Source organism: Crotalus tigris, unplaced genomic scaffold (genome assembly GCF_016545835.1).
Source record: "Crotalus tigris isolate CLP2741 ecotype Arizona unplaced genomic scaffold, ASM1654583v1 scf7180000021418.322079, whole genome shotgun sequence".
Lineage (NCBI taxonomy): Eukaryota > Metazoa > Chordata > Lepidosauria > Squamata > Viperidae > Crotalus > Crotalus tigris.
In genome coordinates, this window is record NW_024098500.1 from 147,513 (window position 1) to 208,460 (window position 60,948).

At 41.4% G+C, this 60,948-nt stretch overlaps 1 protein-coding gene across 1 annotated transcript; it reads left to right on the forward strand.

Annotated features, from left to right (window-relative positions):
• Positions 1 to 30,428: 30,428 nt before the first annotated feature.
• LOC120296645 lies at positions 30,429 to 39,734 on the forward strand. The gene is made up of 2 exons (XM_039318494.1): positions 30,429 to 32,604; positions 37,028 to 39,734. Exon 2 carries the CDS (start codon positions 37,814 to 37,816, stop codon positions 39,035 to 39,037), a length of 1,224 nt encoding a protein of 407 aa, XP_039174428.1. The 5' UTR covers positions 30,429 to 32,604; positions 37,028 to 37,813; the 3' UTR covers positions 39,038 to 39,734.
• Positions 39,735 to 60,948: the final 21,214 nt, after the last annotated feature.

The window sequence follows — 60,948 nt, forward strand, 5'->3', positions numbered from 1 at the left end:
ACAGGTGTGGCAAGTTTGGCTGACTTGATCTGATTGGGCAGGAGGATTAAGTTAACCCATTAGTGGATTATCCATCTCCGTGCTGAGAAACGGCATTCAGGTAAGACAACGCCCCTTCTGATCCTCAAAGGTATAGATGAAATGCTTGTAGGGTAAAATAAATTCCTCTTTAGTCTCAATTAAGTCCTCTTCTAGTATATTTTGGTTTGTAGAATGGTCAGATGTTGCCTGAAAGTCAGTTTGAAGGTTTGGAATATGGCTTCTGACTCTTAATTCTGTAGAAGTCTCTTTGATTGTAGCACATATTTCTTCAGTAGCTTCGTAGATCTTTTCCAATATAAGCTTATAGTTCAATTGTGAATAAGGTTTCTCCATGTTAATAATAGTTGAAGAGAGTGCCTTTTTTTCTTTTAGTGGAGGCTGTATTTAATAAAAGTAAAGCAGTATTAACTCCCACAGTTCCCACAGCTGCATCCACTTATCTTTTCTCTTCAAAAGTAATTTGAAGGCCATCTCCAAACAGTAACCAGCAGTTGCAATTTGCCACTAGATGTCCTCAATAGAATTAAAAATCTTTTCCAGACTCCATTTTTTTTCTTCCCTTTTTCTATCTTTTAAAGAAAAAAGTGGAAAAAGAAACAATCTTCCAGTATAATATGTTAGAGAATTTTAATTTCTCTATTGGTGAAAAAATAAATCAGAAGCTCTCACAGTTGACTGCATTTAGCTGATTCAAAATAACTTCTTTATATTCATATAAAATATTTACAATACCATATATTCTTCTTTACAGCAACATAGCTCAATGAAGACTTCTTACAGAGAGATACAGAGACAAACCTGAGACTGGAAATCCAGCTCCTAACTCAGTACTCTTTTTGCACAGACTCAGTAGCATTTTCTGCACATTGGCTGACTGAGTTACCACATGACTCTTCCTGCTCATAAATATTCCAACATAATATGATAGTAGAGCTCTTAAAAAAAGTTTTTTCTGTACCCCAAAGTAGATAAAAATAAAGTGTAGTCTTTAGAATTTTTTATTTTAACCTTTTTGTTCAATGCCTTTCTTCCCACACATACCAAAGCTGCTTTTTCAAGACGGGGAAATGATTCCAACAGAGCTTTTACAGGCAAAAAAAAAAGAAGAACAAAGGGTGAAGAGAGGAGGAGAAGGGGTCTCACCTGGATCATCCGTGGTGGGTCTATTCACGCTTAGATGTTGCTTTGACTTTCAGCTGGTGCAGCAGGATAATGGGCCATCTTACAGGACGATCTTTTGCTCCATCAGCCCTCAGGAAATAGCTGGAGCCACGAGAGAAGCTGCCGTCCTCCTGCAGTCTCCAGCAAGCCTCCTCCTCAATGGTCGCCCCTCCAGGGCGACGGTTGACCCACAAGGGGTCTACCGGCGAAGAAAAACCCAGCTGGTGTCGAGACAAGTCTCCAGACGCGACTGGAGTCACCGTGAACCGGAACCAGAAGTCTAACAAGTGGTACTTATGACTGATCCTTGAAGTTAAGGCTGTCTCAGCACCCCGATGGTCATATGATCACAGTCTGTGCTTGGCTTGCACTTAATAACATTTGCAGCATTCCATGGTCATGTGATTGCCATTTTTGACACTCCCTGCCACTTCTCACAAGTTAAGTCAATGGGGAAATCAGCATGGAAGGTTGTAAGTTACTCTGATAAGTCACTGGCACTCTTTTCAGCCTCTTCAAATAGGATGCCTCCACTTTGCCTCCTACCTGGCAGCAACCAGCCCTAGTTTTACCATACTCACATCCTACTTTAACATATTTTAATTGTGAGCCACTTAGTTCTTGTGTAACAACCCACAAGCCTTGTTTAATGGCAGCAGTGGGGAGTCCTTGGATTGTTGTTGCTTAGCAATGGGGTCATGTGATGTTGCACTTTGCAACTGCATCTTTTAGTGATTGAAATTTTGGTCATAATTACCATAATTAGCCAAGGACTACCTGTGTATAAATTGGGAGAAACATATTTTTCTAATATAATTAACAATTGTTATAAGAAGCAGTTGTTTCCTGTTCTTGTCAAGAGAAGGCAGCTGCTTATGTAAAATAGTTCAGTGATGACGTCTGACTTTCTTTTTCAAATAATATTAAATCTGTGCATGTACCCATGTGATTGTGCAAAGCTATGCTTGATAACTGTATATCTCATGACAAAAAGATTGTTAATGTAGAAGCCACTTGCAAAGCACAATCTACTATGAATAAGATGTGCTATAAAATCATAAAAGCACAATACGTCAATAGCGTCTGTACATATAACACAAGCTTTTCTGACCTAGTGCTGCTCACATATTTTGGGATTACTATAGAGTTCTAGAATTCCAGCCAGGCTGGAATAATGGCTGAAAAGTTGAGTGTCTCAAGGTTCAAAAACTAAGTTGTTTCTTTAGCCTGTCTAGCAGATTATTAAATCTGTTTTGCACCAAGAAGGATTTTTTAAAAGTCTAACAATGTTTCTACATCCTTGTAATATAAGAACAGAAACTGTATCTAAGGTCAATGCTCCTTTTATATTACACTTTTAAATAACAAAAGGACCAATGGGCTATGTTCAGATGACATATATGTTTATGAGAAAAAAATAGTGTAGCATCCATCTTTCAATTCTTCATCCTCTCAAATTTGTGCATACAGATTAAACAAGTGTTTGTGGAAACTATGTAGGTTTTATATTTCTGTATAGGGAGTGGAAAATCAAAAATAAAATTACTTCTCATTGCATGTACATTCTCACATTACCGAAGAGGAGTTTTGCTTTATACTTGTGCTGATATGCTTGCTGCTTGCTGCCTACTTCAACAGAAAAAAAATATGCAGAAATGTGAAACTTTAAACTTAGCGAAGAAAATAAGTAATCACATATGTTAATTTTATTCACATGATCTTTACCCTGACTGATGTATATAAACCCATTCCTAATTTTATATGTTGGCCAATGGATCTAAAAATAGAAAAGTGTTGAACTTGAATTAGGGAAAGCTAAGAATTGGCACTATCCCTTCTCTTTTGCTGTAAATGAATTACTGATGTGATATATCCATTGCATAATTTCACAACCACTATGGTTAAAGCCTGCAGAGTTTAAAACAGTTTAAAAGGTTACTGTCAGAATCCAATCATATTTCATCTTTAATTATCAAATATAGAAACTCCCAATTCTGCCTTCTTTGGATTCTGCCATAAGAGGGAGAGAAGGGGGAGAACAAAAGGGCTTTATGGCCCTCACTTCCTTCAGTAGACTTCAAAGAGCTGAATGCTGAATGTGTGTTTAGTAGTAACCTCAAAGCGTTAACACCAGAGAACATTAGCATTAACAAAGAAGAGTATTTGCCTTTCATGTAGTTATCTGAAGTCTCAATCCAGACGGAAGAAAGAAGAAACGGGGTGGAATTGTGATACTTGAAACTATCACTGGGAAGGGGGGTTGATTGGGTGGGACTACTGGGGAACCCCTTAAACCTTGAATGGGAGAGCTTGGACCCCAAGTCCTGTCTAGCATGCCTGCAACCATTTTCTCTTAATAAAGGATTCCTGTTGGAAGAACTATTCCAAGAGTTCTGTCTTCTTAAGATGCAAAGTGGGGTGGGTCCTTACAGTTACATTGTTTTCATGTGTGAGTAGGTTAAAGTAGATTTACTTACACTTTGGGAGATACAAAGTGAATACGAAATTTAATGAAATAGAACTTTTCATTATTTTTATCTCACAAAATGGTGTTTATTGGGCTTAAATAATTATAAAGCTAAAATATAAATCTTGTGTTTGTTTAATCTTGGTGGAAAAGTGGTTTGCATAATCTTGTAATCTATCACTGCAAACTCTATTATATGAAAACCTATAACTTAATAAATATCTTTCCTTTTAATATATGTATGATTATTAACTGAAATACAAATTGTATTCATTTTATAGTGCATGAAGGTAATAACTCAGTATTATTGTTTTGTTTACCAACTTTACTTGATTACAATAAAATTACAAGATTTCTATAATATATGTGTGTGTGTGTGTGTATAATATATATATATATAATATATTATATATATATATATATATATATATATATATATATATATATATATATATATATATATATATATATATATGTTTTCTGAGATTTTCGCGGGTATTTGTATGTAGGTCTTTGGTTGTTCGGGTTTTCTCCCACGTAAAATTGGAAGTGTCTTGGCGACGTTTCGACGAAGTCCCATTCGTCATCTTCAGGCTGGTGCTTTCAGCTTTGTGCTTTGAGCAGCAATGTGTGGTCTTTGAGCAGCAATGTGTGGTCTTAGCTGTTTATTCCTTTTAACTGCCAGTGGGGGTATGAACTGATTGGGTGGGAGCTTGGCTGTGTTCTGATTGGGTGGAGGTGTGTTCTGAACATGCCATTGAGCCGTCGGTAACGGGATGGGCAACTGGCAGCACTCCATGATCTTAATGCCAAATGTGCCGAGCAGAGGTCAATGTGCCGGTTAATGGAGTCACTGTTGGAGAGCCATGTTTCTTTTAGCAGCCGGCCTCCCTTTGTATTGTCACTTGCCAAGACGCATACCTCGTTAAAATTAAAGCGGTGGCCCAATTCCGCCATATGTACCCATATCTGGGAGTGCTGCTCGCCCCTTTTCACTGCCAGTTTGTGTTCATGGACCCTGATCTTCACTCGTTTGGCAGTCTCCCCAACATAGTTGCATGGGCAGTCCATACAATCAATCTTATATATGGCTGCCGACCTTTCCATGCTGGGGAGCGGGTCCTTGGGGCGCATAATAGCGGCACGTAGCGTTTGGGTCTGTGTGCTACTTTTATGTTATATGGCGCTAGGATTCTTGCTGTTGCCTCTGAGACGTTGCAAAAAAGAGGAAAGGGAAATGCAAACCACCACACAAACCTGAGGGAGAGAATGGATCAAAGGAGGGGGGCAACCAGGGAGATAGGGAGGTTGCTCCACCCACCCTAGAATCCAAGGAAAAGAAGGCAAATGAGGACATACACGTAGATAAGGGGTGCAGGAAGAAACGGATCACCGGAGTACAATCTATACAATTAGGTCCGATAACGAGATCAAGGAGCCGGGCGCAGACTGTGGCTTGCTTATAAGAGACTCAACCACTCTCTGGCGTTTTAAGCCCCGATGATGCCGGCAGGTGACGGCGAAAGCTTGGCGTTTTTAAATTAAACTTTTATAGTTTTAATTACCTTGGTGCTCATTTTATTTTAACACACACACACACACATATATATATATATATATATATTCTGAGGTTTTCGCGGGTGTTTGTATGTAGGTCTTTGGTTATTCGGGTTTTCTCCCACGTAAAATTAGAAGTGTCTTGGCGACGTTTCGACGAAGTCCCATTCGTCATCTTCAGGCTGGTGCTTGCGGCTTCGTGCTTCTAGGAGCAATGTGTGATTGTAGCTGTTTCCTCCTTTTAACTGCCAGTGGGGGTATGAACTGATTGGATGAGAGCTTGGCTGTGTTCTGATTGGATGGAGGTGTGTTCTGATTGGTTAGGAGCTTGGCTGTGCTCTGATTGGCTGGGGGTTGGCTGTGCTCTGATTGGTTGGGGGGGTTGGCTGTGCTCTGATTGGCTGGGGGGAGTGTTCTGTTTGGGTGGGGGTTTTGTTGTGCTCAGGTTAGTCTGAGTTGCAGGGGGTTTAAAATGGTGAGCTGCATTGCTATTTTTTGGCTTCACGTTCGTGGTCGTGCCTCATCTTCATGGTGGTTGTCAGTTTGCTTCATGTATGGATTGGAGGGGTTTAAAGTGTCTAGTGATGCAGCTGTGGTCTGGCTTCTGGTTTGTGGTCGTGCCTCATCATCGATGTGGCTTTGGGTTTGCTTTTTGCATGGATGTGTGGTGGTGACATCCTGTGTGGTTTTTGTGAGTGTGGGTCTGGTGTCATTTTTTGTGTTAGGGAGTCATTTGTCAATAAGGGCAGGTTTCCAAATGGCTGGTAGGCGGGAGGTATCATCTCGTTTGTTCATGCTGTGTGGGCGTTTTTCTATCTCGATGGCTTTTCTGATTATTCTGGTATTAAAATGTTCAGTTTTGGCAATAGTTCTGGTCTTTTTAAAGTCAATTTCATGTCCTGTGATTTTAAGGTGTTGGACCAGGGTAGAAGTTGGTTCCTCTTTTTTGACTGAGTTCTTATGTTCTTCAGTGCGTGCACTTATTCTTCTGTTGGTTTGTCCGATGTATGTGGTGGGACAAGTGGTGCATGGGATTTCGTATACTCCTTGATTTTCTAATTCAATTTTATTTGGGGTTTCTTAGGATGGTGGATATTTTTCTGTTTGGGCAGAATGCTCTCTTAATGTTGTGTTTGTGGAGGATCTTACTGATTCTGTCTGTGGTGCCTTTTATGTAAGGGAGGAGGGCTTTTCCATTTTCTTGTTCTCTGTATTGGGTTTTAGTGGGAGTTTCTTTTTGGATTAGTTTGGTAATCTTATTTTGTTGGAATCCATTGGATGTAAGTACATTAGTGAGAGTGTGTAGTTCGGTTTTTAGGTGTTGTTCATCAACTAAGCGTTTTCTTCTAGAGATGAGTGTCTTGGCTACGGAGTTGATCTGTCACCACCACCCCACCACCACCAGTCCTGGTTTCGCCTCTGACAATCGGCATCCGTCTCTTGACATGCTTTTCCTGCACTCTTAGTGTCTGGTACGCCGAGGGCAGTTCTATACATCGTTGATGGAGTCTGTGTTGGAGAACCAGGCCTCCTTTAGTAAGCGTCCTCCTTTGGAGGCGTCCTGGGCAATGGCTTCTGCCTCCTTGAAATCAAAAGAATGTCCGGTATTAATCATGTGCGTCCATATTTGAGAGTATTGCTCCTGCCTTCTGACAGCCAATTTATGTTCATGTATCCTAGTTTTTATTCGTTTGCCTGTCTCCCCCGTATAATTACATTGGCAGTCTTTGCAATGCACTCTATATACGATCACTGATCCAAGAGACGGATGCCGATTGTCAGAGGCGAAACCAGGACTGGTGGGGGGGTATTTACTACATGACTAGACATAGGGAGGATCCCGTAGACACGTCACAGGTAGAGACAGATGAGGGAATATTAGAGTCACAGACAGGTAAGGGTAGTAAAGGAAGAGGAGGTGGATATGATGAGGGACTGCAAGGAGAAGGGGACCAGGGAAGACTCTTGGGAACAGCAGAATTGATCATACGGCCCAGAACACGGGAAGGGGTATGCCCGACCCCAGGGGACTGATCAAAAGGGAAGGGGAGAGAGAAAAGAACAGAAAAGATGAGGCACGTAAGATTGGAAGCATATTCATGGATGGAGAGGGGATATTTGAGAAGGGAGTAAGAATGGAGGATAATAGCCAGGAACAGCAGGTAGAGCTGCAGATTAGAGGGGGGGAGGAAACAGGAGAGGGTGGGGTTGATAGGAATGGAGAAGGGCAGGCAGGAATAATAGGCAGGACAGCAGTTTTTTTGGAGGGGAAAGTTTGGGAAGAAGAGTCCAACAGGAACACAGGTTGGTAGATGGGAACAGTACGTAGGACAGCAGGTAAGGGGAGGAAGAATGCTGGAAGGAACAGCAAACAGAACAGTGGATTGGAGAGGGGGGGAGGAAACAGGAGAGGGTGGGACTGACAGGAAAGGAGAAGGGCAGATAAGAATAGCAGGTAGGACGGCAGATTGGGGGGGAGGAATGCTTGAGAAGGAGGGTTTAACAGGAATGGATGTTGGCATGTGGGAACAGCATGTAGGACAGCAGGTCAGAGGAGGAGAAATGTTAGAAAAGAGAGGATGGACAGAAATGGATGAACAACAGGCAAGTCAGCAGATGATGGGGAGGACATTGGAGAGGGGAAGATGGACAGTGGGGGAGGAGGGTAAACAGGAACAGCAGGTAGAGCAGCGGATCAGGAAGGAAAAGACATTGAGGAAGAGAACATCAATAGGAATGGTTGATGAAAGGTAGGAGCAATATGTTAATCATCAGGGGGAGGGTTGAAGGAAGGGGGGGAAGGATGACAGGAATGGACAACAAAGGGTGTATGAATCGGCAGGCTAGGGAGTTGGAGGAGGGAGATGAGATAGGAACTGGCAATGGAATGCAAAAACGGCAGGCGGACCAGCAGCCCAACAGGACTCGTGTAGTGCCGAATCGGAGGAGGCACCTTGCATTGGGTAGAGAGGAGGGATTGAGGAGTGTGTTAATGATAACAGCGCAGGGAGGGGGAGACAGCACAAGGATGACGGAGCAGAAAAATACAATGTTAGAGTGCAAAAAAGAGAGGGCGGAACAGTTAAGGCAGTCACAGGCAATCAGGAAGAGTGGCCCTGTCACGAGGGCAATGAGTAGGCAATTGGATCAGCAAGGGGATAAAAAGAACTTCCCACCCCCTAAGCCCCACTCTGAGGACGCTGGCAGAGGACCAGCGAAAGCTAAGTTGTTTTAATCTTGTATATAACTGTTTTTATTGTTTTAAATGTTGTTTTAACAATAAATAACTGGAGTATACTCTTCCCGGAGATTGAAGATTGCATCATTGAACAAATATGCCCGGGATTCATATTTTTATAACCATTATATATATATATATATATATATATATATATATATATATATATATATATATATATATATATATCCTAAATTATGGTTTTACAGATAGACTATACCTTTCCATCCCCTATGCTAAACATAGCCATCTATGCCAGGGGTGTCAAACTCAATTTTATTATTTTTTTTCTTTTTTTTTTATTGAAAGTTTTTAAATTTTACAAAACAAATCCCTTCCCCAAACCCCCCACCCTCCCATACCCTCCCCCCCTCCCCAGACCTCCCATACCCTCCCCCAACCTTCCCAGAGTTGAGTACAGGCTTAATTAAAATTTTTCAAAAAAAAACTTAAAACACATATAAATCCTAAGCAAATCTAAATACATTAAATTAAACAGATTATAATAATTGTAATAATAATTACAATCATTAAACATGTTATAATATACTCTAAACATTTTCTAATATCATACTTATATTATTATCCATCATTCTTTATAAACTCCCTCCAAAACACAAATTTAAACATTACTTTCTTTAAATGTCTATACCTACAATATAAAATCTAATCTCTCCCTCTTTCTTTATCCTAAAACAGAAAAATAAACATATAAACATTCATTATACCATTAAGACTAAATACTCTTTTGAATACTTAAACTAAGTACTTAAACTTAAACTTCTTATCTAAAATTTTCATTCAATCTCTCTCCTAACAAAAAAAAAAACTTGAAAAACATATAGTTCCTAAACAAATCTAAATACATTTAATTAAACGAGTTATCTTCTCTTAAAAATAATAATAATAATAAAAATAAAAAATAAAAAAACTCAACCATTAAACACATTATAATATACTCTGAACCTTTTCATATCATACTTATATTATTATCAATCATTCTTTATAAACTCCCTCCAAAACACAAATTTAAACATTACTTAAAACATTGAAATTCCCTTATACATTCTTAAATCTTTACCAATAACAAATTCCATCCACAATAAACACATTCCTTATCAGTCTCTCTTATCCATAAACCTCAAAAGAAATACTTTGAAATCTGCCCTTAAAGGTAGCTCCAAAAAGTTTGTGAATCTTGCTTCTCCCACAAACTCAGTACTTTTGAATACTTAAACTAAGTGCTTAAACTTAAACTTCTTATCTAGAATTTTCATTCGATCTCCATAATCTTCTCTCCAATAACCAATTCCATCCACAGTAAACACATTCCTTATCAGTCTCTCTTATCCATAAACCTCAAAAGAAGTGCTTTAAAATCTGCCCTTAAAGGTAGCTCCAAAAAGTTTGTAAATCCTACTTCTCCCACAGCAGGAACCAATACTTGTGGGGCTTCCTTAATCTCCTTCTTCTGTTGCTCTTTTTCTTTACGTTTATATGTTGCACGAGTTGTCCTCTGCTCCTTCATCTCAACTTGTTGAGGCCCCTCGAACTGAGATTTCCCATTTTTCATTAATATAAGCTCTTCAGACTGCAATTCTACCTTCTTTTCTTCCAAAACTTTAAACATAATAGATGGCGATGAACATACCCCCAGGACCGAAGTATAAAAGTCTTTTGCTTTAGAAACAGTATTAAGTCTATAACGTATCCCCAGGTAACTCACCACCATTCCAGTCGGAACATCCCATCTGAACAAGATTCGTCTCTTTTTAAGTTCATCTGCTAAAAAAGCAAACTCCTTTCTTCTTCTTAAAATTTTAGATGGGATCTCCTTTAAAATTATAACATCTTGTAAAGCAATTTGAAACCTCTTCTTATAAAAAGCTTGTATAATTTCGTTGCGCAGGGATCTTTTCCCAAAGTAAATTACCACATCTCTTGGCAAATTCTTCTGCTCTGCCACCACAGAGTTAACTCTAAATGTTTTTTCAATTTCACTAAGTATTTCCTCTTTTTCTCTATTCAAAATCACAGCCAAGTCCTTTGCAACCATCTCTCTCAAATCTCCTTGCACAGATTCTCTCAAGCCCCTAATTCTTAAAGCATATTCCATTTGTCTATATTGAAGCATAAGAATCTCATCTTGAAAATTTTCCATCTCTTTTTCCATGCTTTCAAATTTTTCCTCCATGAATTCCACTTTTTCTGCTACCTCTTCTACACGAGAGTTCAACTTTTCAAGAACAGAGGCAACTCCTTTTAAAGCCAAAACTATCTCTTGCCTCAAAATCTTATTATTTTCCTCTAAAATCTCTTTCATTTCTCCCCTAATTTGAGATATAACATTTCCCATCATATCTTGCAAATCCTTCACCATTGTTGACTGTACCAAGGAAGAGGGTGAAGCTATTGATTTAGATTGTTGCGCTGATGATAACACCGAAGAAGAAACCACCTTAGGAGCTGTAGGAATTACTGGTCGCTTTGGAGCCATCTTGAAAAAAAAATCTTTACTCCTTCTTAAAAATTACAAAAATTAAGCAAAAGAAAAAGAGAGATTAATTCCAGAAAATCAAAAAATCCTTCAAAAGGAGATCATTATAATAAAAAGAAAGGAGTTAAAAAAAGGAAAAGGGAAGAAGAAAAAAAAATGATTAAATAAAAAAAATCCATTCCATTTTTTAAAAGTACAAAAAACAAAACAGAGAAGTTAAGCAAAAAAAAAATGCTTCTAAAATCCAAACGCAACATAAAAAAAACATTATAAATAATCAGGTCCACATTCCATTCCAATCATTAAAAAAAAAGGAAAGGAAAAAAAAACACCCAAAAGCCTGCCAATCGCCATTCTACCTTCCCAAAGGAAAAAAAAAACACTGAAAAGCCTGCCGATCGCCATTTTACTTTCCCTTTCAGCAAAAAATAAAAAGAGGGAATATAAACGTAAAAGTAAGTCTTTAAACTTAAAATCCAAATAAAATCAAAGAAAGCAAAAGCTAAATCCTCTAGTCAGCTCTGTCCGCTTCTAAGAAAAACTCACCAGATCTCTTTAATCGCGGAGGTGGTTGCAGCGGCTTGTTTTGTCCCTAGGGACAAAAGCAGCTGGGAAGCGGAGACAGTCTGAATTCCGTGGGAGCATTCCTCTCACCCCCCCAAAAAAGCCTTGGGGGTGCATAAGAGGCTCTACCACTATTCAGACAACCCTCTTCCCCCCCCTTTGCCCGGGAGGGGGATTTTGAACCGCTGAACAGCTGATGTCCACTGTTCATAGCGATTCAAACACTTACCCAGGAGGACGGCCATCGCGCGCGCAGATCCACCGGAAGTCAAGCTCAATTTTATTGAGAGCCGCATCAGCATTGCGGTTGCCCCCAGGGGGCCGGGTAGGTGTGGCCAGGGTGGGTGTGGCCTACTGGATGGGCATGGTTGGAGTGGGTGTGGCCTATTGGGTGAGGATGGCCAGCTCTACATTGTTCGTGTCAATGGTGCCTGTGGGGCCTGGGCAGGAGTGGGACAGATCTGAGGGTCTCTGGCAGAAGTGGGTGGGACCAGGACAAGTGCCAAGGCATGGTCCACTGGAGGAGCCTCACTGTTCCTCTCAGGCCATATGGGGGGGGCTGGATGGTGGTGTGGGCTGCCCGGAGCCCTGAGCAGCAGAGGTCAAACACCCAGCCTGACCCTCGAGCACTCACAGCACCAAGCCCAGCCCCACTTCCCCAAGGGGGTGCCCAGCTGCACTTAACTCCTTCTCAAGGTTGCTGCTACTGCTGTGCTTGCTCTCCTTAGCCAGGCTGTTCATGATGCGTATGAGGGCAAAGTCAGAGGGAGGCCCATTCCCTCTCCATGGGAGGAGACCTGGCTTTGTATCCAAAGCTTCCTTAGCAATAGGATGGGAGACCCCCAGGATAGGCCAGGAGGAGGAGGCAAGGGGATGGTGAAAGGGCAGCAGGGCAGAACTAAGGCAGGACTTCCCTCAGACCCTCCCCCTCCTTTCCTTCTTTTCTTCCTTCCTTCCTAAGTACAGAGTGGTGGGAAAATATTTGAGATGAGGGAGGGAGAAAAACAGGCAAGAAATGCAGCTGGGAAGGTGTCACCCTTTGTGAGGAATGAAGAAATGCACCATCGCTTGGAAGTGGCCAGCACATGGCCCTCACCTACTTCACATATCTGGCTTGGTGGGCTCTGGGGGAGGGGATGCCATGAGCAGTGTGAGAGTCAACATTACCTGTGCAGTGCCGGTAATGCCCCCAGCCTGCCCGGTTTCGTCAGGCAGCAAGGCGTGCTCCTCACAGCACTGAGAGGCTGAGCTAGGCGGCGCAAATCCAAAAAGAAGCGCAATACCACCCAGCCCCCAGCCTGCCCGGTCTCAGCAGGCAGCGGGGCACTCTCCTTACAGTGCCAAGAGGTTGAGCTAGGCAGTGCGAAGCTCGCCAGCTATGCACCTTGCTGCCTGCTGAAATTGAGCAGGCTGGGGGCTAGGCAGCATTGCGCTTCTCATCAGGTTCGCACCACCCAGCTCCGCCTCTCAGCACTGTGAGGAGAGCGTGCCGCTGCTGGCTTGCTGGCCACTTGCTGGCCATTTCCAGGCAATGGTGCATTTTTTCATTCCTCACATAGGGTGACACCTCCCCAGCATGCACCCAGGGGGCAGGGCTGACGTGGCAGGGGCTGGTTCCTCGTTGTTTCCAGACGGCCTTGTGGAGCTAAGACTGAATGCGTTTCAGCATAGTTGGTCAACACAAAATTGTACATTAGCTCCCTCCCGGCCAGCCTGGGCCAGGGCCAAGGCAGCAGGGGCCGTACCCTCACTGTTTCTAGGATAGCTTCGCAGGCCACATGAAACCACTTCGTGGGCCACATCCGGCCCCCGGGCCTTGTGTTTGACATGTCTGATCTATGCAGAAGAAATGTTCTAGTATACTCTGAAAGCTGATTCTATGTTATAAAACAAAGCATATTATCCAAATTTTGGGAATTACTCTGTACTAAGAGCAATATTTAGTTGTGGTCTCCTAAGAATTAAATGGCTACTTTATGTTGTCATACTATTACTAATTATAATTTAAGATTTAATATACATTCAAACTTTTGTTTCCACTGAGACTTATATTCCTTTAGAGCAGTGGTTCTCAACCTGTGGGTCGGGACCCCATTTGGGGTCGAATGACCATTTCACGGGGGTCGCCAAACAACACAGTCAGCCATTTTCCCCCTTTTCCTTAGCTGTGCTACTCCCTTTTATTCTCCCTCTATTCTCTTGAATAGAGTCTAATTCTATTGGCTTTCAAAAGCCAATAGGAATTGTCCAGGCTGTCTCTGCCCTGCTGAGCCCGCCAAAAGTCCCATTCTGCAAACGGTGCTGCAAGTTGTCTGCAGCGAAGGCGAGCTGTCTGGAAGTTTCCACCCCTCCTTTCTGAGCAACTACTAAAAATGTAAATAAAAGAGGGCCAGGGGTGGAGGTGGGAGGCCGGAGGGCGCAGGAAGAGTTGCTGATGCGCGTGAGGCCCGGCGGGTGCCTTACCTCCCTTGGGCTGGGCCAGCTAATGGCCCAGCCGGTGGTTGGCCTGCGCCATCTCTGCCGCTTGTCAGCTACGCCTCGGCCGGTGCAGGAGGCGGCATCGTGCATGCATGGCGCTCCCGGGCAGGGAAAGTCCTCGACTTACGACTGGTTGGATAGTCCTCGACTTACAACCGGTTGGAGGTCGCCGCATTAAAAAGGTTGAGAACCACTGCTTTAGAGTTTGTTGGGATTTCAGATCCAAATCTAAGGAACATCCCGCTTTCCTTTTCTGGACTACTGAAAAGATACAGGAAAAAAGGGCATGGTGCCCTTGCTGGAAGTGTGAATAGATTATTTACATTTGCATTCTGAATTTATTCCAAATAGGCTTTCCATTGCTGATTTCAATAGGTTCCGTCCATGGAATAAACATAACATTACTGCATTGAAAACCTATTTGGAAATATTTTTAATTAACTTAAATTAGGCATTACATCTTATATGTAATCAAGTTGACTATATTAACTTGAGTGATAGATTTATGTTCCAGAATAAGCAAGAAACTTGGTCTTTAATTTACAGAAGTGAGATAAACAGAGAGACAGATATCCCACATAATTTAACAAATTTTATTTTATTTTTTTATAAAAAGTTTTATTAATTTTTAAGAATTACAGTCTTTAGTGCTTAGTAAACAACATGTTGTCTGGGTTCAAATATTTAACATTAGTGTCTACAATATAAATCTGTTCAATACTATACTATCCAGTATTTTTTCCCTGATCCTCCTCCTCCATATTTTTTTCCATTTTCCCCTCATTACACAGTTACAATTTTTGGTACTGTTAATGTATACAGAGTTAAATATAAGCATCTTCATCATATTTTACTAATATACAAATAATAATTTCAATTCATAAATCAATAATGTCAATTCATTAATCAATATCCTGTTTTTCCTGCTGTTAAGGTTTGATTTCCCATCAGTATTTGAAATATCTTTATCAGTTATGATTTTCTCAATATTAATTACATTTATATAGCTAAAAGTTTTATTCATATTAATCCTCTTATCTTCATATTTCCCATATGAAAAAAAATGAAAAAAATGTTATCTTATTTCTAAATCATATCTTTCATTATACAAATCTAATTATATCTAAGGGTCATCCATTCTTTTAATCTTATTCAAACAAGTATTTAAACATATAATGCCCCCTCTAAAAAGTCAAATCTTCTGTTTTTTAAATCTGACTCTTACTTGCTTTCTTTGCCAAGTAGCTTTCCAAGTCAGGGCAATTAGATCGCCCAGGAATTTTCTTTCTATTTTCGTAAAGATTGCTTGGCATGAGGAAGACAATTTAGATAAGAGTATTGGGGGGGGGGATTCTGCCCATTTATATTCCTTAAATAACTCTCAGTTCCATTCTCCCTCTATTTCTCTTTTCATTCCCTGTTTCCCAAGTTATGACATTTCTCCTAACAGCTCCATAGTCCATTTTTTAAAATCTTCCTTGCCATCAGATATATTTTGCAGTCCTAAGGGGTAAAAGGTCTTTTGCATTTTCATTGTTATAGCTAACTCTTGTAGTACTTTGTATATAGTCATTTATATTTCCCTTTTTTGGTCTCTTCCATCTCTAAATCCATTTCATCTGTTTCGTCTTCTGATTTCTGGATTATTTGTTCATACTTTAGTTGTTATCTGGGAACTTTCTAGTTGTAGATTTAATTTGGAGATTTGCTCATTTATATTGTCTAAATTGTTTTTAGTCTCATTATGATTTCTTTTTATGGCCTCTTTGCATTCAACAATTGTTTGGTGAATTAGTTGTAGCATAGAATATATTTCTTTCTGAAAGGTGTTTTTTTTTTCTTGAGGCATCATTCCTGAAGATCCTCTAGTATCACCAGTCTCAGTAAGAGTAGATCAAAGTTTCCTCTAGTTTTCTGGTCTTTATATGTATCCTTTATAATCCAATAGATTCCAAAGTACAGGTTCAGTCCTGAAAGCAATATTTTATAGTGATCCTTTGTCTCAAGTATCCAAAAATTGACAATCAGGCAAGGTTGTAATCCACAGTGTTCAAAGTGTTCAACCTCTCTGAAAACAGCCCAAATGTCTCTCCCAGCCAGGTGTAGTCCAAGGTCAATTTTTTCTTTCTCTCCCAGTAGCTCTTAAAGTTAAAAGTCTTCCAGTTTGCGTTGTGGCGGGACAGGACGCAGGAAGGCAGAGCTCTGCCTTCTGCACCAGATTTCGCCTGCTGGGGCCCCTAAAAAGGGCCTAAAATTACCCCAAAGAGGCGATGAAGAGGAGAAGTGCCTTGTTGATCACAGAGAGATGGCAGTCTTTCCATTCGATCCAAGGAAAGCCCTCCAAACTGGCAGGGGAAAGACTGGCTACATTCCTGTGGCCGAGCATTAGCTGCTGACAACCGAAGAAGAAAAAGCACCAATTAATACTGGTAAACAGCGTGTTTGGAATTAGGTGAGAATATTAATCCTTTCTTTACTATTTTACAACTGAATTTCCTTGGAAAGGCTCCGAAGAAGCTAAAAACCTCTGAATCTAAATGGAAGCAGCATTTTAAATTAGGGTCTTTAGTAACTGACAATACAAGAAACAAAACAGCACTATCAGGAGGAAATGGTTGGTTCCAGGCTTCACAGGATTCCAGTATTAATGCAAAGGTTAAAATCTCTGAACTGGAATCCATTGCTGCCAAAAGAAAAAAAGAATCACCCACAGTACAGTGTGCCAGTGTATTTTGTTGTCTCATTTGACAGTTCCTGGGTTTCAGGCATATATTTAGTAATGTATATACATTTAGAGATGAGAAATATTCATAACCTCAGTATTCAGAGAGGGAGAACGTGCAGGTAGAAAGGAACACTGAGTGCGGGAGAAGAGAAATAGTATATTATTGACAGTACATAAGCAGAGATGTGCGTCAATAAAAAAAAATATCCTACACTGCTGGAATATAGCAGGATACAGCATAGGCATTTTGCAAAGAGGGAGAATAGAGCTTCTACGTAACATAATTAAATTGACAATTTCTTTAAAGAGCCAGCAAATTGTTTGATGCAGCATTCATCATCTTGGGCAGCCCAGTTTTCCAAACATATTATGTTTCTAATAAATAGAAAGTAAAGCCCATGTTTCTTGCTCTAAATCACAAATAAGTTATCTCTCTTGCTGTAACTGCAGTATTTAAGTGATCATTATTTAATCTTTAAATTATAGAGCCCTAGTGGTGCAGTGGTTAGAATGCTACTTTCTAACCACTGCACCACCAGGGCTCTGTAGTTTGAAGATTAAATAACAATCACTTAAATACTGCAGTTACAGCAAGAGAGATAACTTATTTGTGATTTAGGGCAAGAATCATTTCCTTCCTTCCTTCCTTCCTTCCTTCCTTCCTTCCTTCCTTCCTTCCTTCCTTTCTTTCTTTCTTTCTTTCTTTCTTTCTCCTGGCTGCTACCAGTTTGGCAGTTTGAATCTCACTGGTTCAAGGTTGACTCAGCCTTCCATCCTTCTGTGGTCAGTAAAATGACCCAGATTGTTGGGTGCAATATGCAGACTCTGTAAACTGCTTAGAGAGGGCTGTGAAGTGGTATATAAATCTAAATGCTATTGCTATTTAGGTCCAATATTTTTTGAAATGTCATTAAAAATCTCATCTTGCCAGCACGAGGAAGTTTAGTAAAAATGTTTCAGTTTGGTCACTATAGTAACTTTGCTGAGAAATATGAGGAAATCTTGGCCTTTCACTTTTTCATTGCTATATTGCAGGTACATTTCTTGCTGTTAATCCTCTGATCATGATCACAATGATGCCATAAGAAAATATGTCTAATAGCATATTGTTCTCCATTCAAATTTGCAGTGCAAATCAGCTATGATAATAAAAATGAGTCAGTATGCCAGATAATAGATTCTCTGGAGGGGTCCTTTCACAAATTATGGTTATATTCCTCACTCAAATAATATTGAGAGAGAACAAAAGATTGTCCACACACACTCCAGAGAGTTGCTCCACAGAAGAAGACCACAAGGCAGCAGTCTCCAGCAGGTTTTGGGCACTGGAGACCAGGGAATAGTCATCTTGCTCAAATTGCAGTCAACACCTTTAAAAGGACACTAAGTTCACATACTTTCTTTTCTAACCACATTCAGAAATTATTTGTTAGCTACGTTTTCATATTTTAGAGACCTTTGGATAAACCAGTGAGTTTGTCTTCAATTCTTAATGAAATAAAATTTTAACTACAAGCATAGCAACTTTAAAAATTGAAATACATAGCAAAAATTAAATAAGATTTTGATTTAGAAGCTTATAAACAAATTAAGGGTTCAGAAGAATTTGTAGTAAGATTTTGGATTTAATTATAAAGAATATTTCCTGTGGAAAAATGGACTTGTTTGGAATTTTTCCAAGACATAATAGATTATGTATTTTGTCAAGGTTAAAATATGTAGAATTTTATTAACAGAATATCTAAATACTTACCAGCCTGTTTATATACCATGTTTCCCCAAAAATAAGCCCCAGTATTATATTTATTTTTTTGCCTCCAAAAGAGGCATTAGGTCTTATTTTCAGGGGATGTTTTTTCCACTGTCTCACCTTGAGGTGGTGACACCAACACCTCTGTCCAGAAGGCGCCCACGTGGCCTCCGCCAACCCACTTCTTCTGTGGCAGCTCACCACTGCTTGCGCCTGTCACTACCAGCCTCCGTTTCACTGGCAGAAGAAGGCTTCTGCTGGCAAAACGTGGGCTCCTTCTGGACAGGGCTGTTGGTGCGCTTTGTCCCACCTCACCCCACCTCGTCCAACCAGATGGTGGGATGAAGTGGTCAGGGCCTTCATTTTTGGGGGGTGGGTTTATATTAGGCGCACAAGTAAAAATCAAGCTAGGTCTTATTTTCAGGACAGATTTTATTTTGGGGGAAACATGTAGTAATGTACTACTTTTTAACAACAACATAATAGACCAGTGGTGGCAAACCTATGGCACAGGTGCCAGAGGCGGCACTCGGAGCCCTCTTTGTGGGCACATGTGCTGTTGCCCCAGCTTTACCTCCCCCCATGACCCCCTCCTCTCCAGCAGTCCCCCTTGAAGGAGAGTCACCCCTGAGCGTGGCTCACACGGAGCAGTGTAGCCAAGGACATGGCAGCCAGGCAGCGTAGAGAAGACTTTGCCCTCACACCCCATCATGCAGTTGATGCTGCAGAATGCGGGTAGCTGTCATAGCACTGCTGGGCTGCCTAGGAGATCTGTGGCGGGCCTTGGAGGCGGTGAGTGGTCCTGTGGGCAGGCGGGGCGGGGGATGGGGGGCAGAGCGGGGGTGGGGCAGGGGGTGGAGCCAGTTTTTGGGCACTCGGTCTCTAAATGGTTCTCCATCACCGTAATAGACTATAGGCTTCCTGGGCAAGAAACATGTTATACTTCATAAAACTATTGCATACTATTAACTATTTAATAATAAGTTTGATAAACTGCTTATAGTGAACCTACAGGATGATCAAGGAGGAAAACCATGTTGCTTATTAATTGTATGCTTGGACTTCTGGGAAAGAAATGGCTCACCTGAGAGTGATTCAACAACTATGTAGGAATGAAGGGCAGGCGAGTGTACCAGCTCTTCTGGGTACATTCCAGACAAGGAGAGGACTTGGGATCACCCACAAGTAGTCCAGATAGTTGCTCCTTGTGAGGAGATTGCAAGATAGTGGTCTCTGGCTGGTTTAGAGATCTGGGAGACAAAGGGACACATCTTTTGGGCGAACTCCAGTTCGAACCTTTAATGAACATAGGGTTCATCACATATTTTCTTTTCTAATTACTTTTGGAAATGGCTTATTAACTGCTTTTCAGCTATTAGGAACCATGGAACAGCACATTTTTATAGCACCAGATAGGTTCTTTCAGTCCTTCACAGAATAAAATTTAAATTCAGATTTAAGAACTTTAAAAAAACCTTTTTTGTAATAAAAGGGGGAATTAGAACATTGATTTTGGAAAGTTACAAATGGACTAAGAATCCAGATAGATTTGAGGTAAGATTTTTTTTAAATTAATTTTAGGAATCCATCCTAAACTGCTATTGTTTTAGATTCTTAAAAAGACCTATAGGATGGGATTTTGAAGGTTGGATACCAGAGGGAATGAGAAGGAACTAAAGATTACAATTAAAGGAGAGGTACAGCTTTCTGCATAAGGGAAGGTCATTTTCCACCACTGTATAATTAATGCTCATAAGGAAAGGGATGATTATGTCACAGTTCTGGAGGAAGACTATATTACATATACAATGAAAGAGGTTATTCTGCATACTAACATACACTAAAGGAGGACTTATTTAGACAATATTGTTTCCATCTGGAAATCCGAAAAATATATTCTTGGATTTTTTAAAATAACTTCCCTGTTACACTGTTGACATGAAAAAAGTAGTTATAATTGTGAGCTTTGTGTTTGTGTGATTACAGCACCCATCAGGGACTTTAAATTAGTCTCCATTCCTTGTATGAATTTAAATTTTCTAAAATTTCTGTTCTAAAAAATAAATAATCCTTGCATATCTATACCCACACTGAGACATATATCTGCTATAATTTCATAATCTTTTCCTTCCTATTTCCTCATCCCTGTCTATTGCTGACTTGTGTAAGTCACTGCAGGGAAATTATGAAAATGGAGATGGTTGCTACCTATTTCAATTGCTTAGTTGCTCTCCCGCTCCAGTTGCTGCAGGCGTGGAACAAAACAGCCCCCTTATCAGTCATATCAATCTGGTTTGCTGAACATAACAGTGTAAGAGGAAAAATTTGTTGCCTTATTGTTTCCAGAGCTGACACAGCAAGAAAAAATGATGATAAATTGTTTCCTGGACAGTTGAGTCTCTCTAAATGCTTCATGAAAGATCATTTATTTATTTATTTTTCTATCTCTGTGCATGACTGATGTTTGTTCATCAAAACAGTGGTTCCAGTCAAATTTGTAAAAAGTACATCTGATTTAAACAAAGAAGCAACCTGAAATGTTTTAAACAAAGAAGCAACCTGAAAAATAGTACCAGAAGTATTTTGAATTGCATGTCTTATCTGTAATGTATATACTGCATAGCCAATCCTCCATATGCATTTTCCCCACATTCAAAAGACCAGGTTGTTTATTAACCATGTGAGATTGTGGAATTAGAAATCCAGCAGACTTGGAGGTCTCAAGGCTGAGAAGATTGTTTTAGTAAAGTGTCTGAATTTTTGATTGTTCACAAAGGCATGTTCAGTGTTGTTTTATAATAAGACAAGAATAAAACTAGGCACTCTCTGCATTTATGTTTTCATAAGCAATTGAAAAGATAAGAATTCCTTCAGTGATAACTTTATTTCTAACATTTTCTAGTCCTGTAATGCATTGACTTCTCCATCTACTTTCTTATGTCCAATGCCTTGATTCTTATTTTTAATAATATTCTGAAATATTATACATAATAAAATTATGGGATAAACCAGACATGGTGGTCCTAGTGGTTATTGACACACTGGGTATGCTACCAAAAAATCTTGGACAACACTTAGAAAAACAGAGCATTGACAAAAATTTTATCTATCAATTACAAAAGGCCACATTGCTTGAATTGGCAGGTATACTAACTATGCCAATACATTATGACTTCCAAGGTTTTAGGAAGAAATGTGAATGAAGGTCAACACCCACTAAAAAACTAGAAGCTTTGATTTCATGTGTATATAATAATAGCAGACAGCATCCAAGACTTCAGAAGAATTGCAGAAGCCAAAGAAATCAATTTACATGTAGTCTGGATTGATTTTAAGATTTGATTCATTGCCACATGATTGGCTCATCACAGGTTTGGAAAAACTGGTAATAACATTAGAATGTTTGTAGAAAAAATAAGCAGCAGAAGACAGAATTGGTGTTTGGAAATGAAAACTATGGGCTTATCAATAATAGGAGAGGCATCTTCCAGGGTGACTCATTATCATTCTTATTATTTTCATTGCTGTGATACTGTTTTCAGTGATTTTGTAAAAACATCTTGGCTATCAAACAAAAAAAATCTAGTACAATCTCATATATGCATTATTACAGTATATGGATGTTCTGAAGTTTCAGGGAAAATCAGGAAATTGAGTAATTGACAAACACTGTAAGAATTTTTAGCATAGAGATGGTACAGGTAATCCTTGACTTACAATAGCTTGTTTAGTGACTGTTCAAAGTAACAGTGGCACTGAAAAAAGTGACTTAAGACTGTTTTTACACTTACACAGAAGAATTGCAAAAGCCAAAGAAATCAATGTATGTGTAGTCTGGATTGATTTTAAGATATGATTCATTACCACATGATCACAGGTTTGGAAAAACTGGTAATAACATTAGAATGTTTGTAGAAATCCCATGGTCATGTGATTAAAATTCAGATATTTGGCAACTGACTCATAGTTACGACAGTTGCAATGTCCCAGGGTCATTTGCCACCTTCTGACAAGCAAAGTCAATGGGGACATCTGATTCACTTAACAACAGTGTTACTAACTTAACTGCAGTGATTTACTTAATAACTATGTCAAGAAAGGTCGTGAAATGAGACAAAATTCACTTAATACCTATCTTTCTTACCAATACAATTGTTTGGCTCCATTGTGGCCATAAGGTCAAGGACTACTTGTAATGGAATTTGGCCAAGAGAAATGTAGTACAGTAGCAATAAAGTGGGGCAAAATCACAAACAGTAATGGAATTGAAATGCCAATGTGATACTATATACTGCTGGAATTATCAAGTTGACATAAGCTGAACAAGACAGCGTGGACTGAAAAACAAGAACATGACTATGCACTATGCGTATAGCATCCCTATAGCAATTTTGATAGATTATACCTGTCCTGCAGAAATGGAGGCAGAGGTTTATTTCAGGTCAAACAAACTTCAAAGAAAAAAATGTGCATTGGTTGATGGGGGACTTTAATTACCCTGACATCAACTGGGAGACAAACTCTGCACCAAGTGGAAGATCAAACAGATTCCTGACAAACCTAGCAGACAACTTTGTCTCCCAAAAAGTAGAGAAGGAATCTAGGGGATTAGCCATATTGGATCTAATCCTCACTAACAGAGATGAAATGATAGAATGTTGAAGCCACAGGAACCTTGGGGGGAGGAGTGATCATGCAATATTGGAATTCAACATTCATGAAGCACAAGCAATAGAACACAGTCAAAGTAGAGTCTTGGATTTTAAGAGAGCTAATTTCAATAGAGAGAGCTTGGGAATGATTCCATGGATGAGAATGCTCAAGGGGAAAACAACTCAAGCAGCTTGGGAAATCTTGAAAAATGAGATAATTAAAGCCCATTCTCCAGCGTGATGAGTGTAGAATCCACCGGTGGGTAATCTCAGCCTTCCTGCTCAGTTGAGACTAAGTCAGAAATCTGCCACGCCTCCTTCTGGGCTGGACCTTGCCCAGTTTTTGACTTAGTCTTAGCTCAGCAGGATGCTATTGTTCTTGGCTCCTTTGAATATAGATTAGTTTAAATTTAGATTTAGTTGTTGTTGTTGTTGTTAATTGTGAAGTCGTGTCCGACCCATCGTGACCCCATGGACAATGTTCCTCCAGGTCTTCCTGTCCTCTACCATCTTCTGGAGTCCATTTAAGTTCACACCTACTGCTTCAGTGACTCCATCCAGCCATCTTCATTCTCTGTCGTCCCCTTCTTCTATTGCCCTCAATCTTTCCCAGCATTAGGCCCTTCTCCAGTGAGTCCTTCCTTCTCATTAGGTGGCCAAAGTATTTGAGTTTCAACTTCAGGATCTGGCCTTCTAAAGAGCAGTCGGGGTTGATCTCTTCTAGGACTGACCAGTTTGAACGCCTTGCAGTCCAAGGGACTCACAAGAGTCTTCTCCAGCACATAGTTCAAAGGCCTCAATTCTTTGGCGCTCAGTCTTTCTTATGGTCCAACTTTCACAGCCATACATTGCAACTGGGAAAACCATGGCCTGGACTATACGCACTTTTGTTGGCAGGGTGATGTCTCTGCTTTTTAGTATGCTGTCTAGATTTGCCATAGCTTTCCTCCCCAGGAGCAAGCGTCTTTTAATTTCTTGGCTGCAGTCCCCACCTGAGGTGATCTTGGAGCCCAGAAAAATAAAATCTGTCACTACCTCCATTTCTTCCCCATCTATTTGCCAGGAATTGAGAGGGCCGGATGCCATGATTTTGGTTTTCTTAATGTTGAGTTTCAAGCCAACTTTTGCACTCTCCTTCTTCACCCGCATCAAGAGGCTCTTTAGTTCCTCTTCACTTTCTGCCATTAGCGTGGTATCATCTGCATATCTTAGGTTGTTGATATTTCTCCCGGCAATTTAGTTAGATTGAGTTAATTTGATTAAAATATTATTTCAAAATTCCACTTAAATTCGATTGAATAATCTGGCTCCAAATTGACAAGGTTAGCTTGCAGCTGACTGCAGCTTCAGCTCCAACGAGCCTTGCAGGCTCCACCCGAGCCGGTTTTCACGATCCTCAGACTCCGGAGCTACAGCTGACCCTGATCCAGCTGATTTCAAGAAATGGGGGTTAGCCTTGCCTGGCGATCTCCTGCGGAGCCCACAGACACCGGACAGCCTCGGTGGAGCGCGCTGTTGCCACGAGGCTTCTAACGACCAGCCAGATGTTCCGAATGGCAGTGGAGGCTGTGCAACGATCAAAACAGCAAGTTCCCTTTTTTTTCCAGCCGCAAAGCGAAGGGAAAAGCCTCAAAGCAGCAGGCAGAGCTCCCCCAGGGCCCCCCAGGATTGGGAAGGCCCGGCTGCCTCGCAGAAAGCCATTAATTTTGGTGTGGATACCATTTTGGGAGCCAGACAAGGTGCAGCCACCATTTTGAAGCCCTACTCTCACTTTTTAAACTTCTAGGTTCACACCAGGCTCTCTACCTTTATCCTGCTGTAACAGGCACGGATCGGGGGGCATACTTCAAGGGCTCTATCCACTCAGGGGTTACTCCCCCTGTCCAGTCTGGTTGCTAGGCCACAAGATCAGTGGGACGGCCACCATTTTGAACCTCTCAGACGGCCTTGGCCGCCTCAGATTATTTGACAGGCCTTGGACCTTTCTTGTAACAGGGCAACAGGTCCTTTCAGAGCAGGGAACTATTCACAGATCACTTCAGCTTTTCAGGGCCTTCACCTTTCATCCTTGATATCCACTTACAAGAGGGCGAATTTTGGCTAGATTGCACCTGTCCCATTTAGTCGTGTGGCATTGTGCCGCAAGGCCTAACAGATAATTTTAGACAATTATCCGGTTGTTTACCATTGCTGTTGTTCAGAACATGAGGTTTCCCTCTCTGACAACCGATCTGCATATGTAACCCACCCCCTGGACATCTCCTGCCCGGAATATCCTGGTGGCAATGGCAGACAGTGCAGCCTCTCAGCCATCGCAGGGCTCTTCTGTTCCCCCCAAAGAAAAAAAGCGCAGATCATCTGAATTGGAAGCGGGGGAAAAGAAAAGATCTAAGGCAAAGGCCTCGTCCACGAAGAAGGCCTACAAGGCAGCTGAGAGGGAGGCCTCGAGGAGACATCAGGCGCTGGAGAGAGTTCTCCAAAGCTCCAAAGCTCACCTCCAGTGGAGCAGAAGTGGTTTCCCCCCTTCCACTGGATCGCTCACCATTTGAGCCTCAATTTGCGCCTCCCCATGATGCCCCTAGGGCATGGTCTGCTGGGGAAAACTGGACAGGTTGGTCCCCCTCTCCTCTCCCTATCAAGCACTCAGGAAAATTTCCCCTCCCCCACAATACAACGGGATCCAGAAGCCACATATACTTCTACAACAGCTGGCATCCGCCCCACAGACCAAAAGAGCATGTGGCCAGACAAATTCCAGGCCTTTATGCACCAGGCCTTTGCACAATTTATGACCTCCTCCATGGACCAATGGCCCTTACAGATGCCCCCTTCCCCCCAGACATCCCTGCCCCAAACAGGCCCTACCCTGTTACCCAGCTCAGGCAACTCAGATACATCCTCCCAGATAGGAGAGGAGGGATCCATGGACTTTGAGACTTTGGACATACCCATGTCAGAGGATGAGGAGGCGGTTCCAGATCCATCCTCAACATCTGGTCACTTCCGGTACGGAGCGACAGCGATGGCGGCTATCTTTTAGCCGTCCAGCTGCGAAAGTGTCAGAGCCGCGGAGCACAGCGTGCATCAGCTGGTCCGCGGCTCGGAACTCCCTTCCTGGGCAAAGGGAAGGGACAGAGAGTGCAAGAGTAGAGGTAGAACCCCTGAACCCTCTCTGGATTTAATCCTAGAGGGGGTGAAAGGAGTGTTCCCTCGGAGCTCTTGCTGTCTCCGCCTCCCAGCTGTTTTTGCTTCCTAGGAAGCAAAAGAAACTGCCGCTTCTATCTCCGTGCTTATAGAGAGTTGGTGAGTAATTCCTAAAAAACGGACAGAGCAGTTTAAAGGATTTTTTCTTATATAATTTAGGTGTTTATTTTTTTTTATTTAGTTCTGACTATTTCTCCTTTTTTTTTATTATTATTGTGGAGAAGGAATTAAGATGGCGTTTTGAAAGTGACGGAGTTTTTTTTCCTTGTCTTTTGTTTCACTTTCTCCTGTTTCACTTTCTCCTGTTAAGGACTGGACTTTACTTTTGCTTTTGGTATTGAATCCTCTTTTTTGATTTTCTTTTTCTTTTTGGTTTTTTTTCTCTGGATTTTCAAGGATTATAGTGTTTTTGCTGCCTCTTTTAAAAGTAAAATTTTTCTCTCTTTCCCCCTCATTTTTTTTGGGGGGGGGGAAAGGGAAGTGAGAACTGTGTTATTTAAAATGGCTTCAAAGAGACAGCCGCCTTCTACAACATCCAAGGTGATTTCCTCTCCTATAGCTTCTACTGCACAACCACAACAACAACTTAAACATGCACCACCGGCACAGCCACCACCCTCCCCTCCTTTGCCTGGACTTTCAGCACAAGAGGCTAGAGGTATAATGGGAGAGGCTGTAGCTCAAATGAGAGAGGAAATGAAGCAACTTTCTACACAGCTTAAATCAGAAATTAAATCTGACTTCAAAGAAGAGATAAGTGGGATGAAGGATCAATTGGAAAAGAACAATAATATTTTGCGACAAGATATACTTGCAGCAGTCTCAGGTTTGGCTACAGTGGTGGTTAAGCTGAATGCAAGACTCGAGGAAGTTGAAGATAAAGTTGATTCCTTTGATGATAAAATTCAAGGTGTGGAAAGGAAGGTGGAGACTTCACAAGAAGATATTTTGATGTTTCAGTACAGGCAGATGGAATATGCTCTGAGGATTAGAGGCCTCAAGGAAGATATGAATCAAGATCTGATGGAGGTGGTTCTTACTGATTTGGCTGTGGTTTTGGACATGGACAAAGAAGAATTACGCAGAGAAGTTGAAAAAGTGTACAGGCTTAACTCTTGGATTGCTAAGCAGAAGAATTTGCCTAGAGATGTGGTGATTTATTTTACGAAGAAGTCTCTGCGTAATGAGATCATACAAGCCTTTTATAATAAAAGATTTCAGATAGCTGCCCAAGATGTCATTATACTAAAGGAAATCCCATCAAAAATTTTAAGAAGCAGGAAAGATTTTGCTTTCTTGGCTAATGAGCTTAAAGCTAGATCGATACCATTTAGATGGGAAATCCCGATGGGTATTGTTCTGAGCCATGCGGGGACACGTTATAGATTGAATACGGTTGATAAAGCTAGAGAATTCTATACTTCAGTCCTAGGTGCAGGCTCAATTTTACCTGTTCAGAAATCCCTGAGTGGCAAAGAGGCGGAGCAGCAGTCTGAGGCATTAAGTTCGGTTTCTGCTGGGATGCTGCAAGCTGAATGGCAACGCCAGACGGAGGTTAAAGAGCAGAGAATGACTCGTGCAGCTTATAAACGTAAAGAGAAGGAGCAACGTAAGAAAGAGGCCAAAGAGATTTCTCCTGGAAATGTATCACCGCCGGTGGGAGGAGCAAGACCCAAGAGTCATGCAACACATGTTGCAATTTCAGATCTCCAAGGTGTCTTCTCCAGGCTGCGGGCCAAGGGAGATGGCAAAGTTTTTGACCTGGAATGTTAATGGATTGAATTCTCCTCAGAAAAGGAAAAAAATCTTTTATTATTTGAAGCAACTAATAATGATGTTATTTGCTTACAGGAAACTCATATTTTACTTAAGGATCAGAAATATTTAGTTAATGCCCGTCTGGGATCTCACTTCGTATCTTCTGCTCCCGGGAAGAAGGGGGGAGTTGTTATTTATGTCAAGCAAAATCTACCAGTTTGTCTGGTGGAGTCTGACCCCCAAGGGAGATATGTGATGGTTGAATTGGGCTTATATGGTAAGAAAGTACTTATAGTAGGACTATATGCACCAAATCAGCAACAGGAACAATTTTATAGACTCTTACATGAAAAAATAAATCTGCTGGACTACAGATCCGTGGTATTAATGGGGGATTGGAATGGTGTTTTAGACGTACAAAGGGACAAAAAAGGCTCTTCTCCTCTTTTTAAGCAGGCAAAATTACCTAAAGCCTTTTTTGATATGAAAGAGGACTGGGAATTACGGGACTATTGGCGGGAATGTAATCAAGAGGAGAAAGACTTTACCTTCTTTTCAGATAGACACCAATCCTTCTCAAGAATTGACTTCTTTTTGATTACAACGGACTTATATAATAGAGTAAAGAATGTCAAGATTTTCCCTAGGTCTTTGACGGATCATAGTCCAGTTTGGATGGAGTTGACTCAAGAAAAAGAGGAGAGAAGATCCTGGAGGGTGAATGAGAATTTATTTAGACAAGAAAAAAATGTTCAGAAACTAAAGGAGTGTTTAAAGGATTACTTTGTTTTGAATATGTATAAGGGGACTTCAATGTCAATGGTATGGGATGCAGGGAAAGCATTTATGCGTGGGATTTTGATAAAAATGAATAACTGTCATAAGCAAAAACAGATTCAGAAACATAAAGAATTGGAAGATGAAATTAAATTAAAAGAAAAGTCTTTGATTTTAAATCCTTCTGATGAAAGTATTAAAGAATCTTTAAAGTTGTTAAGAACACAATTTAATATGTTGTTAGCAGATCAAGCTGCAACCAATTTATTGTTTATGAAACAAAACACATTTTGTAATGCTAACAAGCCAGGGAGATGGTTGGCTTATCAGTTGAGAAAGAAACAGAGACAGAGAACAATAGATAAAATAAATTACAAGGGTAAATTAGTTTCTCAAAAGGAATTGATTAAGAAATCTTTTTTGGATTATTATCAAAAATTATATAAATCTACTAATGTGCAAATTTTAGAGATAAATAAATACTTAAGTGAGGTTAGTTTCCCTAAATTGACAGAGGATCAGAAACATGAAGTTAATGGTTTAATTACTAAGGAGGAAATTTCGCTAGCAATTCAACAATTGAAACCAGGGAAAGCACCGGGTACGGATGGGTTAACAGCTGTTTATTATAAAGCCTTACTGGAGGAGATGACTCAACCATTAGGTGATCTTTTTAATGGCATTTTACAGGGTCAAGAGATTCCTCCCTCATGGCGTACTGCTTTTATATCATTGATTCCAAAGGAAGATCAAGATCTTACTTTACCTAAGAATTATAGGCCTATATCTCTTTTAAATGTGGATTACAAGATATTTGTAAAAATCTTAGTAAATAGGCTTATGAGGGTTGTGCACTACCTTGTGCATAAAGATCAATCTGGGTTCATTATAGATGGCACCTTGATCCACAAAAAATGTCTTTTATGTACCCTGACTTACAACCTAAATGTTGGAGATGTGGTTGTATGGATGCTACTTATTATCATATTTGGTGGTCGTGCAGAGAGATAAAAGCATTCTGGATTAAGATATGGTGGAATATCCAGAGAATTTTTAAAAGGAGGGTAAAATTTACTCCACAATTATTTTTGTTAGGTATAGTTACTGATTGTGACACAAAGGAGGTTATATTGATGTTAAACTTGATAACAGCTGCGAGGCTGTTAGTAGGACAATATTGGAAGAAGGAATCTTTGCCTACATTGCAGGAATGGTTTCTTAAAGTGTCTCATTTGGCGGAAATGGCAAAGATTTCGGCTTTCTTAAAGGGACAAACGCAAGAGAAATTTCTTGCTGTTTGGGATAAATGGATAAAATTCATACAATTTAAATTTGATATAAAAAATATTATATAGTTTTTTCATAATTTTTAACTTTATATATATATATATATATTCTATTTTATATTCTTTTTTATAAATTTTTTTAACTTTTTCTTTAATTAAGCCTATATTCTGCTCTGGGAGGTCCTGGGGGGGGAAGGGGGGGTTTGGGTAGGGGTGGGGGAAGGGGGGGTTTGTTGGGTAATGTTTGTTTTTTATTTGTATATGTTGTTTTTTGTTTTTGTATTGTTTCTTATTTTTTGTAAAATTTATAAAACTCTTTAATAAAAAAAAAAACATCTGGTCACTTTGACCCTTCCCTATTTAAGTCACTGCTTCTGATGGCCTGTACCACGGCCAATCTCACTCCTGAACAGGAGCCTAAGCCATCAACCCACCCAGGACTCGAACCCTCTGTTCTCAGAGCTGGTGGTCGAGGAGAAACAGATTCCATGCCCAACTTTCTTCCGCAGCACGGTGGAGAAGCAGTGGTCTTCGCTGGGCATTCTCCCCTCTCCCGGCGGGACGGAGAAAAAACTTTTCAATGTCTTCTCCTCCTCTCTCCTGGAGGTGCCACTTGTGGTCACTTCTCTTACTTCTTTGTTTTCTACCTCCACCATTCCAGGAGATATGGCAGAGGCCTTGAAAGCGGAGGAAAAAAGATTTGAGTTTTCCCTCCGCAGAGCTCACCAAGCCTCGGTGTGAGCAATCAAGGCTGCTACATCATCGTCCTTTTTCACCAGGTCGTCCATCATGTGACTCCGTGAGCTCCAGGTGCTCATTCCTCCTGACCAGGTGTGAACACACCAGACATTGGTCAAATTGGTCGCAGCGTCCAAATACGTGGCCAGGTACTCCGCCAGATCTATTGCGGCCACGGTCTCGGCCCGCAGACTACTTCAGTTAAAACAGTGGCGGGCCGACCTGAAATCCATTTGGCGCCTGTCGACTGCCCCTTATAGCGGCACACACCTCTTTGGTCCAGTCCTCTAGCCATATCTCATAGAAGGAAAGGACTAGTGCAAGGTGCTTGCACACCCCTCTAAGAGGACGGACAGGAAGCCTCACAGGACTTTTGCAGGCAACCCTTTCGTACTGGTGCCACCTGGGATTGGAGGCAGCCCTTTCGGGCTGGGTAGTCCTGGAATTGGCCCTGGAGCTCTCGATCCTTCACCTCTAGACAGGACCACCAGCAGGACTGCCAGAACCCTAGAGCCAGGGCCTAATACCAAACCAAACGTCCCTTTTGGGGCTCGGGGGGCCATCCGTACAGATGGAACAAGTGACACCATGGAATCCTCTCCCATAGGGGGCCGTCTGTCCCTATTCAGTGACACTTGGGAGGCCACCACCACAGACGCATGGGTGATAGACACGACCTCGCCCTGGAGTTCTTATCCATACCTCCAGGGTGTTTCCTACCTTGTCCCAACACAAGAAACGCCACCAAGGCAGGACTCATGTCCATGGCCATCTCCCATCTATTGGAGATAGAGGCCTTAGAGCCAGTGCCCATGGAACAGAAGGGACAGGGGTTTTACTCCATTCTGTTTGTGGTACCCAAGACCTTGGGGGGCTGGAGGGCGATATTGGACCTGAAAGGATTAAACTACTTCTTGACCTACAAATGGTTCAAGATGCAGACCCTCAGGTCCATCCTGGCCAGCATCAGGAGGGGGGATTTCCTGTCCTCCATAGACTTGACAGAAGCTTACCTTCACATCCTGATCCTCCCCAAACATCGAAAATTCCTCCGGTTTTGTTATGCGCATCAGCATTTCCAGTACAAAGTGCACCCGTTTGGCCTTTCCTTAGCCTCACGGGTGTTCACGAAGATCCTAGCAGTCTTAGCTGCCCATCTGAGAATGATCCCGGTGCACGTACAATGCTATCTGGATGATATCCTTATCCAATCCACTTCCTTCCATTCGGCCCAGTCAGACCTGAAAATCATCATCAGGACTCTTCAAGCTCACGGATTCTCCATGAACTTCCAGAAGAGCCACATGGTCCCCTCAAATCGCCTACTCCACCTGGGGGTGATCATAGACTCAAATCTGTGTGAGGTCTTCCTTTCCCGGGAATGCCGGAACAGCATCAGGACCCTCGTCCACTGTGTTGGGAGAGAGAGGGTAGTTTCTCTGGTCCAACTGTCACAACTACTGTTGTGATTCCGTGCCAGCCTGTGCTCCCAACAGCTGAGTTGGAGGAATCTGAGGAGGAGATGGAGGAGGCATTTGAAGGGCCATCAGAGCCAGAGAGAGGCTCTGAAGTACAGGACTCACAGTTGGATGCAGAGCCTGGGCCCTCCAGCCGTGTTTCTGATGAAGCTCAGCTGTGTGAGGAGCATGAATCAGACTTGGTAGAATCAGAACAGATAGTCTTGCTAATTGACGCACGCAGTCAACAGAGGTCAATGAGGCACCTCCAAAGTAAGAAGAAACGGCAAGGAGAGGCACCGCCTTAGCACTGCTAAATAAAGGGAGGAGGTGTGGGTGGTGCTGGTTGCTGAAGGCAACCGTTCGAAAACTGCGTCTTGGAATCTTGATCTGTGACTTCTCTTGTGATTGCTTGTTTGTTTTTCATTGTGTTCTTCTGGACTTGAGTTTCCTGTATTTGACAGGTTTGTCTACAATATTGAAAGGGGTTTTTGTTTTTGTTTGCAAGTCTCCAGCCTATTGCAGCAGCAGGGGTTTTGTCCTTGTGAAGTTAACAAGGACGGCAATAGGCTGGAACAGAACAGTTTGCCTTCAGCCTCACCCCCTACTATCATGGAGCAGCTACATGCTGAGAATGCCCAGCTTGCTCAGCAGCTGGTTTTGTTATCTGCCCACGTTGCTCAGCTATCTGTCCAGGTTTCTGCTGCTCCACCACCACCCAGGAGAAAATGCCAAGTGGCGAGGCCAGACAAATTTGATGGCAACCCGGACATGTTTCCTGTTTTTATGGGACAATGCCATTTGTACGTTAGTGTGAAAGCAGATGATTTCCCCACTGACCGGGATAAAGAGGGATTTATGATAAGCCTGCTTTCTGGTTCTGCAGCTCGTTGGGGCACACCCTTGTTAGCTCAATGTAGCCCATTGCTGGACGACTTTGTGGGGTTTTGTGAGCACATGCGGTTGATGTATGAGGACCCCATCAAGACTCAGACAACTACCCGACGTTTGAAAGCCCTGAGGCAAGGCCGACGCCCCCTGCAGGGCTATATCAGCGAATTTCGGCTGCTTAGCCAGGATTCAGCCTGGAATGAGGCTGTGCTCATGGACGCTTTCCAGGATGGTTTGTCGGACGAGATGTTGGATGAGTTGGCCCATGTTGAGCTTCCCCCGGACCTTAATGGGCTCATTCATCTCTGCCTGCGGATCGACGCCCGGTTGCAGCAGCGAAGAAGTCACTGTGCTACCCCAGAGATCCATGAGCCCCCCATTGTGAGTGCGACCCTGGTCCAGAGGGAGGAACCAATGGAGTTAGGTGCTGCCAGACCTCATCTATCGGTGGCAGAGATGAACAGGTGACGTTCGGGGGGGTTGTGTTTTTATTGGCTGCTTTCTGTCCCAAGAAGCGACAAGGGGCATCTGTGACAGAGCTGGTCCCGAGACTGCCCTCGGCTTCCCTAAAAGGCCTTTTGGGTCGGGTGTCCCACAACTCTGAATCACGTCCTTCTGATACTGCCCACGGACCCCCAAAACATTTGATTTTGGATGTGCGCCTGCTTCTTCCTATGTTGCCCAAGGGGATTCCTGTCCATGCGTTAATTGACTCTGGGGCCACTACGAACTTTATGGACGCAGCATTTGTGGCTAAATGGGCAATTCCCCAATGCCCGGTGGATCCGCCAATGTTAGTGGAGACCATTGATGGTCAAGTGCTTCTCTCTGGGCCAATTAAGGCTGCCATGCAACCGCTATGTATGGCCATCAGTAATCATGAGGAGGCCATTCAGTTTTATATCACCTCAGACCTGCATTTCCTGTGGTCTTGGGAATGGCGTGGCTCCGGGAGCATGACCCCCAGATCTATTGGTCTCAGAACTTGGTCACCTTTCCAAGCCTGCAGTGTGTGGACCACACCCGCCACATCTGTGCCGGTCACGTAGAGGGGGCCACGGGGGTCTCCTTACCTTCTGAATTGGCAGAGTATGCTGATGTGTTCAGCGAGACTGAGGCGGATCGATTACCCCTGCACAGGCCTTATGACTGCCCCATTGACTTAGTCCCTAACGCGCCTCTCCCAGTGGGGCGTTTGTATTCCATGTCGGACCCCGAGTTGGTTGCGTTGAGGGACTTTTTGGACAAGAATTTGGCTCGGAGGTTTATTCGGCCTTCGTCCTCACAATTATCTGCACCCGTACTCTTCGTCAAGAAGAAGTCCAGTGAATTGCAGCTTTGCTGCAATTATCGGAAATTAAATGCAACCGATACCCGCTGCCCCTCATCTCTGAACTCTTGGATCGGCTCCTTGAGGCCAAAATCTTCACAAAACTGGACTTGTGCGGAGCTTACAATCTTGTCAGAGTTCGGTCGGGTGATGAGTGGAAGACGGCATTTGGTACTCAGTACGGGCACTTCAAGTACCCGGTGATGCCCTTTGGCCTGACCAATGCCTCTGCTGTTTTCCAACACTTTATGAATGACATTTTCCGGGACTTGTTAGATCAGTTTGTGGTTATTTACCTGGACGACATCCTGATCTATTCCCCATCGCGAGAGGAGCACCATTGGCATCTCCGTCAGGTTTTGCAGCGGCTTCGAGAACATCAGCTGTATGCTAAATTAGAGAAATGCCAGTTCTATCAGATGACTATCGAGTTCCTGGGTCATCACATTTCTCCTGAGGGCATCGCTATGGAGCCGAGAAAGGTGGAGTCTTTGCAGAGTTGGCAACCACCACGTCGTGTGAAGGATGTCCAGCGATTTCTTGGGTTCGCCAACTATTATCGGACTTTCATCCCCGGATTTGCTACCATGACAGCTCCCCTTACTCAGCTCCTGCAGAAAAAGACTCGGTTTCAGTGGGACGCTCCAGAACAACGGGCTTTCCAGGCTTTGAAGGAAGCCTTCATGAAGGAGCCCATCCTGAAGCATCCTGACCCGCAACGGCCGTTTGTCGTGGAGACGGTTGCCTCCAACATTGCCATTGGGGCGGTGTTACTCCAGGCGATGACGCCCAGTGGTGCCCTCTTCCCTTGCGTGTACTATTCACGGAAATTGAATCCGGCGGAGCACAATTATACCATCTGGGAGAAGGAGCTATTGGTCATTAAAGTGGCATTCGAGACCTGGAGGCATCATCTGGAAGGGGCACGGCATCAAATCGAGGTCCGGACGGATCATAAGAATTTAGAAAGCCTGCAGACCGCTCGGAAATTGAACCAACGCCAGATCCAACAGTCTCTCTTCTTTGCAAGGTTCAATTTCCAGGTGACGTACATACCGAGTGGTCACAATCAAAGAGCGGATGCTCTGTCGAGGAAGCCCGAATATTCCTGAGCAGAGGACAAGCTTCTGCCCTGGACAGTGCTCCCTATTGAGTCTTTTGCTGCGGTGAGGGAGCCAATAGATGTACGGGCTCGGATTCGGGAGGCCCAGCAGCAGGATGGGTGGGTGGCTCAGCGAAAGGAGGAAGTGGGGCCCAATTCACCATGGACAGTCATGGATGGACTCCTCCACTATCGTGATCGGCTCTATGTGCCTGGAGGCCCGCTCAGAGGACGCATCCTCAGCTAGTGTCACGATAATCCAGCAGCGGGGCACTTTGGCCTGTTCAAGACCCTGAATTTGGTATCCCATATCTTCTGGTGCCCCGAGTCCAACATGATGTTCAGACCTACGTCTCATCATGTATTTCCTGTAGGCAAGCCAAGTCAGAGACAAGGGCCCCACCCGGACTACTGCAGCCCTTGCTGACACCCAAAAGACCCTGGGGGTGGTGTCCATGGATTTTTTGATGGATTTACCCCCGTCTTCTGGATTCATGACTACCTGGCAGAGGTACAGGCGATCCATCGATTGGTGCAGCGACAGTTGGAGAAGGCCAAGGCTGACTACAAACGGTTTGCTGATCGGTCAAGGCGGGATATGCCTCCACTATCGGTGGAAGATCAGGTATGGCTGTCCACCAGGAATCTACCATCAACCTGGCCAACCAAGAAATTAGATCACCGATATGTCGGACCGTTCCCAATCGAGGCTGTCATCAATCCGGTCGCCTAACGCTTAACTCTGCCACGTTCCATGCGGGTACATCTGGTCTTTCACAGTTCTCTGTTGGTCCCTGGGCAACCGGCGTGTCCACTTTTCCGAGCCGAACTGCCCCCCACTGCAACAACGTGACGGAGACAGTGCCCCCGAGCATGAGGTTGCCAGCATTCGGGACTCCCGTTGGGTGAAAGGACGCTTCCAGTACTTGATTGAATGGAAAGGCTACGGACCGGAGGAGTTCACCTGGGAGGATGTGTCTACCGTTCATGCTCCTGCCTTGGTGACCGCCTTTCATGAATAATTCCCATCTCAACCACATCTGGATCGGCAGACCCGGGGGAAGGGCCCTGCGGTGCGGGATAATGTTGTGATTCCGTGCCAGCCTGTGGTCCCAACACTGAGTCAGAGGAATCTGAGGAGGTGGAGGAGGCATTTGAAAGACCATCAGAGCCAGAGAGAGTCTCTGAAGTATAGGACTCACAGTTGGATGCAGAGCCTGGGCCCTCCAGTCGTGTTTCTGATGAAGCTCAGCTGTGTGAGGAGCATGAGTCAGACTTGGAAGAATCACAACAGATGGACTTGCTAATTGACGCACGCAGATGGCGTCAATTAGCAAGAGTAAGTCAACAGAGGTCAATGAGGCACCTCCAAAGTAAGAAGAAACGGCAAGGAGAGGCACCGCCTTAGCACTGCTAAATAAAGGGAGGAGGTGTGGGTGGTGCTGGTTGCTGAAGGCAACGTTTGACAACTGCGTCTTGGAATCTTGATCTGTGACTTCTCTTGTGATTGCTTGTTTGTTTTTCATTATGTTCTTCTGGACTTGAGTTTGCTGTATTTGACAGGTTTGTCTACAATATTAAAAGGGGTTTTTGTTTTTGTTTGCAAGTCTCCAGCCTATTGCAGTAGCAGGGGTTTTGTCCTTGTGAAGTTAACAAGGATGGCAATAGGCTGGAACAGAACAACCACTAGGGAAGATGGTCTCCTGCATGGGGATCGTCCCATGGGCCAGACTTCATTCCAGAGACCTCCAGTGGTTTCTCCTCCCTTTACAGAAGCGGAATATGAGTTCTTCCACCAAGAAGGTGAGGGTCCCACAACAGACACTGTCTTCCCTTCTATGGTGGACCTCATCGACAATGGCCAAGGGATCCCTCTTCAAGGAGCCTACCAGGCTCGCCTTGACCACAGACACCAGTCTGTTCAGCTGGGGCGCTCATCTCCAGACACATCTAGCCCAGGGTCAATAATCCCGTTCAGACCTGAGCCACAATATAAACTGGCTAGAACTAAGGGCCATTCACCTGGCACTTCAACACTTCTCTACCATTGTGGCGGAGAAACACGTACTGATATTGACAGACAACGTGGCAGCAAAAGCACACGTCAACAGGCAGCGAGAGACTCTATCCAAGTCCCTTATGCTCGAAGCCCACAACCTGGGCTCTTGGGCAGAGACCAACCTAAGATCCATCAAAGCAGAGCATATATATGGGGAGGCGGATGCCCTGAGCAGGTCCACAGTAGACCACTCAAAGTGGCAACTGGACCCAATTCTGTTCAGGGAGATCTCGAACAGATTCGGCCAACCCCAGTTTGACCTCTTTGCCTCTCTGAACAACTCCCAACTGCCCAGGTACTTCACCAGGTACCCATCCCCCAGGGGCAGAGGGAATGGATGCTCTTTGCAGCAAATGGCCCAGGGGGTTGCTGTACGCATTCCCCCCACTCCCACTGATTCTGGCAACCATCCACAAGTTGCTTCAGGAGCAAGCGGAGATCATCTTGGTTGTTCCACACTGGCCGAGATGACCGTGGTTTGCCTACCTCATGGAACTCTCAATCTCATCGCCATGGAGGATCCCTCCAGACCGTATCTCCCTCAGCCAGGGGGCCCTTCAGCACCCGGATCCCCAATGGCTCCAGTTGGCCACCTGGCACTTGAGTGGAGAACCTTAGCTAGACAATCCTATTTGTCCAGGGTGATCTCGATGATTCAAGCTTCCAGGCGCCCCTCGACTAATAGGATATATGATGCCACGTGGAGGAACTTTTGCCTGTGGTGCACTGGGCACCAACTCCAGCCTCTTTCTGTCACCATACCCAATATCTTAGACTATCTGTTGGAGGGTATAGACAAGGGGTTGACACCCAATATTATCCGAAGGCAGGTAGCGGCCTTGTCCACGGTGCTTACTTGTGACAACCTGGTTCCATTAGCACAACACCCAGTAGTAAGCGCCTTTCTCAAGGGGGTGACCAACGCCAGGCCACCGACGATTCACCGCTACCCCTCTTGGGATCTACCACAGGTACTGCAAGCACTGATTTTGCCACCATTTGAGCCTATCAGGTCTTGTTCATTAAGACTCCTTTCTCTAAAGGTAGCATTTCTGATTGCTATCACGTCAGCCAGACGTATTTTGGAGCTGGCTGCCCTTTCAGTCGGGAGTGACCTGTGTACCTTTTATGAGGATAGAGTAGTCCTTCGGTTGGATCCATCCTGCATTCCGAAGGTCAATACCTGGTTCCATAGGACCCAAGAGCTAGTTCTCCCAAACTTTTGTCCCAATCCAGCGCATAGGCTGGAAAGACAGTGGCATAAGCTGGATGTAGGCAGGGCTCTGCGCTATTATGTAAAATGAACCTCTGCCTTTCGCAAGTCAGAGGCCTTGTTTGTGTCTTTCCAACCTTCTTCCATGGGTCAGAAGGTTTCCTTTTCGACCATTGGAAGGTGCATTAAGGCATGCATTGCCCGGGCCTATCTCTCTCAGTCCCTACCGGTTTCCAGACGCATTACTGCCCACTCCACTCGCAGTGCGGCTACGTCAGCAGCCTGGTCTACCCAGGCGTCCATTGAGGAAATCTGCAGGGTGGCAACTTGGTCCTCTCCTTCATTCATCAGACATTACAAGCTAGACACGTTTGCCTCTGCGGATGCCTCATTTGGCTGGAGGGTGTTATAACAAGTAATTTCTTCTGGTGGAACACAAGCCCAGACTATTTCCCCCCCCTCCCTGTAGGGACATGAGCGGTTTTGGTATGTCCCACCAGTGGATTCTACACTCATCATGCTGGAGAAGGGGCATTGTCTTACCTGAACGCCTTTTCTCAGCATGATGATGTAGAATCCACACCCACCCTGAAAGGCCGTCTGGGCCTGTGTCAGAGTAGGAGGAGCCAATGCGTCAGACTTCGTCATGTTTTGCTTCGCCTTGGTCAAAAACTGGGCAAGGTCCAGCCCAGAAGGAGGCGTTGCAGATTTCTGACTTAGTCTCAACTGAGCAGGAAGGCTGAGATTACCCACTGTTGGATACTACATCATCATGCTGAGAAAAGGCGTTCAGGTAAGACAATGCCCCTTCTAGCACAATACTAAGAAAAATAACAGCTCTCAAAAGAAACCAGTATGGCTGCATAAAGAACTCTCTGATAAATTGAAAGATAAAAAGGACAAGTATAAAAAGTAGAAAGAGGGGCACATAACTAAAGCAGAATATCAGCAAATAGTCCGAGCCTGCAAAGATGAAGTGAGGAAAGCTAAGGCTCAAAATAAACTAAGGCTTGTGACCAAAGTCAAAAATAACAAAAAAAAGTTTCTTTCAACATGTAAAAAACAAGAAAAAAGGTTAAGGAAACGATTGGTCCATTAGTGGGGGAAAGTGGCAAGAAGGTGACAAGCAACAGGGAAAAAGCAGAACTATTTAACTCATTTTTTGCATCTGTCTTTACACAAAGGGAAAAAACAGACCAACCTACCAAAAATAATGCCATAAAAAACAGAATAGAAACACAAGTTAAGATAGGCAAGAAAATGGTAGGTGCGCATCTATCCAGCCTAGATGAGTTCAAATCACTAGGGCCAGATGGATAACACCCCAAGGTTCTCAAGGAACTGGCAGATGTGATCTAAGAACCACTGAACTATATTTTTCAAAGATCCTGGAGCACTGGGGAACTACCAGAGGACTGGAAAAGAGCTGACGTAGTTCTCATCTTCAAAAAAGGGGAAAAAATAGATCCAGGAAACTACAGACCTATCAGTCAATACCTGGGAGGATTCTGGAAAAGATCATCAAACAACAAACCAGCGAACACCTAGAGGCAAACAAAGTCATTACTAAAAGCCAACATGGGTTTGTCAAAAACATCATGCCAGAGAAATCTTATTGCATTCTTTGACCAAGTGACAAAATTAGTGGACCAGAGGAATGCTGTGGATATAATTTACTTGGACTTCAGTAAGGCATTTGATAAAGTAGATCACAACCTACTACTTGATAAGTTAGAAAAATGTGGGTTAGACAGCATCACCACCAGATGGATTTGTAGCTGGCTGACCAGCTGTACTCAGCGTGTGGTCCTCAATGGAACTGCATCTGCATGGAGGGAAGTGTATAGTGGGGTGCCCCAGGGCTCTGTTCTAGGCCTAGTGCTCTTCAACATCTTCCTCAACGATTTGGATTAGGGGATAGACGGGGAATTCATCAAATTTGCAGACGACACCAAGCTGGCAGGAATAGCCAACATTCCAGAAGTTAGGCTTAAGATACAGGAGGATCTGAACAAACTGGAACACTGGGCGCTATCTAACAAAATGAAATTCATTGGTGAAAAAAGTAAGGTTCTACATTTAGGCAAGAAAAACCAAATGTACAGGTATAGTATAGCTGGTATCTTGCTCAATAGTAGCAACTGTGAGAGGGATCTCGGAGTCCTAATGGAGTCCTAATTTATGTTTCATCAATTGTGGGTGATGGACTTTGGTAAAAATTTTATAAATGCAATTCAAGCAATCTACAATAAACAATCAGCAAAGATACTTATAAACGGAGACTATACAGATAATTTTGAGATTAGGAAAGGTACAAGACAGGGTTGTCCACTGTCTCCCTTGTTATTTATTCTTACACTGGAAGTGTTGGCCAGGAATATTAGACAAGATGGGGAGATCAAAGGACTGGAGATAAAAGATCAGAAATATAAATTACAAGCTTTTGCAGATGATTTGGCTTTTATCTTGGAGGAGCCTTTGGAAACAGCCACTAAATTATTGCAGAAAATAGAGGAATTTGGAGAAGTGGCTGGGTTGAAAATAAATAGGGAAAAGACTAAAGTACTTACAAGAAATTTAACAAAAAAACAGAAAGCTCAATTTGTGGAAAAAAACAAATCTCCAGATAGTTAAAACAAGTTAAATATTTAGGTATTTATTTAATATCAAAATGTATAACAATAAAAGAAGATAACTATGGAAGATTATTAAATCAAATAAAAATGGATTTGGAGAAGTGGAAAAACTTTCAATTATCACTACTAGGAAGGAGAGCGACTATTAAGATGAATATTCTCCCTAAATTGTTATTTTTATTTCAGACGGTTCCTGTTAAATTAAGTCAGAATTTTTTTGATTACTTAAATGCAACAATAATGAGATTTATATGGCAAGGGAAAAAAGCAAGAATCAAAATTAAACTGCTACAAGAATCAAAAGACAGAGGGGGCTTTGGGCTCCCTGACTGGAGACTTTATTACCAAGCCACTATTTTGTTGTGGCTTAAAGAATGGATCACACTGAGAAATAAACGACTTCTTTACTTGCAACTGGGTTGGCATGCTTTCCTTTGGTACGAGAAAAACAAAGTACATAAATACTTCCAAACCCATGCCATAAGGAATGTATTACTCTCAAAGTGGGAGATAGTTAAAAAGAAAATTTATATGAAAATACCTGAGTGGCTTTCCACAATGGAATCATTTGCATATCCAAATTTAATTAACTATGATAAACTTGTGGCCTATAAAGACATTTTAGATAAAGAAGGAAAACTTAAAGATAGGCAAGAACTTCAACAAACTAGCATTGATCTAACATGGTGGTCATACTTGCAAATTCAAACAAGATATGAAAAAAATGTAAAAGTAATGGGATTCTACAAAGAACAGACACCACTAGATAAAATACTTTTGAAAACAGATGAAAATCTGATTAAGAAACTTTATAAATTCCTGATCTTAAACAATATGGTAAACTATAATTAATATGTAATATATTATTATTTTAAAGTTATTATAATTAATACTAAGCGTTGTTAAGTAGTGAAATGAATGAGATTTATTGACTAATTTGTTATTTACATGATTATATTGCAAGTTGTTTAATAATAGAGTAATTATTAAGATTTAATATGTAAACCCGGACTGGTAGACTTGCTGAAACGATGTTATTTTGTGGGATTAATCCCACTTTTGTGTTACCCCTTTCCCCTGGTCTAACCTTTTTGTATGTTTCTCTTTATCTTATCCTTTTTTACCCTATCCTTTTATTACCTTTATAAAACTCAATAAAATATTTATAAAAAAAGTCAATAGTGTGGGGTGCTTGCAGAAAATTGGGAAATGCAGTTGCTTCAATGGAAATATAAGTTCCAAATCACATGAAATAATCATTCTATATATTATTCTGCTTTGGTCACATACTCCTTTAAGTACTATTGTCCAATTTTGGGTACCATAATTTAAGAAGGATCCAGAAAATTTATAACAGATTCATAGAAGGGCAACATGATCAGGAAAGTTCGTTAATGAAAGAAATTCAGTATGTTTAGTCTTTTAAAAAAACAAGTGGTATTTATGATACTATGCTTTTAATATCTGAAGGCATACTGTTTTGGAGTTCCTTTTAAAGTATAATCAGTCCGATAGATTCAAGCTCAAAAGATCCATCAAAAGCACAGGACCCTAGGAAATTAATTCTTTTTATCTTGCAATAAGAGTTGGGGAGATTTATCACACTGTTATTATATTATAAGTAACTCAAGGTGGTGAACATACCTAATATTCCTTCCTCTATTTTCCCCATAACAATCAGCCTGTGAGGTGTGTTGGGTTGAGAGAGTGATTGATCCATTTTTTTTATTTTGAAAAAATATCCAAGATACAAAAATGAAATTTATAAACATATATATGCAAATTCTTTCTATGTCTGTTGTCTTATGCTATATTTCTATTACTATCGATATTACACAATGTTCTCTTTATTTTTACTTTTATTATATCAGACTTGATACTATTACTTCTATACTATATTTCTATTACTAGAATACTATTAGTATTGATATACTACAGTGGGAAGCCCCCCCAGATTAAAATATTCTTTCATCTTAATATTAAAAAAGAGGAAGAATAGAATATTTCTCCTAAAGGAGAAATAGAGAAATATCTTAATAAAGGCAGAAAGCAGCCCCAGAGGTAGCAGGAAAGAGATCTCCCAAACCCTAAGTCCTAATTGTGACTCACAAATGATGCTGCCCAGTAAGGCAGAATATGTTGCACTGGGGGTCTCATGAGGGCTCGCAGTGTGCAATTTAAGAAATATTAATAGCCTGGCATGCACACTGGCTAACCCCAATTTGACATCACAAACCCTGGATGCACTAAACTAAGAGCTAAGACAGGTTCAGGAAGCAACTCTTGAAAATGGGCAGCCAGAAATTATTTTACTAAGGCAAAAACCATAGCTGCGAAGAATTTTGGGACATGTGCTTGCTTCAGTCTCACTGAAAGCTCACAGAAAGTGACATCAAACATTTAAAGGAATTGGAACAAAATATTGGATACTATAAACTTTCTACCTTCATGATTTGAAAGCTCTCCTTTTGGGAGCCACTGCGGGATCCTTTCTGCTGCCTTTATCAATGCCTTTCCCTTTTCATTAACAATTTGAGAACTTACTCTCCTATATCCTGGAAAAATAAAAGCACCCATCAAGTCTTAATCAATTCTTAATCTTGTGCCAGTAAAAGTGTATCACCCACAATTATATGGCACAAAGGGGGGATATTGTAGGAAGCCCCCCTCCCCAAATTAAAATATTTTTTATTCTTAATATTAAAAAAGAGGCAGGATAGAATCTTTCTCCTAAAAGAGAAATGGAGAAAAATCTTAACAAAGACAGAAAGCAGCCCCAGTCTTTCTTAATAGGCCTCAAGCAGAAGTCTCAAGTCTTTAGAGATGGATATTTTGTACCTATTAAGAAAGACTGGGCCAATCTATTCATAAACAAAACACTTTCAATCCCCACAACTGATGGGATTAAGAATTTACATTCTCCTCCCCCCCACACAAAAGTTCTAAGGACAGGAATGACCTTTAGGACATAATAGGATGAGACCAAACAAATCAGAACTCCAAAGCTGGAAGTTTCCTCAAAGAACATGTTTATTGGCTACATAGTATTGGCCTGGTCAAAAGTGAAACCAAGTGTAAAATTCCCTCCAAAGAGTTACAATATTACAAAGTTAAATTCCTCACCCCTGTTCTATGCAATTTGCTACGTTTCCAATAGAATAGTTTGGCAGGCTTTCTGACAGGATGCTCAATCCCCCAGTTCAACCGGTAGAAATGACCTTGGTTCCCACAAGACAGAGAATTGTTTAGAGTAGCAGAAAACCTCCACTTTCCCCTCCATTCTTGTGGCAACCTAGAACAAGCAAGATGGCTTCAGCCAGGTTCGTTGTAGACATCACCACCATTGACACAAGACGCACTACATTCACAATCCCCTGGAGCATCTCAATCAGAAGGTATAAAAACCCACCCATTCTCAACTCCATTTTGGTCAGCTGTCCCAGAGCTGCATGCTGTTGCTGGTTCTGCTCATGAATGAACAGAAACCTTTCCTAAGCAGCCTCCATTTTATTTCCAACATCATAGCCTCCATTTTATTTCCAGCATCTTACTCCCAGCTTGGAACTGGACTTGATTTTTCTTTTAACACTACTATTGGTATACTACTAGCATACAACAGTATTTTACTCTTACAGACCCAGTCTGTCTTTAAATCCTCTCTTTTTCTGTAGGATTGCTTTTTTCTTTTTTATTAAAGGGCAATATGTAAAGCATTGGCGCCTTACCAACACTGTGCTTGCCTTGGCTTTGCTTTGCTTCTCCTTTTTCCTCCGGACACTTCAGTCTTTGCGAAGAAAAAAACTTTCTTTAGTTGACTGTTTTCTTTGTTGCTGCTGCAGAGCTTCTAGAACACACATATCTCTTCTTCCACCTGTTTCAAGATGTCAGCTTTTATAAGCAATTGTGCCATGCATGTGCTGGATAGAAAGCTTAAATAGGAGAGGAGGCAGGCAGCACAGATGCCTACAATTATTAATCAACAGTCTGCTCTTCCCCAGATAACTTTTTTTGCCAGAAATTGGCAAAAATCACAATCACAGTACTGCAGGAGACTGCAACTAGTTGTAAATGCAGGCTGGTTGCCAAATGCATTAATTGTGACCATGTTAAATAAATGGTCGTAAGTCAAGGATTACCTGTAGAACAGAGAGATGGTAGATTGCATAGTTGGAGCCTAGATAATTGTGCTTGTAGGATGATATAGCTTGGATTCTTAAATAAACAAATGATTGGATTGATGCTTAAATGTCCCCTCTGTGCTCTATAATTCGATGTTGTTTTTTTTAAAAAATTGAATTTTAAACAGTGTAGTAAAGAATAAAAAGCTCTCTTCCAGTTTCAGTTAGTGTGTTTCAATTCCAAATTAGTAAGAATTGCAGATATTTTATTTTTGCACAGATAGGTGTATTTTGTTCTTTTTTTCTCTCTGTCTCTTCCCCACATTTCTCTCTCTCTCTTTCTCTCTCTCTCTCATACCCATGTGCACACACACAAAAGGAACTTTAATCTTCAGGAACTTGGATAGAATATTCTTGTTAAAATGTCATAAAGGGTCATATTTCTCCTTTGCAAATTTGACAAATTGTATGACATTGGTACTCTTTTCAGCAGGGTGGATTTGATTTAAATCAAGTCGAGTTAAATCATGATTTAAATCACTAGTAAAAAGGCTTAATTTAAATCAACTCAATTTAAATCATAATTTTTAAAGAGCTACTGTCTTCTCTGTCCCGCAACAAAGACTCATCGACAATCCCATTCACTTTAACGGGATGGCTGGTGATGCGGCAGTGACACAACAAGGTGAGGGATGTGGCGGGCAGCAGGTGAGTGGATGCCAGCTAACAAGCACTGCCATGATGGATCTGAAATGACAGGTGCTCTTTAAATATAAGGACTCATTCTTGCTGGTAGTTAGAATCTTTAATATTATTATTTGCAAACAAAATGAAGGTTTCCTATTTAGAATAATAACCTGTCAGGTTAGTAAAACAGTGATATCAGAACCGATTTTAGTTGGAGTACTACTCAAATTCTTTTATTTAATTAAGACAATAACATCATATTACATATTCTTGTATTTGCTTAAACATCAGTGTTTAGTAACTGAAGTGCATAAACAAAATATTTTTGAAAAAACAAAAATAACTGAATATATCAACTGGGTCCACATTTAAAAAAAACTTCAAACACGGTCTCCTGCAGCTCACTCATTTTCATCTTCATTCTTTTGTTTGTTCATAATCTGGAAAAGAAAAACAAGTTTTCCTGCTTTATCAGGTCCCAGACAATTTCTCAATTTAGAGTGAACAAGTCCAAAGGAAGAGAATATTCTTTCAACACCAGCAGAAGAGGCCAGTGCAGTTAAAAGTGCAATCATTACTTCAACACTTTCTGAATCCAAGTGCTTAAGTGATTTCCACCAGTTCACTTGTGAAACTTTCTTTAAAACCTTATCAGCAAACATATATTTCTTGAATAATTCCCCCTTAGCTCTGAAGTTCATTATAGTTGGCACTAGAGATGGATGATTGCTGGATACCCATGTCATGGCTAATTGCTCTTCTTCAGCACTTAAGGTTTGACCCTGGTACCAGATATTAACAATGTTTGTGAGAAAATGAGCTGGAGACAGTGCTTGTCCCATTCGCTTTTTTAAATCTTGTAATTTCTGCTTGTTAGTGTGTAGTTCTGTTTTTAAGTGCTCACTCAATTCCTTCCAAATTTCAACAGCATCAGCAATAAAACATTTTTCTGGATTTTGTTTAAAGCTTCAAAAATGGGTTTCAGGATGCTCAGCATATGTTCAACATTTCTCTTAAGCCTAGTGTTGAGGGTTTTGGCTGTGATAGTGCCATCTATTTTTTCTTGATTTTGCTCACAAATGGTCATCAGAATAGGCCAGCTTTATATATTCAAAACAGTTCACTACAGAGTTCCATCTAACATCTTGTGGGAGTCTTAGCTTGGTTCCACACATTATTTTCAGAGCTGATGCTGCAAAATGATTGTTATGGAAGTATTTAGTAATTTCAACAACATTATTCTTTATTTCTGGGACACAGAAATCTTTGGTTAGGAGGTGCATCAAATGAGCGCTACAACCATATGTTATTAGCTTGGTAGTTTCTTCATGTTGATCTAAATTTCTTCTCATTTTGGACACATTTGCAGCATTGTCTGTGACCAAACTGCGTACTTGACATTTGAATTTTTTTCCGCTTGTTATGATGACTTTTGCTGCTACTTCTAAGTACAGGAGCCTGCCCATTCCACTCATAACTCAAAAACTCGTAGAGTGAATCTCGTACCTCGAATGAGATCATTCCCTTGCTCGTTAACACGCACATGGCTTGTTAAGTGCACATGAGGTATCTCTGGGTGGGGGAGGCCATGGGGGCACCTAGTCATGGAATAAGCACCCAAGGCCTCCTCGACCCACTAAGATACCTCCTGCTTCCTCCTCCCTTTCTAGTATGCTGGACTTACTTACCTTGAAAAGATCCATCTCTTCTCTGCCACGGTTTCTTCCTTTGAGAGAGAGGAGAGTCGATGGAAGCTCCTGGGTGCCCGTAATATCGTGCAAATTCAGTCACTGATCCTCTTTTGCAGAGAATGGGAGCCTGAACTCTCTCAGTGTTTGCTTCCGCCCCTAACTCCTTTCCACCACTGCTAGAACAATGCTCCATTTCTCAAGTGCTCCACTGGCAACCATGCGGAGTTTCCAGTCTCTCTCAGGTCTCCATCCATGTAAAAAGAGTTTGAGCGCCTATGGGGTGCTTGGAAACCAAGCATTCGCTTCATTTTCAAACACTCCATAGGTGCTGAAACACTTTTTATCACAATGGAGACCTGGCAGAGACTGGAAGCTCTGCATGGTTGCCAGTGCATGCTTAGAAATGGAACAGAAGGCTACATTTCCCAAGCGCCCCATTCCAGGAATACAGAGTTTACAGTCTCTGTCAGTTTTCCATTTGGATAAAAAGTCTTTCAGCGCCTATAGAGTGCTTCCAAACATAGCCAATCATTGCATTTGGAAGTGTTCCATAGGCACTGAAACATCTTTTATCCCAACGGAGATGTGGCAGAGACTGAAAGCTCCGTATGCCTGGAATGGGTGCTTGGGAAATGGAGCAGAAGGATCTGATCTTGTTTTCACCAGGAACGGGCTTGAGAAATGGCTTTTTCCAGTGAAAAAGGAGCCACAGAGTGAGGTGCGCTCACTCCAGAGACTTGTTTGCATGGGATTGCTCTCAATAAGAGCAACATACGCTCACTCCATAGGCTTGTTTTCATCAGGAAGGAGCTTGAGAAATGACTTTTTCTGGCAAAAACAAGTCTCCAAACCCTGATGCTGGCAGAGTGAGGCAGTGGCAGCCAGAGCAGACCCATCCACATCTCCCCTCACTTCCCTAAAGCCTCTCTTCACTAACCTCCTTTCCAGTTCCATTCTCTGCGTGCAAGGCAACAAAAGTCTGTGGGACTACCGGTAAAAAAAAAAGTTCAATCCAACCTTCCGACTTCGCGAGATCTTTTTTGCGAGAAGTTGGAAGGTCAGATTGATCTATTTCTTTTTACTCCCACAAACTTCTTTTGTTGCCCTGCACACGGAGAACAGAGCTGGAAAGGTTTTTAGTGAAGGAATGTGGTTGCCCTGGGGTGGGGATTAGGATTTGGCATTGTGGATTCCCTGGGATGGGATGGGGGTTAGGATTTGGCATAGTGGAGTGTGGAGTGTTTGTGCTCTGGTGGGGCTATTCAAAATGCAGGGATCCCCTGTGTTTTGAAGCACCCTGTGTGACAGCACAGAAAGGAATGCTCCATTTTTCAAGTGCCCCACTGGCAGCCACATGGAGCTTCCAATCTGTCAGGTCTCCCATTGGGATAAAAATGTTTCAGCACCTATGGAACGCTTCCAAATGCAGGTACAGGTTGCATTTGGAAGCGGTCTGTAGGTGCTGAAAGACTTTTTATCCAAATAGAAAACTGACTGCTCCATATGCCTGGAATGGGTCTTCTCCGTTTCTAAGCCTGCACTGGCAACCACGCAGAGCTTCCAAATGCAGGGATTGGCTGCGTTTGGAAGTGCTCCATAGGTACTGAAACATTTTTTAAGCCCAACGGAGACCTGGCAGAGACTGCAAGCTCTGTATACCTGGAATGGGGCGCTTGGGAAATGGAGCAGAAAGGTCTGATCTGGCCACTGTTGCCTCACTCCGCCAGTATCAGGGCTCAGAGGCTTGTTTTTGCCAGGAAGGGGCTTAAGAAATGGCTTTTTCCAGCGAAAACGGAGCCACAGAGCGAGGTGCGCTCAGTCCAGAGGCTTGTTTACACAGGATTGGTCTCAATAAGAGTGAGGCACGCTCATTCCAGAGGCTTGTTTTCATCAGGAAGGGGCTAATAATAATAATAAAGTTGGAAGGGACTTTGAAGGTCATCTAGTCCAACCCCCTGCTCTCAGGCAGGAAATCCTATACCATTTCAGACAAATAGCTGTCAAGTCTCTTCTTAAAAATTTCCAGTGTTGGAGCATTCACTGCTTCTAGAGGTTAATTGTTCTAACTGTCAGGAAGTTTCTCCTTAGTTCTAGGTTGCTTCTCTCCTTGATTAGTTTCCATCCGTTGCTTCTTGTCCTGCCTTCTGGTGCTTTGGAGAATAGCTTGACTCCCTCTTCTTTGTGGCAGCCCCTGAGATATTGGAACACTGCTATCATGTCCCTCCTCATCCTTCTCTTCATTAAATTAGACATACCCAAATCCAGCAACTGTTCCTTGTAAGTTTTAGCCTCCAGTCCCCTAATCATCTTTGTTTCCCAACTAGGCTCTCATTCACACAATACTTGTATACCCTCTCAATACAGGTGATCAGGCTATGTTAGAGTGGGCTGGGAAGAAGACTCAGGGCATTCCCTGCTCCAACAAGAGTCGTCTCGAACTTCAGGTCTCGGTTCATTCCAGTCTTCTCTTTATACCCAACTTGTTTATTCAGAATTCATATGTATGGTACATCTCGCCCCAGGTCGTCAGGAACTTTACATTCTTACTTTCTGTTCCAAGACTCCATGAAAAGTGCATTCTACTACACTCCTTACGTTCACTAATGTTTTACCTGATATCACCAACAATAAATCATTCATATGATTTATTCAGATTCAGAATCTTTCCTTATCAGTAGTAAACATATACCAGCAACATGAGTTTCCCGGTAAGTTTATGAAAAGGCTAACTATGGTTGTATTACAGGCCCTCTATATTTATAACACATTGTATTTGTGATATATTCATAACATATAACATAAAATATATAACACAAGTCACCCTATGTTATGTCAGTTCGACATCTAGTAAATTCTGCTTCATGCACATTTCTCTCTTTAGGACTTTTATGGCCTTTTAGTATTACAAAGGATAAATTCACCTACCAGTGAAAATAGGATAACTGTGGCAAATTTTGGACTCTATAACCGGTCAATTTCAACGACTTTTTGATCTTATAAAAGAATCCCATCCATCAACTTGACATTTTTGTAACTTCATTTTTCTTCTTCTTAATGTTCCATTCTTTGAAGTATAGAATAAATATTTGTACTCATTCATGTCCTAGAAAACCTTACAACTAAATGATCTAAGTGGTTGCATACTCTGAGGCTATCTCAGAACTTGTCACTTGGAAACAAATAATGCAATAGAAAGTGCTTATTCATCTGATGAATGAAACTAAGAGCTCCTTAGAGAACCAAAATGTAACGTGCTTTCAGCAAATCAGTAGGATAGAGGTCAGAAGTAATTCAAATATGCATGCACAAATGTGGTATATTCCTCAAGTATGATGCACTTACATTTCTGCATAGAAAGAACATTTGTTAAGGGTTATTTAGTCAATGCCATTTAAATGTTGCTTGAGAGTGCAATAAAGTGAGGTTAAGGCTGTAATCATATGCATCAAAGTAAACAAATCAAGAAAAATGTATTGCCCTAAAAAGAGAAATCCACATGTCTATTCCCTCTGTGCCTTTTTTTTCTAAATCCTTTTTAAAAAACATCTTATCCAGAAGTAGTTGAGCAGAAAAAGTAAACAACTGCTGTTCCCCTTGAAAGTATAAAGACAGACTGGATAACTAACAGCCTCTAATTTTATTGATAACATTTCAAAACTATCCAAATACATCTAAGATACACAACTATTAAATTCTTATGGAACTCAGCCCAAGATCCATATATATATATATATATATATATATATATATATATATATATATATATATATATATATATATATATATATGTATGTTTTCTGAGGTTTTCGCGGGTATTTGTATATAGGTCTTTGGTTGTTCGGGTTTTCTCCCGCGTAAAATTGGAAGTGTCTTGGCAACGTTTCGACGAAGTCACATTCGTCATCTTCAGGCTGGTGTTTTTAGCTTCTTGCTTTGAGCAGCAATGTGTGGTTTTAGCTGTTTCTTCCTTTTAACTGCCAGTGAGGGTATGAACTGATTGGATGGGAGCTTGGCTGTGTTCTGATTGGGTGGAGGTGTGTTCTGAATGGTTAGGGGCTTGGCTGTGCTCTGATTGGCTGGGGGAGTGTTCTGTTTGGTTGTGCTCAGGTTAGTCTGAGTTGCAGAGGGGTTTAAGATTTTGGGGTTAGGGAGTCGTTTGTCAATAAGGGCAGGTTTCCAAATGGCTGGTAGGCGGGAGGTATCATCTCGCTTGTTCATGCTGTGTGGGCGTTTTTCTATCTCGATGGCTTCTCTGATTATTCTGTTATTAAAATGTTCACTTTTGGCAATGGTTCTGGTATTTTTAAAGTCAATTTCATGTCCTGTGGCTTTAAGGTGTTGGACCAGGGAAGATGTTGGTTCCTCTTTTTTGACTGAGTTCTTATGTTCTTCAATGCGTGCACTTATTCTTCTGTTGGTTTGTCCGATGTATGTGGTGGGACAAGTGGTGCATGGGATTTCGTATACTCCTTGATTTTCTAATTCAATTTTATCTTTGGGGTTTCTAAGGATGGTGGATATTTTTCTGTTTGTGCAGAATGCTGTTTTGATGTTGTGTTTATGGAGGATCTTACTGATTCTGTCTGTGGTGCCTTTTATGTATGGGAGGAGGGCTTTGCCGTTTTCTTGTTCTTTGTCTTGGATTTTGTGGGGGTTTCTTTTTGGATTAGGTTTGTAATCTTATTTCTATGGAATCCATTGGATGTTAGTACATTGGTGAGAGTGTGTAGTTCGGGTTTTAGGTGTTGTTCGTCAGCTAAGCGTTTTGTTCTGGAGATGAGTGTCTTGGCTACAGAGTTGATCTGTGCTGGGTGGTGGTGTGAGAGAGCGTGCAGATAGCGGTTTGTGTGTGTTTTCTTCTGGTAGATGGTGTGTCCTAGGGAGCCATTGGATTTCTTGTAGACTAAGACATCCAGGAAGGGAAGTTGGTTGTTAGCTTCTGTTTCCATGGTGAACTGTATTTTGGGGTGTAGGCTGTTGAGGTGTGTGAGGAAGTTGTCCAGTTTTTCTTTCCCATGTGGCCAGATTATGAAGGTGTCGTCTACATATCTGAGCCAGAGTTTGGGTTTGTGATCCGATTTTTCTAGAGCTTGGGTTTCAAAGTGTTCCATGTAGAGGTTGGCAATGACAGGTGAGAGGGGTGATCCCATGGGTGCTCCTTCTGTTTGTTTGTATTTTTGTCCATTATAGATGAAGTATGTGTTGGATAGGCAGTGGTTGGTCAGATCTAAGATGTGTTTGGGGGGGTTATATTTGTTTTGAATAGCTGTCAAGGCTTCTTTGATAGGCACTTGGGTGAAGAGGGATATGACATCGAAGCTCACTAGTAGGTCGCTGGGCTGTAAGCTTTGTTTCTTTATGATCTCTATAAACTGGAATGAGTTTTTTACGTGTGAGGTGATGGATTCTGCATAGGGCTGTAGTTGTTTGGCGAGAAATTTGGCTAGGTTTTGTAGAGGTGAGCCTATGGAGCTGACTATAGGTCTGAGTGGGGTTCCTTCTTTGTGTATCTTGGGGAGACCATAGAGTTTAGGGCATCTGGATGATTTCTCTCTGGGAATGATTCTTTGCTGGATCTCTTCGCTAATGGGGGAGGCTTTTATCTTGGTTCTGGTGGTTTTTTCCAGGTAGGTGGTGGGATCTGTATTTAGGGGTTTGTATGTGGAGTCTTGGAGTAGGTTGGTTAATTTGGTTTGGTAGTCAGATGTGTTCATAACCACCGTGGCGTTGCCCTTGTCTGCTGGTAGGATTATTATGCTGGTGTCTTCTTTCAGGTTACGTAGTGCTGTCTGTTCCTCTTTGGGTAAGTTGCTTTTGGGTGGCTTGCTGGTGCAGAGGATGTTGGTGATTTTGAGTCTGATTTTGTTAGCGTCATTGGGGTTGATTTTGGTCAGGCTGGTTTCAACTCCACATATAATGGTTTCAAAACGGCAAAGCCCTCCTCCCATACATAAAAGGCACCACAGACAGAATCAGTAAGATCCTTCATAAACACAACATCAAAACAGCATTCTGCACAAACAGAAAAATATCCACCATCCTTAGAAACCCCAAAGATAAAATTGAATTAGAAAATCAAGGAGTATACGAAATCCCATGCACCACTTGTCCCACCACATACATCGGACAAACCAACAGAAGAATAAGTGCACGCATTGAAGAACATAAGAACTCAGTCAAAAAAGAGGAACCAACATCTTCCCTGGTCCAACACCTTAAAGCCACAGGACACGAAATTGACTTTAAAAATACCAGAACCATTGCCAAAAGTGAACATTTTAATAACAGAATAATCAGAGAAGCCATCGAGATAGAAAAACGCCCACACAGCATGAACAAGCGAGATGATACCTCCCGCCTACCAGCCATTTGGAAACCTGCCCTTATTGACAAACGACTCCCTAACCCCAAAATCTTAAACCCCTCTGCAACTCAGACTAACCTGAGCACAACCAAACAGAACACTCCCCCAGCCAATCAGAGCACAGCCAAGCCCCTAACCATTCAGAACACACCTCCACCCAATCAGAACACAGCCAAGCTCCCACCCAATCAGTTCATACCCTCACTGGCAGTTAAAAGGAAGAAACAGCTAAAACCACACATTGCTGCTCAAAGCAAGAAGCTAAAAACACCAGCCTGAAGATGACGAATGTGACTTCGTCGAAACGTTGCCAAGACACTTCCAATTTTACGCGGGAGAAAACCCGAACAACCAAAGACATATATATATATATATATATATATATATATATATATATATATATATATATATATATATATATATATATATCAGAAAGGTATTGAGTAAAAATGTAGTTATTTTTCATTTAGATGAATGCTGCTATTTCTGCTACCCAGGAATATGACATTTTAATCTTGATCAGTTATGTAGTAGTGAAATCATGGTAGAAATAGTTCTGGCACATGTAACTTTTGACTGGAGAGCTGTAGACTTGAAGTCATAATTTCCCAATATTAGATGTGCTCTTGGTCCTTCCAAAAGTTGCCAATCAATTGTTATTTTTATTGAGACTGAAATGTGAAATTACTAAATAATGGGTAATAATCATATTGACTGTAGTTATTTTAATTTTAAATACATTTAAATCAATTCAAATCTGTGTTTTGTCTTGCCCAAAGCTGCATCTCTTGTTGGAATGTAGCCTTGGCCTAGAAAATACTTACATTTCTAGTGAAGAGCATTAAGAATGAAAATGTCAATAGAAATGTGGTGAAGCGTTTTAGGAAGAAATAATCTTTTATCTTATATGGCAGAGTGTATTTAAGAGTATGTAAGCCCAACTGAGAAATTATGCTATTGAAATGAAGGAAGGTGTGATACAGAAATAGAGTTTGGTGTAATAGAACCTTGAATTCTCTTTGGTTTTGATACTCAACTGAAATTTGTCAGTTTGGATTTATTTAATCTGTATATCTTTTATCTGGTATCTATATTTCTCTTAACACAAGTTAAGGTGGTTTTTTTTACTTGATTATCATTGCAAGAGTAATAAAATTAAATCATTACCTTATGAAACAAAATCACTAATATGTGTGAGTCCTTCAAGCCTCTTTTATAATCCTCAGAGTACCTCATACATTGATGTTGAAGACTGGTGATATTTCTTGTCATAAAGAAACAGGTTTCCAAAAAATCCTGGAAGGGAGGGGGGAACATAGAAAACCACAATCTCTTTTCCTTCATTGGTCTTCCCACCATAGAGTTCCAGAGAAAAGTTGAGCATTGTCAATGACCAGTAAATATTTGCTCACCGTGGCAAAGCTTCAACAGGCCTACCTGATCAGGTGTTGGGATATTTACTTAGGAAAAATTATGAGATATACAGTATATATAACTATTACATACATGGAAGGTGGCAGGAGATTTGATAAATAATTATCATCATTGACTGTTGCAATGCTTGTGTTCTTATAGACGGTATCCGTTCCATAATAAAAAAAAAGGTCAACAATTTTTTTAAGATGAACAGAAGAGAGACAATTGTGCTCTCAAACCACAGAAACTCAGTGAGTGCATATGGATCAATCACTTAGTCCAATCTTCTGCACAGGATTACTGTTTCAAGAAAAATTGGATGAGAGAGTGCTTATGTAAACTGTCTTAAATAGTTGGAAAAATAGTGATAGAAACAAATGAATAAATAATTGAATATTACTCTAGCTAACTCAAAAATCACAGACCACTGGCAAACATTTGAAATAATGTGTGAAAAGGAAAAGAAAAATAACAATGTTTAATTAAGTTTATATTGTCAGTGTACTAGGAATGACATATTTTTTCTGATTAATTTCCTTTTGATTTTTCTGGTCAGTTTCATCACTAGCCAACAGAATTGTAAAATCTTATTAAATCCTTTTTTTCCTACCCCATTTCAAGCATTTGAAGCATTAGAATTTCAAAAGCCTATTAATTGAAACCTTTGTATTGGTTTCAGCTACCCACTCTTTTTAAAATAGGTATATAAATAAAAAAGCTCCTCTTCTGCAATTTAAGAATACCTTTATTCTACCATGTTTCCCTGAAAATAAAACCTACCCCGAAGATAAGCCCTACTTATTAAGACATTAGGTGAAGCGAGGCGGGGAGAGGGGGGAGCTGCCCCAGTTGCTGCTGCTGCCACCGCAAAGCAGATTGTTGCTGCCACAAGGCACATCATGCTACCATTGCCACCACTGCCGCAAGGTGCATCCTGCTGCCATTGCTGCTGTGAGGTGCATCCTATTTGTATTGTCATTGATGCGAGTCATGTCCTAGTATTGCTGCTACCGCAAGGCACATCTTGGTGCTGTTGCCACTGCCGCTGCTGTGAGGCGCATCGCACTGCCGTGAGGTGCATCCCACCATTGCCACTGCCGCTATGAGTCATGTGACGATGGCAATGGCAGCTGGACACATCTCACAGTGGCAGCAACGGCAGCAGGATGCAGCTTACGGTGGCAGCAGCAATGGCAGCAGGACGCACCTTGCACCTCAGTGGGAAAAATAAGACATCCCCTGAAAATAAAACCTAATGCCTCTTTTGGAGGCAAAAAAAGACTGGGTCTTATTTTCGGGAAAACATGGTACTGGAGTAGTAGTAGTTGATCTTATTGTAATAGATATCGTTATGTGAAATCACAGCTGCCAGTATTTCAGCTAATATTGGCCTTCATTCACATCAAGTTCTGTCCAAAAATTGAGGATGCTGTAATGTATCAGCATAATTAGTATATGTGCAAATTCAAGTAGTGTGGCTTTTTATAATTGACAAGTGTCTTATGTTATTTATAAGTTTGTGTTATCTTCTTGTACAAGCTGACAATATGGTCTGTTTCTTCTGCTTCTTTGCACAATCTACTTGTTGAATCATTTGATGGTTTTTCAATTCTGGCTTTGATTGCATTAGTTCAAATGGCTTAATTGTATCCAACCAAAACCAAGTTTCCTAAAGAAACTTCAGCTTCTTTTTTTTTTTTTTTTTTTATTGAAAGTTTTATAAATTTTACAAAAAAGGAAAAATAATACAAAACAAGAGGCAACATATACAGAAAAATAAAACTAAACAATACATATATTAAATAATAAAAAAAAAACCCTCCCTTCCCCCCCCCCTGAGCTTCCCAGAGCAGAATATAGGCTTAAAAAATAAAAATAAAAATTAAATTAAAAACTTTATATTTATATATATAAAAAAATTATCTATAATATATATGAAAATAAAACTTATGAAAAAACTATATAATATTTTTGTATACCCAATCTAAATTGTATAAATTTTATCCATTTATCCCAAACAGCAAAAAACTTCTCTTGCGTTTGTTGCTTTAAGAAAGCCGAAATCTTTGCCATTTCTGCCAGATAAGCTACTTTAAGAAACCATTCCTGCAATGTAGGCAAAGATTCCTTCTTCCAGTATTGTCCTACTAACAGCCTAGCGGCTGTGATCAAGTTTAACATCAATACAACCTCCTTTGTATCACAATCTGTAACAATACCTAACAAAAATAATTGCGGAGTAAATTTTACCCTCCTTCTAAAAATTCTCTGGATATTCCACCATATTTTAATCCAAAATGCTTTTATCTCTCTGCATGACCACCAAATATGATAATAAGAAGCCTCCTTATAACCACATCTCCAACATTTGGGTTGCACGTCAGGATACATATAAGACATTTTTTGTGGATCAAGGTGCCATCTATAAAACATTTTATAAAAATTCTCCCTTAAGTTCTGTGCTTGAGTAAATTTGACATTTCTCACCCAAATAGTTTCCCAGGTGTCCAATGAAACTGGCTCACCAAAATTCTGCGCCCATCTAATCATACAATCTTTAATTAGTTCCGTTTCTGAGTCCAATTCAACTAAAACCCCATAAATTCTCTTAATGTGGGTTTGTCTTTGATCCTTCAGTTGCTTAATAAGGTTTTCATCTTCTCTAAGAAAACCCACCTTACAATCCATCTTCCATCTATCTAATAATTGCCTATATTGGAACCAAGAATAAGTAAAATTTTCTTGTGCTAACTCTTCCCGTGATTTTAATTGCCAGTTTTGTCCATCCCATTTAAGTAACTGTCTATAAGACACCATATCCATTTTAACCCCTCTTTTTATTCCTTCTATCGCATGCCAAGGTATAGCCCATAATGGTACTTTAAAATCACTTTTATAATATTTTCTCCAAATCCTAAGTAAAGAAATTCTTAAAATATGAGATTTAAAAGCCCAATCTATTTTTTTATTAAATATTAAATAGGCATGCCACCCATAAAGTAAATCCCATCCCTCTAAGTAAAGTATCTCAGAATTTGTCAAATTTACCCAATCACTAATTAATGTTAAAACCACCGCATCATAATATAATTTCAAATTTGGTACCTTAAGTCCACCCCTCTCACGGAAGTCTTGCATAATTTTAAACTTAACCCTTGGTTTTTTCCCTGCCCAAATAAATTTGTTGAGACCCTTCTGCCACTCATTTAAATTAATCTCATTTTTCAAAATTGGTAACATTTGAAACAAAAAAAGAAACTTGGGTAGAATATTCATTTTTATCACTGCAATTCTTCCCATGAGGGATAATTGCAACTTTTCCCAATTCTTCAAGTCCTTCTGTACCCTGACCCACAACCTTTCATAATTATTTTTAAATAATTTTGCATTAGAAACAGACAGCATCACCCCCAAATATTTTACCTTATTAACAATCTCAAAACCCGTCAAGTTGACCAAAATCTGCTTCTCCTGACTCGACATATTTTTAGGTAAAATTTTAGTCTTATTTACGTTAATCTTAAAACCCGAAACCAAACCATAATGATGAATCAACTGTAATAAGTTTACTACAGAATAATCAGGTTGCGACAAAGTAACTCCCTTGGCACGCAGCCTGGAGAAGACACCATCAAAATCTGACAGAGCTGCGTGTGTTGCATAACTCTTGGGTCTTGCTCCTCCCACCGGCGGTGAAGCACTTCCAGGAGAACTCTCTTTGGGCTCTTTTTTACGTTGCTCCTTCTCTTTACGCTTATAGGCTGCACGAGTCATCCTCTGCTCTTTAGCCTCCGTCTGGCGTTGCTTTGCCACTTCTATCATCCCTGCGGAAACCAAATCTAATGCCTCAGATTGCTGCTCAGCTTCCTTACCACTCAAAGATTTCCGACCAGATGAAGTTGAGCCTGCACCCAGGACCGAAGTATAAAAATCTCTAGCTTTATCAACTGTGTTCAATCTGTAGCGTGTCCCAGCATGGCTCAAAACAATACCCATCGGAATTTCCCATCTAAATGGCATCGATCTAACTTTAAGCTCATTGGTTAAAAAAGCAAAGTCTTTTCTACTTCTTAAAATTTTGGATGGGATTTCCTTTAGAATGATGACATCTTGGGCGGCAATCTGAAATCTTTTGTTGTAAAAGGCTTGTATAATCTCATTCCGCAGGGACTTCTTTGTAAAGTAAATCACCACATCTCTAGGCAAATTCTTCTGCTTAGCAATCCAGGAGTTGAGTCTATAAATTTTTTCCACTTCTCTCTGTAATTCTCCTTTATCCATATCCAAGGCCAGCGCCAGATCAGTAAGGACCACCTCCACCAAATCTTGATTGATATCTTCCTTGAGGCCTCTAATCCTCAGGGCATACTCCATCTGTCTATACTGAAACATCAAAATATCTTCTTGTGAGGAGTCCACCTTCCTTTCCACGTCTTGAATTTTGTCATCCAAAGAGTCAACTTTGTCTTCCACTTCCTCAAGCCTTGCGTCGAGCTTAACCACCACAGTAGCCAAACCTGAAACAGCTGCCAATATATCTTGTCGTAGTTCATTATTATTTTCTTGCAATTTAGACTTTATCCCCGTTATCTCTTCTTTGAGATCAGATTTAATTTCTGATTTAATCTGTGAAACAAATTGATTCATTTCCTCTCTCATTTGAACTACAATCTCTCCCATTATGCCTCTAACCTCTTGTACTGAAAGTCCAGGTAGAGGAGGGGAGGGTGGTGGCTGAGCCGGTGGTACATGTTTGGATTGTTGTTGTAGCTGTGCAGTGGAAGTTATAGGAGAAGAAATAACCTTAGGTGCTGAGGAAGGCTGCTGCCTCTTTGAAGCCATTTTAAAAAGCACAATTGTCACTTCCCTTTCCCCTCCAGCCAAAAAGGGAGGAGGAAAGAAAAAAAAAATTTTTTAAAAAGAGACAAACTATAGTCATTAAAAGTCCAGAGTAAATCCAAAGAATAAGTAGTAAAAGAGCAAACAGTTCAAAAGAAAAAATTCTAAACCAAAAGCAAAAGCAGAAGCAAAAAACAGTCCTTAGAAAGGGAAAGTAAAACAAAAGAGAAAGGAAAAAAAACTCCGACAGT

Excerpts from the sequence above, each read along its gene's own strand:
- LOC120296645 (XM_039318494.1), top strand. The coding sequence starts at position 37,814 with ATGCTCGAAGCCCACAACCTGGGCTCTTGGGCAGAGACCAACCTAAGA.